At 43.0% G+C, this 60,948-nt stretch overlaps 1 protein-coding gene and 1 long non-coding RNA gene across 10 annotated transcripts; one reads left to right on the top strand and one right to left on the bottom strand.

Annotated features, from left to right (window-relative positions):
- Window positions 1-9,429: 9,429 nt before the first annotated feature.
- Window positions 9,430-12,601, bottom strand: LOC119803833. 9 transcript variants are annotated; one of them, XR_005283749.1, is made up of 4 exons: window positions 12,252-12,601; window positions 11,849-11,955; window positions 11,366-11,727; window positions 9,430-11,137 (listed from the first exon to the last, which is right to left on the bottom strand). It is a non-coding gene; the product is annotated as an uncharacterized LOC119803833 (long non-coding RNA). The 9 variants fall into 9 exon arrangements; XR_005283745.1 differs by having other exon boundaries at window positions 9,430-10,275; window positions 10,900-11,137; window positions 11,366-12,601; XR_005283743.1 differs by having other exon boundaries at window positions 9,430-10,253; window positions 10,900-11,137; window positions 11,366-12,601.
- Window positions 12,602-12,671: 70 nt separating this feature from the next.
- Slc40a1 (solute carrier family 40 member 1) lies at window positions 12,672-31,457 on the top strand. Its single transcript, XM_038315259.1, has 8 exons — window positions 12,672-13,041; window positions 13,486-13,553; window positions 18,035-18,194; window positions 20,377-20,492; window positions 20,984-21,110; window positions 27,129-27,374; window positions 28,079-28,729; window positions 29,859-31,457. Exons 1-8 carry the CDS (start codon window positions 12,999-13,001, stop codon window positions 30,170-30,172), a joined length of 1,725 nt encoding a protein of 574 aa, XP_038171187.1. The 5' UTR covers window positions 12,672-12,998; the 3' UTR covers window positions 30,173-31,457.
- The last annotated feature ends 29,491 nt before the right edge of the window (window positions 31,458-60,948 follow it).

Raw genomic sequence — 60,948 nt, 5'->3', positions numbered from 1 at the left:
GACTCCAGACAGGCTACCATGACTGAATGAAAGGATGGTAAAATATTAGGTAGCAGGGAAGAAGTGCCTGGGAAAACCGAGAGTTACTTCTTGAAGACGCAGGCTTAACTGTAACTCGTTACTGCCTTATTTTCCCCGGGCTGATGTGATCAAGAACTACAGGGCAGGTGGGTTAGGGCAAGAGAAATTTGCTCTCCCACAATTACAGTCATGGTAGCCCGTCTGGAGTTCTTCTATTGTGGAGAGCTCTTTTAGCTATCCTTGGTTTTTGCTTTTCCATATGAAGTTGAGTATTGTTCTTTCCAGATCTGTAAGGAATTGTGGTGGATTTTAATGGTGATTGCATTGCATCTGTAGATTGCCTTTGGCAGGATGGCCATTTTTACTACGTTAATCCTACCTATCCATCAGCATAAAAGAACTATCCATCTTCTCATATTTTCCCCAGTTTCTTTCTTCAAAGACTCAAAGTGAAGTTCTTGTTGTAAAGGTCTTTCACCTGCTTGGTTAGAGTTACCCCGAAATAGTTTCTATTGTTTGTAGCTATCGTGAAGGGTGCTGTTTCCCTGATTTCTTCCTCGACCCTTTTGTTATTTGTATATAGGAGGACTACTGATGTCTTTTTGCTTTGTTTTGTTTTGCTTAGTTTTAGCTAGTCTTATATTTAGCCAGTTCACTAAAGATGTTTGTCAGTTGTAGGAGTTGTCTAATTCTCATTTATGTATACTGTCATATCATCTGTATCAAATATCAAAGTATCAAATAGCGACACTTTGTGTCTTCCTTTCCAATTTGTACCCTTTTGATCTCCTTTAGTTGATTTCCTCTACTCTAGCTAGAACATTAAATACTATGTTGAATAGATAGATACAGAGAGTGGACAGCCTTGTGTTGTTCCTGATTGAAGTGGAATTGCTTTAAGTTCCTCTCCATTTAATTTAATGTTGACAACTGGCTTTCTATAATATTCCTTTATTATGTTTAGGTATGCCCCTTGCATCCCTGATCTCTCCAGGACTTTTATTATGAAGAGGTATTGAATTTTGTCAAAGACGTTTTCAGCATCTAATGAGGTGATTGTGTGTTTTCTTTCTTTCAGTTTGTTAATATGGTGGATTACATTGATGAATTTTCATGGGTTGAACCTAACCTGCATTTCTGGGATGAAGCATACTTGCTAATAGTAGATGATATTTTTGATGTGTTTTTGGATTTGGTTTGCAAGTTTTGAATATTTTTGTATGAATGTTCATAAGGGAAATTGGTCTGAATTCTAGTTTTTTTGTTCATTTTTATGTGGTTTGGATATCAGGGTGGCTGTGGCCTCATACAAAAAATTTGGCAATGTTTCTTCTGTTTCTATTTTCTGGAATGATTTGGGAAGTATTATAATTAGCTCTTCTTTGAAAGTCTGCTATGCTTTTTTATTGGGGAACTGAGACCACTGATATTGACAGATATCAACGACCAATGATTGTTGGTTGTCGTGAGCCCACAAGTATTATACAGTAAAGGTACAGCTGACAGATCTATTGGACCATCCACGGGAAGTATATACGTACACTCCACATGGAGAACTGTTTTGCAGAGGTGCGGGGGACATCCGCCCTTTGGATCAGTCACTGTGAATTCTGAAGAAATCTTGTGAAATCATGGCATTTCTCCTTTCCATAGTATTCCAGCAGTATATTCAGGGTATAAACCTGACTTTTCCGTCACACCATGAAGTCATCCTGTAAAAACATTCATCTGGTCAAGTCCTTGCTCTCATAGTCTCAAAACCTCAAAATCTACATAAAAATAGCTCCTCCACACAAACTTTCTTTATTGACAGTAGTCACTGATAAGAGAGGAACCTCCTACAGGAGGTAGCATGTCTGCTCTAAGTGCAGACTCAGGAAGGTGGACTCTCCTGGTCTCCTGCTCTGACTTAACAGGCTACTAAGATTCTGTCTTTACCCTCTACCTTGGTTTCTACTGGCATAGGATCATAATCCAGGAAATGAACCATTTATACAGGAGAAAGGTCTGGATCGTTAAAACTAGCTTCAGAGAGAAAAATTCTCATCTGGGTGCCCTGCTGGGGTCAAAAGCAGGGTCCCCAGAAGAGATTTCTTTTAACTCAACCAGCTGGATGCTAATGCAAAGCAAACCTACAGGTCGGTCTAGCTACCAAAGCTGTGTTCACAGCGGCAGGGGAACTTCACAGCCACGCCCCCTCTGAGACATAAGGTGCCTCCTTGCCAGATCATGTGACTGTGAAAATGCCTGCTTGATGCTATTGTTTCCACCTGTGGATTGTGAGCTTATCTGTATGCCAATATAAACTGAAAGCTTTGTGGAAAACACCCCCTTTTTTTCTTACCCTTACCTTTTTTTTTTTTTTTTTTTTTGTAACCCTTATTCCTTTTTTTACCCTGGTGCCTTTACCTTGATGCTTTGCCCTTATGCCTTATGCCCCTATGCTTCTTATGTTCGTCTTCCCCGTGGCAATAAAGAAACATGCAGGTAAAACGTGCCCAAGTCAGTCAGCTCCTCAGTTCCCGAGTCAGGCAGCCCCCTCAGACCCTGTTCCCAAGCCAGTCTTCTCTTGTCACAGAAGTCCTATGCTGGACGCTGAGAGCGTGCTGAGGCTGGTACTCAGTAGCTCTCAATAGTTAGTTCCTGTTATTTTGTTTGGGTTGGCCCTATGCTGGTTGTGATAGTGTTGTTGTTGGTGGTGGTGGTGGGGTGTATGTGTATTTGTGTGTGTGTTTCTCTTCTTTTGATTTTGCTGGCTTTAAATTATCCATTTCCTGTGTTTCATAGGTGTAGTTAATCTCCTTGGGTGGGAATTTTCCTTCTAGCACTTTCTATAGGATTGGATTTATGAATAGATATTTTTTAAATTACTAATTTCCTTCAAGTGCTTGTTTTACTTGGCTTTCTTTAAGGGATTAATTTATTTCCTCAGATTTCTTTGTTTGTTTTCTTTCTGGATTTTGTTAAGGGGTTTATTCACTTTTTTTAGGAGAACCTTTATCATCTTCATATAGTTGGTTTTAATGTCTTTTCTTGTGCTTCACCTATGTTGAAATTATTCAGGGCCTGCAGTGGTATGATAGCTGGGCCCTAGTTGGGACATATTTCCCTACCTGTTACTGATTGTATTTTTATGCTTGTGTCTAGGCATTTGGGTTTGGGGGTGATTATAGGTCTAAATGATGAGTTCTAGGTTTGTCTTTCTTGGGTGGGTGTTTTGTTCCGTGGTTTCTGTTTCCTTCCTGGATTTTCACAGAGTATGAAGTTTGTGTGTTACTGTTTACCTGGTCTGCTCATCTGGTGTGTTCATAGGGAATGCCTGCGGGTGTTGGCAGCTGGGTTACTGGGATGAACTGGGGGAGGGAAGGTTGGGGAAGTCTCTGTGATCCTTTGGGGATGGGGTCAGAGAGGGAAGGGAGACCCTTGGGGATGGGGTCAGAGAGGGAAGGGAGACTGCAGCAGGATCCCGCTGCAAAGCTGAGATGAGACCGGCGAACCAGATCTCAGGAGCAGTAAGAGAGGGGTGGGTCCGTCTTCAGCCTCCTTTTGCCCTGGGAGGAGCAGCCCTTGGGTTAGCCTCAGGTGCCTGCTGCCGTTAGGGTCTGGAACAAAACAAGAGGAGAGGATGGAGAGGAAGGTTTGAAGGGGAAGATCTGTAGGATCCACAGGACACAGGAGCGGGAGGACAGGGAAGGCTGATGGAGTTGAGGGAAGAGGTGGTGAGGAGGGGATGGTGTGTGGGGTCCACAGCAGATGTGGACAGGAGCAAGGAAGTCTGCATCTGCGCTAGGATGAGACCGGGGTTTGGGTTGGGGGAAGGAGAGGAGAGGCTCTTCAATAGTTTACCTGTTTTCTGTTCTGCTCATCTGGTGTGTTCAGAGATTGCCGGCTGGTGTTGGTGGCTGGGGTAATGGGATAGCTTGGGGGAAGGTTGGTTGTGGGAGAGGATATTGGTGCTCTGTTGGGGATGGGGCCAGAGACTGAAGGGAGGCTGCAGCAGGTCCTTTCCTACAAAGCTGAGTCGTCTTCCCTCTTCTGGCCACTAGGGGCGCCAGTGGTACACAAACATATACGCAGCAAAAAAAGCCTATTCACAACAAAACAAAATACTTAATATAATGTATATCTATCCTTGATAATTAAAAATTAACAAACGAACCCGCTAACTAAGTTAACCATCCACAGCCGGAGATGCCACTGCTCGGTCGTCAATTAAGACACGTCTCACTTCGTTTCAAGGCGTCAAGGAGAGGACACCCAATTACGTGTAATATAGAAAGTATATTCTGGGTGGGAGGTGTCAGATTTGCTAACTCTTCGAATTTTCTCTACATCAATAACTAGGAAACTGGGAGGGCGACACCCATCCTGTCTTCTGCGTAATTATTCCAGTGTCGCCAGGAAAATCTCCCATCCTGCAAACTTCACTTTGCTAGATTAACAAATGCCTAAAACAAGTTATTCCGTGATGACAACGTGCCGCGCTGACACAAGCCCTCAAAAATGCGAAATGCCCACTCATAAAATTCACTCTTTTCTTTCTATGACATATAACACTTATAAGCTCTTTAGATATTAGTTTAATGTGTGAACTTAACTTTTACTGTATGTATCACTTGGCATGCATGAGCTTGTGCATGCTTGTGTGAGTGCGTGTGCATGCGTGTGTGTGTGGTCTCAGCCTCCCATGGAGCTGTGAGTATAATCATGCACACCATGCCTAGTTTTCTGTTAGATAATTTTTAAAAAGGAGAACTGAGAAGAATACTTTTGTTTGATGACTATATATATATATATATATATATATATATATATATATATATACTCTAAGGCAGGGATATCTTTAGAAAGCTACAAGGTACATTTAGCGACTATTGGGGCTGGATTCATACATAAAGAAGCTTATCAGCAAGATACTCAGATCAGCAATCTTCATCTAACATGGTTCCCACTCCTGTGTATGTTGAAGTCTCCATTTATACCTGTGGCTGGAGTTTTATAGAGTCTTAGAGTCAGACTGTACAGATATTCTTGAGACAAAATTGGGAGTCTTTACTACTTTGATCTGTCTGAAAACACCAGCTACTTAGACCATGTGGTACATTTAGGGCGTTTCTGGGACGCTAATGTCATGATGCTTTTACACGCTAGCGAAGTCTGTGAGGCAGTCTGAGACACATGGCCAGGCAGTCTCTTCAACCTGTGAACAAGAGCAAACAGAAGAGTTGGCACATGCGTGGTCTGCAAGGAGAGAAGGTGATCGATTTTTGCCTTGGCCATAACACAATCTAAGAAAGGGAAGCCAATTTCCTGTGGCTCATTTCGGTGAGAGATTATTTCCCAAATCTATCACTAACTCAGCGTAAGTGTGTAATTGGTGAAAGAATATATTAATTTGCCATCATTATAGTCTTGTTTAAGTTGGTCAGCTGCTTGTAAAAGGAGACTGTTTTGGAAGCTGTGCAAAAGGGACGCCTGAGACACGATTCGAAGAGGAGGAGCCTTTTCTAATTCCCATCACCTGACACTCAACCTGAGCCTGGATGATCTGCCCCAAGAGGAGCTGACACATAGCTCGTCACCCTCTTCTCTCGCTCACATTGACTTTAAAGGCTATAGCGTGGATATGAAAGAGAAAAACAAATTAGACATGTCTAAAGTAATTGGTACCGAGAAGAAGCAACTAAACTCCCGTAATGATACCTTACACCCTCATAAACCGAAAATTATAGTGTAGGTATTTTTCATTTGCTATCTTAAATTAGTCAAAACATTAATGTTTTCTGCCATGACTCCGTAGGATTGCGTTATTTTTTTTTTTTTAACTCCAAAGGACAAATGTATCTTACTGCTGAGGATATAATATAAAGTAGTTATACAAAAAGCTCATCTTGCGACCACAAGAAATGAGATCCTGAGCCTGTCACAACTCGGCAATTAGTCATTGTGTCTATCAGAAGGAAAGCATGCTGACGAAGAGGGGGAAGAGCTGGTGGATCTGAGGGTCAGGTGAACCTCAGAAAATAATCCCCAAGGAAGTTGAGGCCAAATGTAGATTAACTTCCTGAGCCAGATGCAAGCTAAAGGCACTCTTGTCTTCAGGCTGCTAAGCCAAGAAACAGCTTTTTGACTCAACCATGCCAAAAGACTTCACCTCTCTTTGGCCTCTCTGTAGGTGTCCTCTCCATATGAGATGCTGTCCAGGCGGCAGATTCTCCAACATCTGTCCGTTCTTACTTTAAAGTCAGAATCAGATTAAACAATTCCAAAGCAATCAGTGTAAGTGCAGGAGCCCTAAGAGATTTGTCTCTTTCTTGGAGATGGAATTGTCTCAGATTATGACTATAGGACCCGATAGGTAGATGAGTACTTTGTAAATAAATAAGGGTCCTAAGCTACCTTTTTGAATGCCTTAGATTTCCCCAGAAGCATAATATCGAAATCAGTTGAAGTCAAAATTGGAAATGTTGAACAATTACCCATTTTCCTCTTAAGAAAAATAATGCTGACCCATAGAGTAGAGTGACATATTAAAGTTCTCTCCAATTTATTATTGTGACACTGAGCTTAATTAGTATTCTATGGAGAAAATAGAGAACTGAGCATAAATGATACACAAAAAAGCCTCAGTAAATTTAAATTAATCTTTTTGTTTTATTTCTAAGAGTTATATGTGTTCACTATAGGGAGACAGAGGCAGGGGCAGAGGTAGGCAGATCTTTATGTTCACGGCCAGCCTGGTCCGTAGAGTGAGTTCTAGGACAGGCATGGCTACACAGAACCCCCCACCTCTGCAATATGTGCTTATTATATAGAAAAATACTGAGTAAAATAAATATTATTGTACCACTGAGTCCCGATCAATATCAAATTTCAATGAATTTGATATCAGAAGTCAACTGTTTACTTCATTTACACATAAAGAAGCTGTATCTAAGCAGAGTCTCCCAAAGACACAAAAGCTGTGTTTTAATCCAGATGGAACTGTTTCCTGATTTCTAATCTGAAGTGTGGCCACACCATGCTCACTGCCCCTGCTGAAGCCCACTCTTGGGTTCCTTCTATCTTCAGCTTCCGAAGTTCTCCTGAAGTGAGTTCAAATCCAGGCATCCTCACACCAGCTCAACACAGAACCATCCCTACCACCAGAGGGACACACACACAGTGTGTTTGCAACTGTGTGTGCATGGGTGTGGTTCATGTGTGCTTGTGTGTGTGCCTTTATGTGTATGAGTGCATGCGGGCATGTGTGTGTGTGCATGCGTGTTGTATGTGTGTGTGTGCACGCGTGCGCGTGTGCAACAGAACTCTGGGACTAACTTGGTGTGTAATAGCCACAATAAAAGAGCTTTTTGGATAGTTATTAGAAGTGAGAAAACACAAAAACATTAAAATGTAAATTTCTCAGTTAAGCATTTTCTAAATACAAAAAAATTATCCTCAAATTTGCATTTCTATTGTACCATAAAGAAGTCCACCTTCTAAATTTAAGTCTATAGCTAATATGTTTTTTATCAACAGTTTAAAAAGAACTGTTATGATGTTGTGAAATCTATACTTACCATGTCCTTTTTACAAATTCTATTTAATTCCCTCCTCAATGCCAAGAAATTCCGAAATTTCAACTATTTTAAAGATATTTTTAATCAAGCTTCAACCCCTGCATCTTCTAATACTTGTTATAAAACACAGAGGACCCAAACAGTATGAAATAAAATGGAATGTTCTCGAACACCTTAGCTTCCCTGTATCTAACGCCACAAACCTCACCACGCTGTCATGGTGAAGGCACGCACCTTTAACCCCAGCTCTGGGAGGCAGAGGTGAATCTCTGAGCTTGGGGTCGGCCTGGTCTCTAGAGCCAGTTCCAGAACAGCCGAGGCCAGCGATACACAGAGAAATCCCATCTCAAACAAAACCAAAAGCCAGCAAAAAACCCAAACCTCAGAATTTGGTAGGCTGTGTTTTTATGTTCTCATAGACGCTAAGGAGTGAGTGAGCTGTCACCTACGTGTGGTCACTCTCCTGTGGCTCCTAGTACTAAGAGGTCCCTGCCCCACAAGGAGGTAACAAAGGGTCTTAAAGGGAATATAGCTTTGCCAGGTGAAGGAGGGTATAAAATCATAATGAAAGAAAAAACTCAGCTGCTGGGATAAGACAAAGCGATCCCTTTAAGACCGTTTGCTGCCTGATTTTCTGGTACTTTTCGTCTTCGCTTGATTGACTCATTCACACGTATTTACCTGACCTGCTTCACGCCACACTTGTGAGTTGGTGAGAGGCACAGTGAGGGAGGAGAGAACGCTGGCCTGGTGTCAACTGCTTTCGGCCCTTTAGCTGACCTTGAGGGAGCTGGGCAGCTCCTCTTTGCTCCTGGGCTAAGCACCGCATTACCTCACCGGGTGTTGTGGAGAGGAACCGAGATAGGAATATCAGATAAGAACCTTGTCTCCTACCTGCCACTTGTGTCCTGCTCTAAGGGAAGGTGGCTTTGGTCATATGTGCTGACCCGGGGCAGATAACACTAATAGACGTCTCTGAGGGGCATTCATTCTCGGGAGAGGCGTCTTTGGAAATGTCGCGATAATTTCGTCGGTGATTTCAAATCGTGTGGGACGAGAGGGCTTTGTCCAGATCCTGTGTAAAAGACTTGTTTTCTCCTTAAAGGTCTTTAACCACACTAACGTCTCCGTAAGCACGACTCAAGGACCTGAGATCAGAGAATTGCCCAGGGATTATCTTGAGCCCGGTGCACTCCTGATGACGTGTGACGATAATTAGTCATTTTCTGAGACTTGATAAAACGAAAATCAACAGTATGAAAGTAGTATTTTCGGGAATAAAACAAAATAAGGAGCAGGTGCAGTGCCCATTCCAGGGAAGGCCTTGGGGACACACGTCGGGTGGTCACTCCTGCGCGGGGCCTGGGAACTGGGTCCTAAATGGGACATTTTCACCTTTAGCCCAGAATGCAAACTTTTCGACTAGAAATTCACAACCAGCTTAGAAGGAATTAGCACCAAGGTGTTTCTTAGAAACAGGCATGCCGTCCGCAGCATCTGAGGCAGGTGACTTGGTAGGTGTGCACACTGAGAACTCGGGATGGATGAAGTGTCCCCCGTCCCCCGTCCCCCGCCCCCCAAGAGATCTGAGATTTTCACGCTCTCTTCTGTGAGGGCTGCAAGCGACTGAGAAACGGAAAAGGGCAGCAAACCAAATGAAGCTGGGCGTGTAGCAGAGACCTGAGTTTCTTTTTAGAGAGCCTTAGGAAGGCAAGGCTGAGAGCTGTGTCCAGGACTGTGGTCAGTAAGCATCCTCCCTTGGCTTCAGCTGAAAACAAACAACGGAATGAACTTTGTCCCGTAACAGTTTGGTTAAAGAGCAGAAGGAAGGACTCTGGAAAAAGGCTGAGAGACCAAAATGTTTATTCAGTGAAATTCATATTTGTTTTCTGGCTATATATGGAGACAATTAAACAATTAGCATAGTTATCCATTTTAGTTTCCACTGTGATAGGCAAGATTTGATTTCTAGTCTCTTCTTCCTGAATATTTGGCCTGCATTAATCCCAATCCACACTAATATGGGAATATGGCAGCTTTTCCTTTTAGGAAACATAAGGTGAAATTCACATAATATAAAATTCACCGTGTATATCATTTTAAAATGCACAACTTTGCCACTGTTGATAACTTGGCCAACTTTTCTTGGTGTCACACCACTGTCAAGACTTTTATCATCTCAAAAAGACACCCACAGCCCCGAGGTCAACTATGTATTTTTTATATTTATAGATTTGCCATGTATATATATAATTTGGAATAGTCTGCAGGAGAGGTCAGAAGGCATTCATGGAAATCTTGTCAAGATCATATCTCTTCGGGACACTCAACCACAATGGAGACGTGTGAGCACACACTCATTATCAGTTAATGGCCTATGACATGAAGGAGAAGCCTGAACCTGAACTTACCAAGAGTCCACTCTGTTTTAAAATGACAGAAATACCAATAATGACGCAGGCACTTGGGCAGGAACTCGGCTTTATAGGGAAAGCTCTGCATCCAGCGGGAGCTGTGGCCTCAGATCTGAGGCTTTCCTCTAATAGCTGGTGATAACCCCACGGTGTTTTCTCCTTCTCATTTGTCTTCAGGGCAGTGGAGTGTGGTGACCATTCCCTGTGCTGTCTTCCTTCTGGATGGCATCAGAAACAGCAGAGGCGACCGAGGGCCCTGGAGGTAAGTTCAAACTCAACTTGGAAATAAAAGAATAAAAACCCCTTTTACTTCCCAACCATACATATTTGTTAACAACTTCCAATAAGAGTACATTTTATTCTGGATGGAATACTTAAAAGGTTGCCTTTGGAACGGACAAGCTATGACTAGCTCAGTGGCAACACATGCCTGTCATTCCATCACCAGAGAGGCTGAGGCAGGGGCATTGTGAGTTCAAAGCTGGTATGAGTAACTCAGATTCTCTCTCATAAACAAAATGTTGAAAATGAGTTGAGAAATGCCTCTTGGGTACCTGGTTGGTTTTTTTTTTTTTTTTTTTTTTTGCTTTTGAAAACTGGTTTAAAACATGCATGGCTCCTTGAGTTATGATTAAGTTGATAAGAAAGTTATATATTCTGTTCTGAGAGAAAAAAAATTCGTTTTGCATGAAGTTTTACTTCGGAGCAGTCAAATGTTTCTTTGGAAGGAGGAAGAGTCTGTGAGGTCTCGGGACTGTAGCTTTGTTATCGGGAAAGTCAAGGCCAGGAAACTCAGTCACTTTGCGCCTCACAAATGTTTTGGGAGTTTTTAAATTACAGTTTCTGTTTAACTCCTTCCATGTTGTGAGCTCCAACAGCACACTCTGAGTCCTCATTCTCACCGACTTGGCCAGGATTTAGGAACTCTGGCCAACATTCAGATATCACGCTGTCTACGGATGCTGCTTATTTTCTTTCCTTCCTGCTTCGTGGTCGGCTCCCGTCTGGTCTGCTCCACTCTCCTGGTTTTGGTTTCTGGGGACTCCTTGGTCACAAAGGGAACAGAAGTTCCATGTCACACTTCGAGGCACACAGCAATTCAGCTGTTTCTCCGAGTCTGCAGTAAATAATCTTCACGAACTGAAAGTTAAGACACCCAGAGATTGGGGGACAGCTCAACACCCATCCTTAAGACACACAGCAATTAATGTAAAGAACACAGAGGTTCTTGTTATCGGCACACAGTGACATATGAGCAAGGAATCAGGAGAGTTTGTGTTTTGCTTGAGGGTCAATAAAATTAAAAAAAAAATAGGAAATTCTCAGTTTGTTAGATGCCCCCTTCCTGAGTAACCCATGTAAACATACCTTAGGTTTCCTTCAAAAGACATTTGGGATACGCCACCCCATTGTACAGGTTCAGCAGACATAACCACACCTCGGAGTGGGGAGAGAGAACTGAAAAGTTTTGTGTGAAAGGAGAAGAGAGCGTTTTTTTGCAAAGGCCGAGGAGCTGTTGAGAGCAGTAAACGGTGAGTCCCCTATCTCTGCTCTGCAGCCCTCATCCCAACGAATCCAGAAGCACCCCGCCCGCAAAGACCTTTGGGGCTTCTGATAGAGAGTCCAGATACAAGGCCCGTGCTCCTGAGTGGCTCTCCTCATTAGCAGGTGTCATTAGGCCCGCGCTCCAAGGCTGCAAGCTGGCTGGGGTTTCAATGTTGAGGATTACTCTGGAAGAGTTGACAAGATTGACAAACGGTAAGGTAAGTAGCAGCCTGGCGTGACCTGGGGATGAAGCTGAGGTCGCTAGAGGCTTACACCCGTTGCATTTTTTTCTGTAGTTACATTTACCCATTCCTTCTGGAGGCTACCGGGTGGCTTTAATCAGACTGGGTCAGACCCAGGGTCCCAACCGGGACAACCGGTATTCCTGGTAACCTCCTGTCTGATGCTGGGACCTGTAGAGGAGCAAAGGAGGCAGGTGTGGCGGGCTGAGAGCCCAGAGGGAGAGGACACTGAAGGGAGCTGTCTCCTGGCTACGCCTGCAGGACACAAGTCTGGGCTGGGAGGCCTGTGGTCCATGACTGGGCTGTGGAGGGTTGCTCTCTGATCTCTGAGTCCCCTTCCTGCGCTTTGATTTCACTGCTTTGAGAGAAGTCCTTCTCTACAGTCCGGGGAAGGAAGACATTCTGGGTCCTGGGAGGCCGGACGTGGAGGCCAGGAAGGCTGCCTCTGTGACGGGACTTGTATTTACTTAGCTACCGGCCTTCCAAAATGTAGCTGGGGTGGGAGGCTCCTTTTTTCCTCTCCAGCTCCCGCTGAGCTTTGCCTGGGGACTGGCTGGCAATCGGGAGGTCAGAGCGAAGCGCAACGCCCTGGCACCTGCCAATCGGCCCTTTCTACGAAACGTCTCCACGGTTGTCCCCTCGGGGTCCACGCACGGTCTCCCTGCCACGATGCGGGACACCCGATCCCTTCTCGGGGTTTCCTCTGCGGTGGCCCTGCCAAGGCGCGGGTTGTTCGCGCCCTCCGGGTGACTCCTGGGAGAGCAGCGAGGACCGGGCGGCCCGGAGCGCCGCTCGCCCAGACCCGGTGTCCTGCTGGGAGGGGCGTCCCCCGCGCTCGCGAGCTCCGCCCCCGGCTGCCTATAAGTGGTGGCCCGGCCCACGGCGCGGCGGCGGCGGCGGCGGCGGCGGCGGCGGCTGGAGCAGGCTCAGGGTCTCCGGCGGCCGGTGGATCCTCCAACCCGCTTCCATAAGGCTTTAGCTTTCCAACTTCAGCTACAGTGTTGGCTAAGTTTGGAAAGAAGACAGAGAGAGACCCCGGTGGCAGCTTTGCTGTTGATCTTTGTCCTAGTTGTCCTGTGGGGTCTCGCGGCACAAGGCTGTTGTGCTTTTAGCGGTGCTATCTCCGGTTCCTCGCACTCCCGTGAACAAGCCCCTGGGCAAGAGCAGCTACAGCAACCAACACCAGAACAAGCAAGGGGAGAGCGCCTGGTGCCATGACCAAGGCAAGAGATCAAAGCGGCCAGGAAGGATGCTGTGGTGAGTTGTATATAATCCTAATGCATCAAGAGGTGGGATTGCAGGTGGCGGGGGTGGGGGTAGGGGACGCAGTTCCCTGAGGGTTGACTTCTGTTTGGATGGAGACTCCAAAAAATGTAAATTCAAAGTTTGGTTAAAAGAACTTGCATACGGGCTAGAATAGAGTACGCTGGGCAGTGCGGAATTCCTTGCCCTGATAAACAAACCTCATCAAAGCTGAAGAAAGTTGAAACAGGAGTTTCTTCACGGTGCATGAAGTCGGGCGGTTATTGGCCAAGAGGCCACGCTGGACCTCAGGGGATGGCATGAAGTAAACGGAATGCATCAATATATAGGTGACCTGCTTAAACACCACACATACTTAGGACCCAAAGCAAACTCGAACCTGAGTGCAGGGGTATGGGCGAAACACGGTTTTCATTTACTCTCTCTGGGCCTTTGCAGGATCCTTAGCAAGCTACCTGACCTCGGCCAAATTCCTTCTCTACCTTGGCCACGCTCTCTCCACTTGGGTAAGTGAGACTGGGCCAAGACTCTTCGCCGCATGATTGCGCAAGCTTTGTTTACTTTCTTTGGAGACAGTTGTATTAAGCGAAATTGTCCTTTGACACATGTTTCGGCAGAATTTTTTTTTCCAAAGACAGTTCCCATGATTATTAGTAAATGTTTCTTAATGGTGAAATGCTGATGATTTAGAATGAAACTGTCCAAAATAAGATTGACAAGCACAGGAAAACATGCATCATTATTACTAGATTGACAAGCACAGGAAAACATGCATCATTACCAGGGTTGGCAAATTCTATTACCCCCTCCCAACCTGGAAAGGTTATCTCGTGAAGCTTCTTTCTTTTCCCATGTTTAAGAAACTTTTTCTGAGGTCTGGAGAGAGGACTCAGTGGTTAAACTGACTGCGTTTCCAGAGGACCAGGGTTCAATTCCAAGCACCCACATGGCTGCTCACGACTGCCTGTAGCTCCAATTTCATGGGATCGGGCACCTTCACAGACATACGTGCAGGCAAAACACCGATGCATATAAAAGAAAAATAAATACATTTTTAAAGAAGAAGAGGAAGAAGAAGAAAAGAAACTTAACTCTTTCCTTTTGTTAAAGTCTGGTTTCAGCAGGCAGCATCATGAAAATAGAATAGAATGATCTACTAACAAATATTGGCCTATCAGGGTAACAGTAATATTGTAGGATTAGCTTAAGTGTACCTAGTCCAAGATCAAATATCTACATGATAAAAATTCCGATCTTCAAAGCTGTTATCTGTGGCTACTTAATACGTGGGAGTACAAGCTGGGTTACAAACCATCTCCCAGTGAAATTAGCCGTGGCTTCACAATTCTCCCATTGGCTTCCTAAGTGGCTTTGGGAGAATTCCAGAATTTCTGCTCTGGATTCCTTTATAAGCCCTCCAAATACCCCAAAGAGGGCTGGATGCGTTCAATAGATGATTATTAGAAACGTTAAACAATTGTTCTTACTGCTAAGAAGCCGTGACTCTAAACATGTTCTGTGCCTTATTAACAAGAACAAAGAATTTCAGGAGTCTAGCTTGAAGTGCTAATTTCTTTTAATTGATTTATCTATAAGCCATGAATGGGGGCCATCATACACAGAAATCTATGCCCTCTGTCCTCGGGAGGGTATTAGGTTGGGTTGTTGGATCTCTAAAAAACAGCAGCCTCAGATAACTTTCTAGAGAAGCTAACTCCCGGGTTCTGAATGCTTACCCAGGGATGACTCTGCAAATATATGCATAAACAAAGTGGAATTGGCTTGAGTTTGTTTTAGCTGGTGGCATAAGAAAAAAGAAACAGTAAAGAGCCCTTTATAAATCTAAACCAATAGCTTGTTCTTCCAATTTAATTCAGTAAGCACGAAGGGATCAGTGGTGGGTGAAGGTCTGGAGTCCTCCAGGAGAACCAGGGCACCTCTTTTCTAAACACTGATTAACTTCAACGCTCATGTGACCTTTGGGTGTCAGAAACATGAGACGAGCTATGGGTGTTCCAGGGTTTTTTTTTTTTTTTTTTTTTTTTTTTTTTTTTTTTTTTTTTTTTTTTGTAGTTTGTATTGAGAAAGACTTTGTCAAGAAAATTTAAAGCAAGTTCCTAAAGAAAGGTGGAAGATGCTTGTTCTAACCTTATAGTCAATTTAGCAAATGGACAAGTCCTCAGGAGACAGAAAGATGAGACGCTACAGCAACAAGTGGGCCATAGAAGGGTTAGTGTTTAGTCTTCGCTGCAAAGGGTACAGAAGGGGATGTAATTAATTAGTAGTTAATTCTGTTTCTGGGCTTTGTCTCCTGTGTGTAGACACACACATACACACACACACACCACACAAACACATGGCAACATACATGCAAACACACACACACCACACACACCACACACACTACACACACCACACACAGACGCACACATGCCAACATACATGCCAACACACACACCACACACACACTACATACGCCAACATACACACTCCACACACACATACATGCCAACACACACACCACACACACACACACCACATACCACACACACACACCACACATGCCAAACACACATATGCCAATACACATACACCACATGCACACACACATGCCAACACACACACACCACACACACTTGCCAACACATACATATCACACACACGCCAACACACAACACACACACACTACACACATCACACACAGACGCACACATGCCAACATACATGCCAACACACACACCACACACACCACATACACACACCACACATACACACCACACACACCAACATACACACTCCACACACACATACATGCCAACACACACACACCACACCACACACACACCACACACATGCCAAACACACATATGCCAATACACATACACCGCATGCACACACACATACATGCCAATACACACACACCACACACTTGCCAACACATACATATCACACACACGCCAACACACAACACACACACTTGCCAACACAACTGAACTGTGACTCCTGAGACCTTGGATATAGGGTGTTTGGGCAGAAGGTTCTCTGAGGTTAGGTTTGTGTGATCTGTGTGTTTTTTTTTTATTTCTGACTTTATTTCTACTAACGGGACAACACATTTCATGCTGCCGTAGGAGCACAAACTCGCTTAGAGGTAGGTGCTTTTGTTTAGGAGTTTATAACACAATTCAGTAAGGGCTTCGGGGCAGCCACAACGAAAGCAGCAATGTGGAACCGTGAAAAAGAGGGGCTTACTTCTCTGCTCACAGAGGCCTCTGTCATAACGTAGAGTGCCACCTGCTACGTCCCTTTTTATCGTAGCCTCTGCTACCTCCTGTCCTGTACCTGGTTTGCCTCCGTCTCTGTACACTGGAATGTGGGCACCATGAAAAGGAGCCCACTCAAGTTGTGATGCCACAGTCGCGTGGGGCACGCATCGGAAACCAGTCTAGAGACGTTTATTAAGTGGATTGATGACTGTGGTTACTGATGCTCAGATCCAGCGTGGGTAGGAAGGCACGTAAACAAATATCAAAGGAGAGCGGAGCGGGTGGCAGGGAGGCAGACAATTGGATGCATGAAAGGGCGTTTACTTAGATGTTGCCTTGTTCTTGGGGTTTTTGTAAGTATGCTGTTTACCACTTAATACTTAAGGTCTTTGGAAATTAGGATAGCCAGAGCAAGTCCAACCTCATTCTCCAAACTCTAAATCTTGTGTTCGTTTTGGATTATGATTGGAAATTGCATCATTTTTTGCACAAAGATTCCCGTACCTCTGCAGTGTTCATGTTTGGGGTCAGGAAATGCTTCCTGATGGAATGAGGGATGCCGGCAGTATTTCCATACCTCAAGTTCCCTTCAGGCATGGAGGCTGTGATACCCCCAAAGCGTCTACAGACATTAGCAAGTGACCCCTAAGAATAGAATGCTCCCTAGTTGAGAACGACTTGTTTATTGTGTTAGCATGAATCAGTTTAAATTTTGAATATTTAAAGTGCTTGTTTTAGTCTTATTAAAATTTAATAGCATTTGACTTATCAGTAAAATAATTTCCTTGCAACATATGAAGTTTATCATGAGGATTTTGCCAGACTTTGGGAAGATCTCAGAGTGGAAGTTCTTTCACACAGGGTCAAATATGTAAGGCATTTAGTGACGAAATGGTGTCTTTCCTCAATGTCAAGCTAAAATGTCCAAGCTGGAACTTGTAATCTCATAGAATGTCTCTTCTAGATATCTCATATATTAATCTATCTGACTAATTAAAAAGTTTCTGTTAAACTTGTACCACATTTTATGCCAACTAATTGCAAAATTCCTTATATGTTCTGGAACTATGTAAAGATTTAACTCTTTCTGTCTCAGCTTGTTTAATGACAGAATCTACAATGTAGCTCTTGCTATCCTTGAACTCACTATGTAGACCAGGCTGGCCTCAAACTCACAGAAACCCACCCACCTCTGCCTTCCGAGTGCTGGGATTAAAAGTGTGCATCACTACACCCAGCTATTGTTTCAAAAACTTATCTTTATTAAAACATAGCTGTTTACTTATATATTTATTTCAACATCTTTGGTCTTATGGGATCAGAGTTTCCATGATTGATTTTTTTTCCCCTTCTGTTTGTTCTGCTATTTTACAACTTTGAAAAAAAATTTACTTGTGGAATAACACAGTTAAAAAAAAAGATAGCAGTGAAAACCCATCAGAGGCCTCAGAGGCCATTCCTACAAGTTCCCAAATTGAAAAACTGGCTTGTGTTAGCCCTTAAGGTAAATTAATGCTTAGAAATGATAAGTAATGAAGCTTGACTTTTCCATGGTGCTAGAATGAATCTTTAGCATTAGGCCAATTTTCAATTCCTAATTATTGACTTGGAAAATCATCCGATGTCGCCGGAAAGCATCCTTTTGGTAAGAAAACGACTTCTTGACTACAGTGGGCTACAAACTCAAAACCTCTCAACCAAACCTCTTTGTCTTGTTTCAGGGGGATCGGATGTGGCATTTCGCCGTGTCCGTGTTTCTGGTGGAGCTCTATGGAAACAGCCTCCTTCTGACAGCTGTCTATGGGCTGGTGGTGGCAGGCTCCGTTCTGGTCATGGGCGCCATCATTGGTGACTGGGTAGACAAAAATGCCAGACTGAAAGGTGGGTGCCATTATGTAACTCAGCCTGTGTTCTTTGGACCAGCCCGTGTTTCCTCTACGCTGGAGAGAATAAATCATGACTCAGCGTAAGGACTCGCGCGACACGGCTGAGGGATAGGGGCTGATGGCCACATCTGGATTCAGGGTCCTGAGGCTGCTGCATTAGTTGGGGTGTCAGGGCATTGACTTCATGGATTTTTTTTCTTTCTTCTGGCAGTTTGTCCATTTCAGATGTTAACAGTTAACCCGGTAGCCAATTTTCTGGGAATCGCGTTAAAGATTAAAAGTTTGCTTAGTTCTGGCTTCCTCCCGCACCATGAGTTGTGCTGGAGGCCCTCTAGTGTGAGGTTCCTGGGTACAGCTTGAACATCTGTCCTCTGCTGTACATATGAAGGTGTGAGTAGTGGAATCTGACAGCTAAATACTGATCCAAGGGAGAATAACCATGTCTGGACAACAGATAGCTGAATTACACTTTTTTTTTTAGGAAAAAAAAGAAATTTATAATATGTTGTAGAAATGATAATAAATCGTGCACGTATTATATTGTACACATGATAAAATGATTTTTCTTCTAAGGCATCAAGATATATTCTGTTTTATATACAAGAGATTGGAAATAACTAAGCAATTTGGTTATAAAATATAAGATGTATGTGGATAATTATTTGAAACTCGGTCAATAATGCAAAGAGCTGTCCATGCTTCATGTCTGAAGAGAGACACAGGGAAATCTTTAATGTATAGCTAGCTTTGTTCAGCTCAGGCTGATTGTTCCTAAATAAGAGTCAACAGGCTACAGAGTTCTAGGATTTGGCGTTACTAGTAAAATGATTCCTATGAAGATTTTCCGATTTTGAGAGTAAGTCAATAAGAGCACATATAGAAAAAAATTTCCATACACTAGGGAAAACCAAATTCTTTTGATAGCTAGCCACAAGAATATTCTCCACAGGATCCTTTAACCATAATGTGGTTGAGTGTTGCAATCACGCATTTGGGAAGTGCTAATTTGGATGGAGAAGGCTGTGGTATAGGAGAGGAGTCTCCTGTGTTTGCAGTCTAAGCGTCTCACGAGCCACCCTTCATGTGACTCTTCCCTGCTCCTTACAGGATGAACTCACTATTTCTTCCTCTGCTCTCTGAGACTTTGTGGTACCTTTGTTATTGTACTGAGATGGTTCTAGTCGTCTGCCCACATATCCTTCCTTCTGGTGTGTGAGGAGTTAGTTTTTAATCCTTAGATATGAATGCATGCGTGCATACATGCATGAAGGAATGACTTCTGCATTTGGTTTTGTTTCAGATTGCCTTCTGAGAGGAGTCTGCTTTGTTTTAAGTTTTTGAGTCTTTGACATGATCTTCCAAGCCAGGATAAGCTTTATTTACCATTCTGGATGACAAGATCTGTAATTCTAACTTATACATTCCACAATGTTTTCACAAATATTTTATTTGAAGATCATTGTGATTCCATAAGGGAGCGAAGGTGGATGTTATCCTCCACACTTACCAGGCATAGGCATAAGAACCATTAAATATCCTGTCCTTGATGATCTGCCTATGAGTGGCGGGAAAATAAATGGCTACTGGGTTCTTACCTGGCCTTGCTCACCTATATGAAGGAGTGTCTCTAACAGGACCTTGCATTTTCTCTGATGGAAGGCATAGCTCAGAATTTCATAGCAATGACAACAAAATACAAATCAGAAGAAATCTGCTATGTATGGGTTCTTGGCAAATGTTCGTGTATTTTTCGTTATTTTATTAGATCAAGCCGGTCGTGTAAGCGAGAGATTATAGAGTCCACTTCCTCTTCAGCTCCTCTCTAACCTCCTACATGTTTTTATTTTAGCTTAAGCAGTTGAGGCTTGAAGGATGGATCTTATCCATACAACAGTTATGTTTATGGTAGTAAACTTTCTAAAAATAAATGAGATACATATGCAGTTATCATGAAAGACTTCAACTAGTAGAAGAAAGCCACAGGTCCATTATTTTGTTTGCAGGGTTCTCAGGTCTGTGGACAGGACCTAGCTGAGGCAGAATTTACTGTTGGCGGGGTTTCTTGGTCTTGTAGTAGTTATGCGTGTGCATCCATGTAGCTCAGCAATCGTGAGTGACAGCATCCTGCTCAACCATGCTGGTGCAGTGAACATTTCTCTTTTGCTCCCTCCGTACAGTGGCCCAGACTTCACTGGTGGTGCAGAACGTCTCCGTCATCCTCTGCGGGATTATCCTCATGATGGTTTTCTTACACAAAAATGAGCTTCTGACGATGTATCACGGATGGGTCCTCGTAAGTTCTCCACGGGGTTCTTGCTGTTTGTTTCCCAGGTCCTGAGGACGGAACCCAGGGCCTCATAAGTACTAAGCATACACTCCCACCACTGAGCTGTGCCTCAGCTCCCCAGGATTCTGGATGACAGAACAGAACATTCAATAGCGGTGAAGGTGTAAACCCTTTTCAGTCTAGCAGTGTATCTTGTGGGTTTTCACTGCAACCTTTAATATTGATTTCTATATCCACAGGTCATTTTGATTCTCTTGGTTCTCCTTTGATGATGTTTTAGAAAACATTAAACTGTCATATAAATGATTATTGTATAACTTTTGCATTAACTATTGATGGATAGATCTGAACGATGCCCTGCCCTTTAATTTCTGAGTCCTGGTACTCAGTTGTCCCTTGTGCAGAAAGTAAAGTTATTTTTTATGAATGACACTAAATTTTTTTTTTAAAAGGTTAAGCTTCTGTATTAACCTAAATTTTTTGCTCTGATTCTTTAGACTGCCTGCTACATTATGATCATCACTATTGCAAACATTGCAAATCTGGCCAGTACTGCTACTGCCATCACAATCCAAAGGGACTGGATTGTTGTGGTGGCAGGAGAAAACAGAAGCAGATTAGCAGGTAACTGGGATTACCTTTTCAACCAAAGGAATCCATGAATCCGTGGCTGTAAGCGGGAAGGGACGCCTTTTTACTGTTGGTTATCTGGGAAGGCTTTAAGAACACTCCATGGGAAGCACCACGGTTTTGTATTGCTGCCCTTACAGGGGTCAAACAGTGCGGTGACTTACCTAAGTGCTCCGGAGTTAACTTTAGGGTGCTTCCTACTCTATCCTTCTCTGTGAATCTAGCAAGTAGAACGTCTCATTTGAACGTTTTTTTTTTTTTTCTTTTTAAATTATGCTGTTTCTCAATTTCAGTTGTCATGGTGGCAATCTGACATGGTGTTTTGCCCTCATAAATATGGAAATATTACACGCACTTTAAGGATTGTACCATTGGTACTTTGTTTCTTTCTACCAAATGGAAACAACACAGTTGTAGCAGAGATTATTGAAGTTAGTTTTCACTTCAAAAAAATTTCTTTTGAAAAGTAATTATCTCACATCCTACAAAATGTAAGACTTTTGAAATATATTTTCAAACAGAAGACAGAACGTGCTCTTTAACAAACAATCTTAGTTTATCGGAAACACAGACAAGAGACACATATCTTATTTCACGAATGCTCCTCAGGCCCCTGGCTTACCTGGTATCCTCCTTCTTCACCCGCAGTGCCCGCAGGTTTGAACTGGATTGGTAATTACACAAGGTGAGAGAGGAAGGTCACCCAGATCAGCTGAGCCGACTCTGCTGGTCATTAAGATAATGAGTATCATAAGTGCATTGCCCAACAGTCCTGACAGACAGGAAAGCCCTTCTCGATGACTAAAGCGGCCCACTTTAGGACGCAGAGACGAAGACTATGTGCCGGGGTTAGCAAGCGGTTAGCAAGCGGCTCTGTTTGACTAGACATGGTGGTTCAAAAATAAAAAGAAGGCGGGAAGGAAACAGTAATTGAAAGGGAGCAAAGTCAGTGGGAGACCGGGAACAGGCTTGTCCCACCTGCCTGTGTGCCTCCTCAGATAGCTGTGAATGTGACTGGCAATGCCACACTCGAATTCTCAAAGTTGGACACCCCTGCTCTAGAAGAAAAATAATTTGTCTGAATCATCACTTCCTGGTAGCCGTATTACAACCCAGGGAAATACACTGGGATTTTGTGTGAGAGCAGAACAGTGAATGTTTGCCAGAAAATTCTCTCCCATCCTTCCTTAATTGTTTATTTACAAAACAATAATAATTTCACATCTCTTTTTTCTTATGCTGAAAGAGAAGATAAGACTTCATCCCCTTTTTTCTTAAATTTCTCCTTTTAACATTATTTTCAGCATGTAAAATGTGTCTGTGTTTTAAAATTCAGAGGATAAGAAGGAGTGTATTTTGAAAATAGATCACAAATGTATTTTTCTGACATATTTGGAAGAAAAATTTGGCCTCTAAATTATTCTCTTTCACTTTTCTGAATTTATTAACTGCACTCATTTTGACCCTATAAAACTCATGAAGTTTTTTTTTTAAAAAGGCTATTTTAGGGAGCTGGAGAGATGGCTTGCTCCTTAAGCGCCCATTCCTCTCTTCCGGAGGACCCAAGTTCTATTCCCAGCTTGGCATTAGGCAATCACCTGAAACTCCAGCTTCAGTGGGTCTGATGCCTCTAGGCTCCGTGGGCACCTACCCTTAATGCATCTACCTGCACAATACACATCATTAAAAAGTAATAGAAAGAAAGAATTTTAAAAGTTGTTTTCCTCCTTAAAATAACTTTATTAGGGCCAAGCAGTGGTGGCACATGCCTTTCATCCAGCATTTGGGAGGCAGAGGCAGGTGGATCTCTGTGAGTCTGAGGCCAACCTGGTCTGCAAAGTGAGTTCCAGGACAGCCAGAGCTGTTACACAGAGAAGCCCTGTCACAAACAAACAGGCAAGCAAGCAAGCAAGCAAAGAAAAGCAACAGCAGCAACAACAAAAAGCTTTGTTAGAGGGAAATTCTCAAAAATATTTAAGTATTCCTAATAAATACATAGACACAGACAGCCTAAATCTGTGGATCTACGAGAAAATGTTCCAGAACTACTGAAACTAGGACTGTCCATTTCTCAGCTGACCCCTCTCCTTCTTTGTGAGTTATTTCATGGTAGAAGAATCTAGAAAAGACAGCCTGTTTCCTAGCCTGCCTTGTGGCCTTTCTTCAGTTTAAGAAGGGAAATAGAATGTCAGCTGATCTCTTTTGTCCATCAAGTGGTCAAGTGGTCAAGTCCCTTCCACCTCCACCCCCACAGCCAGGCTGATAGATCAGTGAAGGACACCTACAAGTCTTCTTTTCTGGTATTTAACCCCAGTGGATTTAACTAAAACCCATGTTTCGAAACAGGATACAGAGACTTCTTAATTCAGAGGGTCAGCGGATGTCTGACCATGAATTTGGCGTGTCATTTCTGCTATAAGCAGAAAAGTCGGGAGGGGGGGAGGAAAATGGCTAAAGAAAAATAGAAGAGAAAAGAAGAAAAGTAGAGTCCGCTGCCTTGGCTTCCTATGAGGATGTTAGAAAAAAAACCAAGCAGAAGAGTGGGCTGTACAGCTGTGTGTGTGTGTGTGTGTGTGTGTGTGCGCGTGTGTGAGTGTGCATGCGCACGCGTACGTGTGCATACATAAAGAGTAAGACTATGAGCTGGCGGCTGGTTGCTGTCTGCTCTTGTTTCTTTATTCCAGCATTCATGATTTTAGGGAGTTCTAAAATTGCAAACTGTATCGTCGAGGCCAGACAAAGTACTCACGCGTGTACTCTTAACGAATCTAGGAACTAGTCAGATATTTTTCAGGTTCAGTCTTTTATTAAGACATTCTCTCTTCCATGTAGTCTGTGCGCCCTCCTTCCCCCGGCTCTCTAACCCATCCGTCTCTCTTGCCCCTTTGTGGGGCAAGTCTGTTGTGACAGCTTCTTGGGGTTTCTGGCTAAGTATTCTGGAGGAAAATCTGGTGGTTCGCTTTGACAAAGTATGGCGCATAGGTTTCATGCCTTAGCTCTAGTGCTTAAAAGTTGGTCTCACGCTCCAGGTAGAGCAGCCTGCTGGCTCCTGATTGCCCAGCAAGTCCCCTTTGAACACGTCTTCTCCTGTGTGGTATCATGTACTTGTCAGTGAAAGAAATTGCGTCATGCCATGCTCTGTGCCACATAGCAAAGCCACCAAACCCTCATTTGAGTCTTCGTGTGATAATAAATGTAAAGTCACAGAGAACATACATGTGTACATTCAGAAGACTGATTCTCTTCCAGGCTCTTACCATCCAAACAATTATGTCTTCAAAACGGCTACTTAATTCCTTCTGCTCCAGAAAGACACAGCTGCTTCCTGACGCCACCTTTTTCTTGATAGAAAGCATTACTATTGCCTTCCTAAGTATTCTATAAAATATGGAAACCCGGGTCTCAGGAGCTCTGTGAACCCCCAGTTCTTGATCATCTAGGAAAGGGAAACGTTTGACTAAAGCATTTCCTGTTGTAACGAGGTTTTAAGACGCAGCGGTTATTTCTTGAATTGCTTTTTCTTTTGGGGACTCAAATTGCTGAGTCTCTTGGATCAGTTCCTCGTGTCCCTATTGGCTTGCACACTGGAAGCCTGTTGGTGGGCAGGCAGGCGTTGGGGGAGCCTGTGCGGAGGAAGACACACTCCTGTGGGAGATGGATGATCTGACCACGACCGCTACCTTTGCCTCTAGGAAGGCATTGCGATGGGAGGTCGGTGCCGGCTGCCTTTGCCTTTCAAGTGGAAGGTGATGAATATCAAAGTTCTCCCGTTATCGTGTGTGCCCTGTACACTCCTAGGACTAATCAGAAAGCCACCGATGCCGAAGGAATGAGGGGAAGGAGAGAGGCCATTCCCTGGGATTCTCGTTAGTCACGTATTGATTTTTCCTGGCTGAGCCAGATGATGGCCGAGGATCTGCCTCGTGAATTTTCGCCCTCCTTTGTGCTATAGGGCACGGCAAAGTGGATCATTGCCTTTGCTGCCCTTCCTTCATCTCTAGCACTCTTGAACATCCAGGAACCAATTTTAGAAAACCCTGTTATCACCGTGAAACCGTCCTCTCATAAGCTCACTCGTCTGTGTCTTCACCCGCCACTCTCCCTCTCCCCCGCTCCCTCCTTCACTTCCAAACAACCCTTGCCTGCTGGCTGCCACATACAAACCACAGGATCCATCGCCTTCTTACCACCTAGAACCCTTTCTCTTCTCCCTCTCTTACCCTGTTTAAATTCCAAGGTCAGTCACGACGCCACGCTTGCCTCCCAGGGAAAGCCTTGGCTCACTTGGTTCTCTCTCCTTTTGTTGGACTCACTCAGTAACTCCCTTTAAGTCAACTTTCACAGTAGAGCAAGACTGGAGAAAACACACGGCTTAGCTCAGTGTGCCCGTGAGCGTGGACCTGCTCTTTTCCTGCCGTCAGAGGAACGAGCCTGGCTCCGCGTTCAGCCATCTTTCCCTCCATCCTGAAGGAAGGCTCTGCATTTTCTCCTACATCCTGCAGGAGCTTCCACCAAGCCACCTTCCTCACGCTTGCTTACTTTCTCCTAACTTTCTCTGTGGTTTACTCCGTAGCATTTCCCCAGGGGGCAGCATTCACATTACGCCCTGAAGGGGCACCTATTGGAAAGATAAGAAAACAGTGTTTCCTGGAGTTGGCACCTCTTGTGGGCTACTCCTGCTCTGTGGTCTTTGAGGTGCCCACTGGTTCTGGGGATGGCAATGAGTGCCCCTCCTAGTCTCACGTCTGCGTGCCACCGCCGAGTGCCCCTCTTATTCTCTGTTTCTTGAGTGTCACCGTATGCACTTGGCGCAGGCGGTTTTTCTCCACTTTGAAGCGCTGTCCCCTTTCTATTTCTAGGACACGGAATTCTTGTTTTTATCACGGAATTCTTGTTTTTATCACTTTGCTCATTCCTACTCACGTTTTCAACCTCTAAATGTTGGCATTCCCAATAGTTTAGAACCTGGTCTGCTCTCTACACACACATATCCTTGGGATTCAATCTTATTCCATAGTTTTAAAAACTGGCAAACTTCTGAAATCGGCTCATATCTCTTTCTGAATCTTCAACCTCATTTGTGTAGCTATCGGTCTCCAAAGAGCCTAATCAAAATCAGCATTTCCAAAATCCAATTCTAGTGCTTTTATGCGAAACCTGATTATTCCAAAGTTATCTGCTTCTCAGTAATTAGTAACTCAAGAAAAATAAAAAGAATAACACTCCTTAGAGCCATCAATGATGCTTCTTTCTTTTTTTATTTTTTATTTATTTATTTTTTTTTTTTGGTTTTTCGAGACAGGGTTTCTCTGTGGCTTTGGTGCCTGTCCTGGAACTAGCTCTTGTAGACCAGGCTGGCCTCGAACTCACAGAGATCCGCCTGCCTCTGCCTCCCGAGTGCTGGGATTAAAGGCGTGCGCCACCACCGCCCGGCCATGATACTTCTTTCTTAGACTCTGTCAGCCATAATCTATTACCAGTGCATCATGAGTCTGCCTTTAAAGTAGTGGTTTTCAACCTGTGGGTCGTGACACCTTTGAGGGTTGCATATGAGATATTTACATTACAATTCCCAACAGTAGCAAAGTTATAGTTAATAAGTAGCAATGGAATAATTGTATGGCTGGGGGTCACCATGGCATGAGGAACTGGGCCAAAGGGTTGCAGCGTTAGGAAGGCTGAGGACCACTGCTTTAACATTGTATGTGTTTCACAGTTTACATGCCAGATGTTTCTTTGCAGCATTTGTAGATACATATTTCTACACACATCTGTAATATATCATGCATAGTATATATTGTTGGTTGATTGATTGGCTTTTCCTAGAGGAGTGTTAGCTTCATGAAAACAGGGACTGTTGCTCACAGCGAATGTTTTGGTCACAGGATGCCTTTAGAAACTGGCCTTCCAGGGATCTGTCCCCTTGGCTTTTTGCTTTCTATGATGTAAATGATCAGGCTGTCTTTGATAGGTTTGAACTCTCACTCACTCACCTGCCTCTTGCCTCTGTAGATATGAATGCCACCATCAGAAGGATTGACCAGCTAACCAACATCCTGGCCCCCATGGCCGTTGGCCAGATCATGACGTTCGGTTCCCCAGTCATTGGCTGTGGTTTCATTTCGGGCTGGAATCTGGTGTCCATGTGTGTGGAGTATTTCTTGCTCTGGAAGGTGTATCAGAAGACCCCCGCTCTGGCGGTGAAAGCTGCTCTCAAAGTAGAGGAGGCAGAAATGAAGCAACTGAACTCACCCAAAGGTAACTGGCCAAACCACCACCTCTTCGTTCTATGTTCAGCCCTCGGGAGTTTGCTGAAGACCGGATGCTAGTTTGGATTTCAGGCCGTCTTTCCAGGGAGGGTCTGGATGAGTTGGCTGTCATCTTTTGAGATTCTGGAAAGGACTGTGGGTTAGCTGTAAAATGACTTGGGGTAGGTCCCTGGCCCCTTTTCTTGTGGCGGGCAGTGGGCACAGAGGAGCAACGGATTGAGGATGGTTGGGAAACTGAGTCATAGAAATGGGAAGACAGGGAACGTGGGCATTTCCTAGCATTCCTGAGGGGAGTAAAATAGCCACTTAGAGGACAGTGGGGGTGGGGGGTGGGGGGAGATAGAGGCAGGATTTTCCCTGGAGAAGTGGAAGCTGGTTTTCTAGTAAACGAAATCTTATTAAGGTTTTAAAAGAAGATAGTATACTTCCCCACATAATTTTTGTACTTTATCTGATAAGTTTTCCTGCTATTTGCTTCAGTGAATGAGAGCATAATCTCTGAAAGAAAGAGAGGTTTAAAAAAGAGACCAAGGGTATTTATTTTTACACCAGAACTGTTACTTGGGACCTATTGCATGGCTGTAATTCTGAAATTACCAGTAAAAGGAAAGCCGATTTACAATGTAGTAGTCAAGGAGACCCATGCAGGAGGAGAACGAGGAAACCCAAGCCAATGATGTGTCTTATTTACAGATACTGAGCCAAAATCTCTGGAGCAATCTCATCTAATGGGCGAGAAAGACTCCAACATCCGTGAACTTGAACCCGAGCAAGAGCCTACATGTGCCTCCCAGATGGCCGAGCCCTTCCGCACCTTTCGAGATGGTTGGGTCGCCTACTACAACCAGCCGGTGTTCCTGGCTGGCATGGGCCTGGCTTTCCTCTATATGACAGTCCTGGGCTTCGACTGTATCACTACAGGGTACGCCTACACTCAGGGTCTGAGCGGCTCCGTCCTCAGTGTTTTGATGGGAGCCTCAGCAATAACTGGAATAATGGGAACCGTGGCTTTCACTTGGCTGCGCCGAAAATGCGGCCTTGTTCGGACTGGTCTGCTCTCAGGACTGGCGCAGCTTTCCTGTTTGATCTTGTGTGTGATCTCCGTGTTCATGCCTGGAAGCCCCCTGGACCTATCTGTTTCTCCATTTGAAGATATCCGTTCTAGGTTTATGCAGGTGGAGCCAGTGCCCCCAACTACCAAGATACCCGAGACCGGCTTTACAACTGAAACGCCTATGTCCAACGTGTCTAATATTGTTAATACTGTCCATGAGATTAGTACTAAATCCGAGCCCATGATCTCCGTCAGCCTGCTCTTTGCGGGCGTCATTGCTGCTAGAATCGGTAAGAACTCTCTTTCTCTATATTAAAAAAAATTAAATCAGCTGGGAGCGATAGCGAAGAGAATTCAACAGTAAATTATCTGAAATCATGCATGTTAATTTAAGCAAAAGCCACAGTTTATGTATAGGATCTACTCATTAAACATGAAATTTTACTTAATATTTTAAACTATATGTGTATAGGTATAGAAAATGTTTAGGATTTTTTCTGAATTGTGTGTGTGTGTGTGTGTTTTGGAAGTATGTTTTAATACCTTATGCATGTTAATGAGAACTCTTAATTCAGGGGTATATCCTTAAATGAATATTTTTGAGGATTAAATATTTAATCTCTCTCTCTCCACCCCCTTCTTTCTCTTTTTCTCTCTCGTGTGTTACTGGGGATCAAACTCAGGGCCTTCTTGTGCTAGGGACGTGCCTTAAATTGTTACTCTTTTGAAGGCGTCGTGGTTGTAAGAAACACCCTTCACAAACAAGTCCCCTCTAGCCGACAGGCATTTTTTAAGTTCCATACTTTGCCACACGAGTTAGTTTTATACCTCTGGCCGGAAGCACAATGTCAAGGCATCCTACAGAGCAGAATTTAAGTAATCATTAATGGAGTCCTGGTCCGTGGCCTCTGAATCCATTTCTTCTTGAAACGAACCCATATTTATCTTGTGATACAGAGCAATTCATGAATTTATCAGAGACATTAATTAATCAGGCAAGACAGCTTTATTGGGAGCCCTGTGATACTCAGACAGCAATGGCAGAGTGGGTTAAAGTTTCCGTGTTCTTTAGCCATGGCCGCACATTAGATTGCTTTAAACTTTAGACCTGCTAGAATTCATAGGCTCTGCTTCCCAATGCCATTTTACCTTTGTCGTCTGAATAATCTGAATAATCACAGCTTTATTGGGTCCGGTGGCTGTAAGAATAATTTCTTAAAGGCATTAATAATCCGATGTATACTAAAAAATTATATAAGGAAAAGTGTGATGACTATTTTCTATCTATGGGCAATTCAAAGAATCGAGAGCTCCAATGTATTTTGCATATATTAACACACCTGCATAACGTAAGCTATATAACTATAAGCTAAATTATATGCTAAAACTTAATCTTTTACAACCTCCTTTACCATATAGGTCTTTGGTCCTTTGATCTAACTGTGACACAGTTACTGCAAGAAAATGTCATTGAATCAGAAAGAGGCATTATCAACGGCGTGCAGAACTCCATGAACTACCTTCTCGACCTCCTACATTTCATCATGGTCATCTTGGCCCCCAATCCCGAAGCCTTTGGCTTGCTCGTGTTGATCTCCGTCTCCTTCGTGGCAATGGGCCATCTCATGTATTTCCGATTTGCCCAGAAGACTCTGGGCCACCAGCTCTTTGTGTGTGGTCCCGATGAAAAGGAAGTGACCGATGAAAATCAGCCCAACGCCTCTGTTGTGTAAAGTCGCTTAGCTCTGGCCCCTGTTACTAGATTAGGGAGAGCGTGTGTGCCTATTCTGTACCGCACAATTCCAATAAATGCCTGCATATTTCTCTGACTTTTACCACAGCTGTGCCTTGAGGGTTAAGAGCACTAACTAACCTAAGTCAGCCAAGGTGGACTGGTTATTTCCCTTACATTTAGACATGGGGGGAAAAAAGGAAGAGGGAAAGAAAAGATTGGTGTACCTATGGAGAGAGTCTAATGGTGAAACGAAGTTTCCCTTGCTCTTATGAGTATATGAAATTTTACAAAGAATGAGTTAAGTTACTCCTTAGCAGTATATTTATTATATCTGCAAGAATTCAGATAAATCAATTCTCCCCAAGACTCATTCTTGGAAAAGTCTGGCCCTCTTCCTTTTTTTTTTTTTTTTTTTTTTTTAGACCAATCATATCATTCTCAGGTATGTTATAGAACCAGGTTTTTCTCCATGTATGAAGATTATATTCTGATAACCAGTATTACCCTTCTAAAACCCGTTGAACTTAAGGAATTTGTTGTAGGTGGAGAATGAAGTATGTAACCAGCATTGTTCCAGAAAAAGGATTATGGCTTAACCTTTGCATTTCGACTATCAGGTTGGGCAAAATATTCCAGTAATATGCCTGTGGCTCTTCCCAAAGTGACTCTCAAAAGCTGTAGGTGCACACGACCAAAGCTGTAGAGTCCTAGCGCAGGATGGGAGGTCATACAGTGTGTTATCCGTGTGGCTGTAGCCGCTGACAGGTTATGCACTACACCTAAGGGCTGAGACCCCCATGGAACCAGAATCACCGTCGTTGTCAGCGGTCACTGTCTTAGTACACGAGCTAGCTTCCCTCCAGCCCCGTAAGCGGCCTGGAGAAGAGTGGCCATTCTTGGAAAGAAAGTCATTAGCTGAATGCCCCGGCAACATTTTACTTTAATAGATTTGGGCTTAGGCGTTGGTTACCTCTGCATTATATCTAGAGAAAAGCCAGCCACAAAGGTTCCCCTGTCAGTACCTCCAAGCAGAGTAAAAGGAAAAAACTGTTTGTATATATTTTTAAAACTGTTTTGCAAGTTATTGTGTAACCTGCCAGTGCCGACCTGGGACATTGCCTAACTTTCTATGCACTTTCATGGAGACTGCAATACGTTGCTTCGAGCACTTTGTTTGTCCTTGAGTTTAATCTTTTCCTCCTCTTTCTACAGTATGACATGATTTACTATGTTGTAAAATCTTCATAAAAATGTTTCTATATAAAATGTTTTGAAAATCTTAATTTCTCTTTACTGAGTTGTGTTCTCCAATGATTATTATTATTTTCTTTTTTACTTATTTCAAAAACTAGCATATAAGGCATTTGGTGTCATTATGGCCTTTGGAACAATGTATGTCATGGTAAATTTCTTCTCTCCTCCCCATCCTTTACCACTGACCTCTTCCCTTGTTCCTTCAGTAACTTTCCCTCTTTCTATGGCCTTTTTTTTTTCCGAGACAGGGTTTCCCTGTAGTTTCTAGAGCCTGTCCTGGAACTAGCTCTTGTAGACCAGGCTGGCCTCGAACTCAGAGATCCGCCTGCCTCTGCCTCCTGAGTGCTGGGATTAAAGGCGCGCGCCACCACCGCCCGGCTTTCTGTGGCCTTTTGACTACTTGTCCTTCCTCACCACCTGACCATGCCTTGGCTTCCTCCTTTGTAAGTTTTACTCATATCTAGACCCACAAAGATCCATTTTTCCCCTGAAACTTTCAAATTTTCCCGTCTTTATGTAGAGAAGATTCTGTTGTGTAGATATGCCACATTTTTGCTCTCCATTTATCTACCCATGGACATGCAGGCTATTTCTACTTCCTCGCTGTTGTGGAGAGAGCGGTAATGAATTGCGATGCGCGGCTATCTATAGTAGGATTTAGAGTCCTTGGGGACACCCCTGGTGTGCTATAGTTGGCTCCCATGGGAGTTCTGGCTCCATCATGGCATACAGAATGGCTATTTTAGTTTCTACTCCTACCAGCAATGAATGAGGGTCCCTTTCCTCCCCATCCTTTTGCCAGCATTTGCTATCTGAGGGCCGTCCTGATGGGTGAGGTGCCATCTCAGGGTATATATAATCTTCACTTCCCTGATGATGGGGGATGGTGAACACAGTTTGAAATTCTTGTTAGCAATTGATGTCTCTTCTTGGGGGGCGTTATTTGGTAGTCCATTCCTCAGTCAGCAGTTTAGGGGTTTTGTGGTTAATGTTTGCAGGTTTTTGTAAACTCTGGATGTCAGCTCCCTGTCTGAAGTATGACTGGTTCTTCTGTCGTTCACCCTGCTAATAACTTCTTTGGCTGTGTAGAAACTTTTAACTTCATGTAGCCCCATGTGCTGATTCCTGAGGCTAATTATTTAAGTTGTTTTTCTTATAGGACATCAGTATTGATAATGTGGTCTATTATTTATTTATTTATTCATTTTTTAAAAAGAAAACTATCTTTTTTTCATTTTACATACCAACTCCTTCCCCTCCTTCTATCCCCTCTACCTTCCCCCAATCACACCCTCCGTCCACTCCTCAGAGGGGGTAAGGCACATTGCTTTGGGGAAGGTTCAAGGCCCTCGTATCCATCCAAAAAGAATGGATTCCCAAAAAACCAATACAAGCAGTAGGAAGTGGCCCCACAGTCTGCCCCAGAAGTACAACATTCAGAGGGACTAGTTAGGTCCTATGCTGGTTCCCTCCCTGTAAGGCTGGAGTTGGTGAGCTATGTGTTTTTCTCTATAAAGGGCCCCCGTTTTGTAGCCCATGTTATTAGTTTATGGTATCCTGGATAAGAGTGCAGGAAGCACAGAGCGCAGTGCACATTCGTTGACTTTGAATCAGTCATAGTGAGTTCTGAGGTTCTACTTTCCCTCCTGTACCTTGGAGGTAATATTAGAAAACCAGCTCTAACTATCCCGGTACTTCCTTGACCGGGCAAGTGCGGCCTTATCGAGCTCTTGAGGATGGTGGCATTTCAAGAGATTGGACCCCAAGAACGCGGGAGATGTCTGATCCCTGTGAGTAGGACCACACTCAGAAATATATTCAGCAATCCTTTATTGAAGACGTGATCTAGGCCCCAAGCTGTGATCAGGTCTGGTGAAAGCAAGTTTAGAAGTCATAGTGGATAAAGTTCCTTTCCCCTAAGGTTGAGCGCTTCCGGCATCACCCTGGAACTACAGATCTGGAGTTTAGATAGACAGCAAACGCCAGCTAAGCTAGGCTTGACTGCAGCCTTGCCTGGGTCCTCTCCTCCTTCCCACAGAGGTCAAGCTGGGATTAGATAGCTGCCCTGAGAGTTTGCAGCCATAACTGAAGGGCTGTGACGTGGTGCAATGGATCGAACCATTTGAGCCGGAAAAGATCCAGGGTCTTAATATGGGCAGGTTGCCAAATGCTGGACCCACAAGAAGAGGCCCCAGGGGAGGAGGAAGGAGCGTGGAGTCGTGGGTTAACAGAAATTTTACAGCCAACCGCTCTTATCTTTGCAGGCTCTGGCGCCTGTGCTGAGCTGGAAGAGGAGAAAAATGAAGGGAATTGTGACTGTGGTCTTTGAGAGCTTTGGCTGTTTACTGCCTGAGGGTTTAGAATTAGGGCAGGGTTGGGCGACTGGGGAGGAGAAAGGGACTCTGACTCAGGCGTGCTCCCCCAAAGAGAAATAGCTCCAAATCCTTCAGGGTTAGTGGGACAGTACAGCACGGTGAATTCGAAGTAGAAAAGTATTCTTTTATTTTGTATGTAATTATATTTTAGAAATAATTTCCCATTTTGTATCCACTTGAAAACACATTCATTATGGTTTTTTTTTTTTTTCATGTGTTTTCCATCCTCTGTAGGCTTTTTTAGCTGCTTCTTCTGGCACAAACTCCTTTAGTTTTATCTCAAGCACGGTGAAGAAGCCCTAGCTTTTCCTGTCATCCTTTTATTAATTTCCATTACTTGCATAAAACAATCTGGTTTGTTGTGATGATTTCAGGCCTATACAGAGCACGGGCCTATCCTCCAATCCACCCGCTTTTCTGCCTCCCTTCCCTCCCTCTGACCCCCTTCCTCTTCTCTGATCGCTGCTCATCTCCTTACAGTCTTCACTTTTTTCCATCCCTCCAGACTCCAAAAATGAGGGGGGAAATGGAATAGTCTTTCTAATCCATTTTATTTCAGTTTACTTTCAAAGAAACACTCCAACTTCCATTCCTCCATTTTCCCTACCTGTCCCCCAGCTCCTAGTAACAAACTTAAGAGGCATGATATTCAATAACCTTTACCCTTTGTGCAAGTAAGAAGTTACTTTCCAGTATATTACAAAGAAAAAACAGTGCACCAGGAATTCTGATGGTACCCACACCCAAAGCCTGTTAGTAGGGAACACGGTATGGTCGGGGCTCTCAGGGAAGTGTGTGTGACCCATTTGTCATGTGACTCGGCCCTCTGTTGACAGAACCTGGAATTCTTAAATAATGACAATTAAGCTGAAACACACACACATGCATGTGCACACACACACATACATACACATGCTATGATAGGCTACCTTTTTAAATTACAGTTCTCTAATGATATGGTTTGTGAACAAGAGGATGTAGTTTCATAAAGCTAGTGATTGTGAGGAGAAATTTACACAGAATTACAAAGTTGGGAGAACCAGAAAAAGCATGGCAAACATTTGCGATGAATATTTTAAGCTACTAAACTTATTGCAAAGCACTATAAATGTCACATAATTTATATATTTATCACCTATCATATGTCAAAATATTTGGAATCTCATTCCTTTATTTCACGGGCTGCTAGTACTGTTGGGTTAAACAATGATACTTAAAAATGACTTTGAAAGTTTGCCTGAATTGTAAAGATAATATGCTCCTCTTTGAAGAAGGAGAAAACTGTGGAATCTGAGTGTAAATTCTCATTCCCCTACCATTCTCCGAGTCCTTGGAATCAACCGTTGTAAATATTTCATTCATTCTTAAAACTGCTTTTCAATGAAATTGAAGAGATACGTTCTGTTGTATCACCATACTCTGTTTGCCAAGATTTTTATCTCTGCTGAATGATCTGTGACAGAAGTCATGTTCATATTGACTTGTAGGTCTATTCATCAAGCATTTTAAAGATTTATAGCATGGGTGAGTAAGTACCCAAATTGCCTACTGTATTTTAGCACGATAAGAAATAAATTGCAGGGGCTGGAGAGATGGCTCAGCGGTTAAGAGCACTGGCTGCTCTTCCAGAGGTCCCGAGTTCAACTCCCAGCAACCACCTGGTGCCTCACAACCACCTGTAATGAGATCTGGTGCCAACTTCTGGCCTGCAGGGACACATGCAGGCAGAACATTATATGCATAATAAATAAATATTAAAAAAGAAGTAGAAGGGAGTTAGGAACACTTGCTGTTCTTGCAAAGGACCCTGGCTACCCCCCCAGCACTCACATCGGCGACACAGCTGCCTGTAGCTCCTGTCCCACAGGTCCAGCTCAGTCTTGGCCTCTGAGGGCCACTGAGAGCGCCTACCTACATGTGATGCACCTACTGACACATACATGCACATGAATAAAAGCCAATAAGAATTTTAAAAGGAAATAAGTTTAGTCTAAGATTGCAGCTAAGACCGAAAAGCAAACTGAAAATCCCGAAGAAAATAAAACAAACAAACAAACAAAAAAAACCCTGAGTTTTATCTTTTTCCTCAAAGTATTCTTCTTTCAAACTCCCAATAACTGCAGCTCAGTGGCACAGCTTGTTCTATGGCGGTTTCCTTCTTCTTTCGGTCTTTCCTTCCAGAATACGTCTGCTGTACAAGATGGAGTTCAAGAACAGAGCAGAAATGTTAGAATCTTGTGGCACCATGTGCACATTAACCTAAGAGGTCTGGACCGGTCACATTGCTCACATTTTACAAATGAAAGGACCTTGTCCTCATATGTAGACTTGTTCACACTTTCCAGATCTACAAGGGAACATGCGTGTTATCGAGAGAACGGACACATTAAATATCAAAGCGCAGGGGAGTTCTTTTTTTTTCCTGGTCTTGTGCAAGTTAGGGTAGGGTTTCTAGTTGAACATCTTCCTTATTGTGTTTTATTAGAAGAAAAGTGCACTGCCAAGTCGTTAAAATGGCTACGATCACTTAAATGAATAATACAAGGCAAACAATTGGTGTTCAAATAATAACTCCTTCTGCTCAAATATCTTAAATGCCTTTTACTTAAATACCTTAGAATTCAATGAGAACATTTGCATCCAGTTGACGCTAATACATCAATATTACACAATACTAAAGAAAAACTCTATCATGGCACAACTATCCTTTCTAGAATACGATATGAAAAAGTCTACTATCCCCGACAGTATGGCCTGAACTCTAAAATACCCTAGGTCACTTATTATAGATTTTTTTTTATCTTTGAAGAATATTTATTAGGTACCATCTCTCAGCAGAGACTACAAGAAAAACAAGTAAATTTTCACAATAAAAGTGGGAAAAAGTGTCAGACAGTGGTAGCACATGCCTTTAATCCCAGCACTGTAGTGGCAAAAGATATTTGTGAGTTCGAGACCAGCATAGGTTACAGAGTGTGTTTCAGAACAGGATCCAAAGCTACAGAGAGAAACCCTGTTTTGAAAATGAAAACAAACAAACAAACACAAAACTTAGAAAAAATGGTGTAGGAAGAGTTGTGAAAGTGGAATGCCAATGCACTGAGAAGTAATTATGATTGGTTCCACAAACCAAAAGAGACTCACTTTTCTACAATGTTCACCATTCTACCTAAATGTGTTTCACAGTTAATATCTTAAATTCTGATTATTGTTTTTTTTTTTAAAAAAAATAGGCATTGATTTTGTGTATATATTTTGATTTACATAAAATAAAATTGAATACTTTCAATCCAAATGGGTAAATTGTCTGAAAAGGTAGTCACTGAAATTTCTTTCATTCTTGAATTCCTTGTTTGATGTTTTTGTATATTTTTAAAAATTCAAAAGTATTTCTTTATCTTTTCATATTAGAGTAGCCTTTTGTTTTCTTTGGACTCTATTAGAAAGGCACAAAAATGTTGATGTTACTCCCAGCAACTAGGCCTTGGAGATTCTAACCTTTTCTTTTTAAACCATCCTACCAAAATTTCTGTCTAGAGCCTTTGAGGATAAAATGCCTCTTGGAAGGAATCCTAGCCAACAGCATACTTTCATTTCAGACATGTAAATAAGATCAAATAAAAGTTACTGCCATATACAGTTTTACAAGTTAGTGTGAGACCAATATAAGAATGTTCCAGAGGAGTGGATCTCATAGTATCAGAATATACTTTGCAAGTTTTTAAAGTACAGGGGTAATCTGTAGCTCTACCCAAGTGTAAAACCTATGAATTTCAATAAGACCAGCCTGGAAAGATATCCTCAAAAGTACAGTAGTGGTATTTTTACATAGGAGATAAGCAACAGCTTTCTAATTGGACTTAATGCTGGCTTGATAGGATAGAATTCATGGTTGTTACTGTAAACCTAGCCAATTATCAATGGCTGGAGAGGTCATAAACCACAGAAGAAAAGATACAACTTACTTCCAAGGGAAAAGAATTCAAGGTAAATGCCAATGTTATCTTTCCCTTACTTATTATAGATTTTTGAAAGTTAGTTCTACAAAGCTTCATGTATGTTCATGTATACACGCAGAAAGGACAGTGACCGCCTACTCTCTCTATCTCTTCCAGCCTGTCTATGTTCTGTTAAACCATTGGCCTAAAGCAGCTTCTTTATTCATTAACCTATAAAAGCAGCACGTATGTATGAAGGACTTCCCACACCATATTCTTGGGCCTGAACTTCCGTTCCATTTGCACAATGGGATGTTGACATCTGTGACATCTTTCTCACTGGGGATCATCACTTTTAGTCCAGGGGCTGCTTTAAATGTTTCTTAAATTCGTATGGCAGAACTGAGGATATTCTTTGCTTCAACACAATCTACCGTTCTCTGCTTGTTCTAAAACAGTGTTCCGTATTCGAAAACAGATAGCGGAATATCGGTTTATAAACCTAGCACAGGCATAAGGCACAGTTCACGGAGCTGTGTGGATTACAGCTCAGTTAGTGGGGACGGCACGAGTGCTGTGTTATCTAAAACAACTGATGTTATCGCACATGCGCAGTGCCACTGACTGGGTGACATGTGCAAATAGAAGATAAAGAAATGAAGACTTGGGCTGGAGAGGTGGCTCAGCAGTTAAGAGCATTGCCTGCTCTTCCAAAGGTCCTGAGTTCAATTCCCAGCAACCACATGGTGGCTCACGACCATCTGTAATGAGGTCTGGTGCCCTCTTCTGACCTTCAGGCATACACACAGAAAGAATATTGTATACATTAATAAATAAATAAATTTAAAAAAGAAATGAAGACTTCTACTGGGGGGCTTGCAGTGAGACTGAGGTCCTCTAGAGAAGGGCCCCCGGGAGGGGCTCACACTCCGGTGAGACCGAGGCGTCAAGAGAATGGCCTGATCGAGAGTCACAGTGAAGGTCTGACGACTTTTGTGCCCTAAAGGTCATCTACTGACTTGAGTTGCCCACTTACTCACAATCCTCTCCCTCACAGGATGCCAGTTAAGAAAACACAACTTCCTCAACAGCTGAAGGCATTTAAATGAATTAATCAACTTAGTCTCTCTCTCTCTCTCTCTCTCTCTCTCTCTCTCTCTCTCTCTCTCTCTCTCTCTCTCTCTCATAAGTGTGAACAGATAATCGAAGATGATCAGAAATCTGAGAAATTAAGACACCAGATAGCAGCGACAGATGCATAAAGAAAAGACCAGATCAAAGAAGACAGATAATTCATGGAAGAAAATACAGTTTCTTTTCAAGAGTTGTAGTTACGCTATCCAAAGATCAAAGAAGAAATGTTATCTATAAATTAAGCAGATGACTATGCAACTCCCTAGGATTTTAATAAGATGAATGAACAGAAGACTTCATGAAATAAGGACAGAACTTGCCAGAATATTGATCAATTAAATCATTGTGTAGTTGATAAAACCTGAGAGCTTGGCTTTGAGTCACAGTCTTGCTGTGTAGCCCAGACTAGGGTAGGACTCCCTACATGGTCCAGATTGCTCTCCCACTCACAAGCCTCCTGCCCTTGTGCCCAGATGGCTAGCATCACAGGTATACAGTACCGTACGTACATCAATCCTACATCCTCAACGTTCTGAGAGAAAACTGAGATGCTGTATGAATTCATGAAACAATAAAGGACATTGAGGCTTATTACTTGAGACTACGGTATGTAATAAACCGCAAACATATAGTGGGAAAAGCTGGGAGAAGAAGTAGAAAAGGGGTAGAGATGAGTTACTTATCTGGGGTAGTGAGCCACTGAGAGAAAGGTTGCCCTACGTCACTAAGCCAAGCAGTAGAGATAATGTTAGTAGCATTGAGAATTAGATATAATTAGTCCTAGCGGATCGTGCTATTTACCTCTTTGTTCCCCGTGTATATATTAGCAAGTTCATTCTTAAATACAATTGTTAATGAGGTCAATGATTCAGTGTCTAAGACAACTTCCCTTGTCTGTTTAGAACCGTACACCTAGGAATAGTGAAACGGGCTCCCTCAAAGGCTAGTATTGTGGGGTGGTAAAGACATGTAAATGATTACTTTTGCTTTCTTTTGTGAAAGTGAAAACTGCATTTGCTTAGGGGGGTGTGGGTATGAAGTCCTACCCCTCTCTGGGGATCCACTGGCCTTCGATAGCTGCTGAAAGAATCATTAATGGTGATTCTTAGTTGGTTAACCAGAGGTGAGGGCAGGTCTCACACCTGGGCAACCCAAATTGGACTTGATAAAGTTAATAAAAAGAGAGAGAGAAGACTAAGTTGGGTGGCTAGGGAGGGAGTGGCATCTTTGAGGAGTTAGGGGAGGAGAATAGAACCAAAATACATTGAAAGTATTATTTTTAAAAGCAGTAAAATCACACGTGTATTTGCTTAGAAAGGAAGGAAAAGTTCAGGTTGTAGAATTATATGCAAGATACTGGAGATGTAATATTAGCGGGTGTTAATTTACTGTTCTACTGTTTATTTGCTAACAAATAAACAGTTTTCACCACTTGCAGACTCACTGACTAATTCGTAGCTTATTTTATCTAGTGTTTGTTTTTTCTACTCTGGAACTGAGATTCCAGTCGTCTTGTGTTTTTCTCCTTTCCCCAAAAGTGTTTTATCCATGTTCTCCAATATTTTACATTTATCAAAACTTTTGAGCTTCGGATATTTTTAACAAATAAATGCTTTCTTATGACACAACTTTTAAAATGGTTTATGTAACACAACTTCAAACTAGAAAGCACATAAATCATTTTACGTAGTATGTCGGTTCAGGACGGTGATCTATGCTCAGCAACGTACTGGAAACATTTTTAAGCTGAATTTTGTTGAGATTATTAAATAAACAGTCAGACATGAACTGACCTGTCAGTGCTGACTCTGACAGGGTGGGACTCACGGCTCTCACGTGATGCTGCTTTCCTTGGCTGGAGGAGCGTGTGAAAATCACACCCATCCAAACATGGGACACACCAACTAAAGATGAGAAGGCTCCAGAAGACTTTGAAAGGGAAACAACTTGGAACTACTAAGAGACACTCCCTGGTTTAAGAAAAGAAGAGGAGAGGGGAGGGGAGGGGAGAGGGGAGGGGAGGACCAGCACCATGAAGCTATGTGATCACAGATGTCTACAATTGTATTTATAATTTATGCACAGAATCTAGACCTTTTGCCTTTTTAAACAGTCTCAGTCAGCTCTTTCTCTCCCCTCTACTGGAACCTGACACCTATTGCTCTTTTCCTGTATTTTGCACTTCATGTTAATAGTTACTAATTAGAGACCATTTCTGCTCACAGTCCGTATGTAACTATAGTTCAAAAGCCCTGACCCCAGCAGACAATCTGTGCTCTGGAGAAGGCAAACATCACATGCTGAAGTTAATGGACTGATAAGGAGATCTTGTGAAATGTTCTGAGCTAGGCTCGGGGCACAGCAGTGCCTTGCAAAATACAGAGTTCACTGGAAAGTTTGAGGCGGAGATAAAACCTGTGCAAGAGCCCTGAAGCATGCACACACTTCACTTGTCCCTTCCTGGAGTGTGCACACACTTCACTCACCCCTCCCTGGAGCGTGCACACACTTCACTAGCCTCTCCTGTGAGTGTGCACACACTTCACTCATCCCTCCCGTGAGTGTGCACACACTTCACTCATCCCTCCCTTGAGTGTGCACACACTTCACTCGTCCCTCCTGTGAGTGTGCACCCACTTCACTTGTCCCTCCCATGAGCGTGCACACACTTCTCTAGCCCCTCCCTGGAGCGTGTACACACTGCACTTGTCCCTCATCTCTTGATGAGCAAATGATTTGTTTTAATTTGGGGGGCTTTGTTTTGGTTTGGTTCTTTCAAGAAAGGGTTTCTCGGTGTAGCCCTGGCTGTCCTGGATCTCTCTCTGTAGAGCAGGCTGGCCTTGGGTTGGATAAAGGTATGCACTGCCACCACTTGGCTGGCAAATTATTCTTTTTTTTTTTTTTTTTTTTTTTGGTTTTCGAGACAGGGTTTCTCTGTAGCTTTTTTAGAGCCTGTCCTGGAACTAGCTCTTGTAGACCAGGCTGGCCTCGAACTCACAGAGATCCGCCTGCCTCTGCCTCCCGAGTGCTGGGATTAAAGGCGTGCGCCACCACCGCCCGGCTGCAAATTATTCTTGTTTCTAGTTTGCATTTGTAGAAGAGGAGAGTTCTAGAAAGTAGATACACTCTCCGTTCAAAAACAAGCAAACAAACAAGCCAACAAAGACAACTCTGGCATCACTACCAACACTAATTCACTGAGACCCTGCATCTTGCTTAACAATGGACTCGTGAAAAGCCACATCTTCATATTCTGTTCTGCTTCATTGTTTGGCAGGAAAGCTCATTGAAAAATCTCTCCATATCATGGTAAATGCCACGGACATTGCATGGAGTATCCTCTTAGGTACACACGTGTTTCTTTATGCGGCTTTAGACCTCTGTGGCCACGCTCTGCTATCCAGGATCCTCAGTGTATTTCCTCGAACCAGCGTCATTCCCTGTCAACACATCGTCGGTTCCATGGTCCACTGCCACTTTGTTTAGTTAGTTCTTTACCAAAGAGTAGAGGGGTTGTTTTCAGCTTACATTGCCCTTCTGAACAGGGCCGTGATGACATTTTATGTGCACAGTGGGCAGTGATCTCTGCAAAAAAAAAAAAAAAAAAAAAAAAAAAAAAAAAAAAAAAAAAAAAAAAAAAAAAAAAAAAAAATCTTCGGAAGACTTCCCATGTTATACGTGAAATTCTGGAGCGCCAGGAGTCTCTTCAGAGAAACTGTATCGTGTGTCGTTCTACACCTTCTCTTAAACAAACAAACAAAAAAAAACAAAACGGAGAGCTGTCCATTCATAAGGTTTTTATTATTATTTTTCACTTCGTAAGGCTTGCATCCAATCTAAGGGCTCACACGTTAGCACTCAGCTTCAATCTAAAGCCCTTTTTCTACAGCTTTGCAAACAGTGGATTTTACCAGTCAGCTATATCTCTGCCAGTGAGATAAATGAGCATTAGTTTTCAATCAAATGTGAACGTCCTTAATACATTGTCAGTTTTAAACATCTTTTTATATCTCTTATCCTGCATTCCCCCTACCCTTTGCCCCCAGATAGTCTTACTATGTAGTCCTGGCTTGCCTGGAACTTCTTATGAGAAACATGCTGGCCTTGTACACACAGAGATTTGCCTGCCTTTGCCTCCCACAGGCTGGGATTCAAGGCATGTGTGCCAACACACCCGGCCGTTTTTCTCATTTTTTATGAAATGTACATGCTTGTTTCCTTAGGCTTGCTTATGGCCCTCGGTTTGATATATATATATATATAAAATCTGTTTTCTGGAGACCTGTTGTATGCACTGTGATTATGACTTTACTTCCTTGCTCAGATGACTTTAATGATGCTTTTAAATGCTGCGGAACCTGGTCTGTAAGTCTTCGCTGGCTGTTTTGAGACAGGATCTTGGCTAGGTGCTCCAGGCTGATCTGTGACTTGCAATCCTTTATGCGATCTGTGAAGAGGCTTTGTCACACTGAGACTTTGAAAAGTCTAAGAAGGTTAATGGGTGCAATTCGGGGTTGAAAGAGAGCTGGGTGATGGCCAGAATACTTTGTAACATGGTTGACATTGTTAAAGAACAAAAAATTTTAACCCTTAATATATTTCCACCTGGTGCTTCTTGGTTTCATTCGTGTGTTTTTAAACTATCTAGAATTAAGCTCTACCATATAAAGTGAGGCCCGGCTTCGGTCAGTTGTCTGTGTTTGAGTTCTTGGTGGGTTAAAATAGTGTAGGATAATTAAAAGATAAGATCTTGGAGTCAGACTTTCTGGGTCCAAATTCTGGCTCTGTTGCTTAACAACTGAACAAACCTGATTGGCCATATGCAAAACCAGGGAGATTGGAACTGTTTCCTGGTGGTGTTTTTCAAGGCTCACACGTTAATGTATATAAAGGGCTTAAAATAATACATAGCACACAATGAGAGCTTGCTAAACAGTAACTTATTGAATGCCCACTTCACATGCAAATGATTTCTTGGTTTTTATTACCCCCTTCGCATCGAAATGACTTCTTGTCTTTATTATCTTGTACTTCCCAAGATCTAGAAATTTATAGTTCAGGATCAATTCTAACTTTGTAAAATGTGCAGGCAAGTTCTTTTGTAGTTTTTCAGGATATTTCTCATTCTCCTAACTATATTTATTTTTTGAATACATCGCAAACTATCCATATCTGGGTGGGTTACATGCTTCAGCAGGCAAAGACATTTATCCCCAAGCCCCAAACCTGTCTTCAGTCCTCAAAACCACAGGGCAGAAGGAAAGAAACACTTTTGAAAACTATGCTCTGACTTCCACAAGTGTCCCATGGCAAAAACCACGCTTTGACTCACACAATAGATTTACTCATTATTGGACTGGCCTGACAGCGTGGCTCTGTGGTGGTTGGAATGACATGCTCCCCGCAAGTCTTCTGAATCTTCAGTTGGTGGCTGTTTGGGAGAGGATTAGGAGGCGTAGCCTTGCAGGAGAGAGCATGATGGTGTGGGTGGACTTTCAGAAGACTGCACGCCATTTTGAGGTCCTCTTGTGATCTGCCTCCTGCTTGTGGATCAGGCTGTGAGCTCTCGCTTTGCTCCAGATGCCTGCTTCCACGCCTATCCTCCATTGTCATGGACTTTAGCCCCCTGGAACTGTAAGCTCAGTTCAATAAACACTTGCTATTAGGGGTTGCCTTGGTCATGGTGCTTTGCCATAGCCATAGAAAGTAACTAATACAAGATCCTATCAGAAAAACAAAAGACCTTTTCATGAATTTTAATGTTCCTTCCCATTAAGTACCACAAAACAGTATTTTTCAACTATTTGATCTTTGTTTTATTTGATAAAGTTTTAGGCATGTATTTATTATTAAATGTATAATAGCCCTGCAACATAAAGTATAGTGACATTGTGGTACAATCATCACTTCCTTAGGACGCCACTCTGTCTGTCTATTAGACGTTAACAGCTCAGCATGTCAGTACCTCAGTCCTGGTAATGGTCGCTGTAATGTCTATCCCAATGAGTCAGACAGTATCGGTACTTGAACAAGTGGAACTATCTAGTAATTGTCTTTCTTAGAACCTGCTTCTTTGACTTGGCGGGTCTTCCCGGTTTCAGCCGCGTTTTAACATCCATCAGAATGTTCTTTCCCTTTCTTGTTGACCAGCTTCCCCATCAATGCACGTGTGGGTTGCTTCCACCTGCTATAAATGTGGGTGGAAGGTTAAGCTGGAGCCGCTTGCTGCTCTGTGCCCTCCTGTGCATACCCAGTAGGGGGATTGCCAAGGTACGTGATATCTGGCCCCTGTTGTTTTCTTCTGTAAACTCACCATTTTTTTTTCATTCCCCAAAGCAACGCAAACAGGTTCCAGCATCTTCTTGGTGAGGAGAGAGCTTCCCCGGGTGTGCATGTGGAAGTCAGAGGGCAACTTCGTGGAGCTCATTTTTTTTTCACCTTACGGAGGCTTTAGGAATCGAACCCAAGTCCTCAGGCTTCCACAGAAGTGGCTTGCCTCCCCTGCAGGGCCGTCTTACAGCTCGTCACTTTCTGTCTTGTGATAATAGTTACCCCAGCGAGGGTGAGAGGAATACTGAATACTGAGTAAACAGGAATCTATCAGAAGAGAAAAATAGCCTGGCAGTGTATTTTTAGCTCCCGGGAGTCACAGCCAGCCATGGTCGAAACATTGAATTTTAGAAATGTTTTTCCATCAACCCACATGAGATACAAGAAGTGAAAAAAAAATCCTGTGGTCTTTCTTGCAAAGAAGTAGAGTGGGGCAGGCAGCCAACACAAGGAATATTCACGCAGCTGGTTTCAAAGTAGTCCAATGAAACTTCTGGACGCTCTTCATAGCGTGCGTATTTAGTCTGTTAGGAGCCTACCGACTTAAGAGAAACCCATGTGCTTCCAGTTTGTAGACGTGGGGTACAGGCAGGCTTGTGTTTGTGGGTGTTCTGAATTAACTTGGACCTCAGCAAGTTTGCGAAACAATCCCGCCGTTCTTCGTTTGCCAGTTGGTCTTATTTTCAGCCTAGCCCACTTCGCCTTCAGGACGGTGGCTTGGAGATTCATTTCCTGACCAGGTGCTCACACTCGCGTTCCAGCTGCCACTGAACCCTTGGCCCCGCGTGCCAATCCACGAGAGGCTGGTTTGGGTCAGCCTGTACTTAGTCATCAAATGAACATCAGTGAACTCCCTTAATCGCAGAATACTTCTCAGCGCTTCCTCTCCAGGCCTGTTCTCCAGACCTTCAGTGTTTAAAATGGGTAATGGTCACTGTTTATGGGATTACTTTTAACCCAACTGGCAGTAAGGAGCAGTATGCAATCCTCACCCAAGCCCTTTAAAATATGTCTAGTGGGTACAAGGAAACATTCTGATTTCAGAGAAAAACAATCAACTTAGCTGCTGAAAGAAATATTAATTAGGCCACTGTTCAAAACATAGAGTGAGGAGAATTCTAAACCATAAGATGAAAACAACTCCTAAAAATGATTGGTTAATTTGGCCAGGCGTGGTGTGGTGGCACACACCTAAACAGGAGGCAGAGGCAGGTGACTCTCTGTGAGTTCTAGGCCAGCCATGCCTACATGGTAAGACTTTGCCTTAACACCAAACAAGTAAGCAAACAAGCAGACCACAAAAGCACCTAATAATTTATTATACACAAAAAGAAACATGCTCTGAAGTTCGATTGTAACCATGATTACAACTCTGTGCCTATGGTAAAGCCACTACACATTAAATGAAAGAGGTGTATAGGATGTGAACTACATCTCCACAAAGCTGGCTTTGTCAGAAATACCTAACTCAGTGAAACAAACTAGCATGCATAGTAGTAGTTAGCTGAATTCAACCAGGAACCCAGCAGCTGTCAACCTTAAGGTAGCCTGAGGGTTTGTCGTCTTATTCAATTATCACAGAAAGCTTTGGGGGAAGGAAAAGTTGCTGCCAGCATCTTTAATATGTTGTGCCCTTGGAAGGGATCGAGTTGTTACTGCCCATTTGGTAAGGGCAAAGTTGGTGCTTGAATCTCAGTATCTGTTCACTTAGCAGGGATGGAGTTGGTGGTTTGAGTCTAGGAGCAGCCAGCTTAGTAGGGAAGATCTTGATTCCTGAGCCCAGGTATCTGCCCCCAGGGCTCTGCTTCTGAGCAAATCTGAACATCTAGAACTGGCTTGACCTGCTCCCCACTAAACACAGCCCTTACCCCGAGGGTCCAGAAGTTCTTTCATCTGGTTGTGGCTTTGTTTTAGTCGGTGGAATCCACAGAATAGCTACTTAAGTGAAATTGTCCTTCTTTGAAAAGAAAATTGATCTGATTATGCAGTTCAAATACTCAGAGCTGGGTTGGGGGAGATGCCTCAGCAGTTAAAGACGTTTATCCTCAAGTCTAAAGACCTGCGTTCAGTTTCCGGAACCTCAGGGCAAAAGGAAAGAAACGCCTGAAATCTGTGCTCTGACTCCCACCTGTGTACCATGGCAGAAACATGCCTTGACACACAACATAAACAAATGCACGTTATAAATAGATGCACATATACAGCTTCCAGAGCCAAAGCAGATACTGTGTAAACTGTCAGGGTCCAGGTACTGTGTAGTCTCTGCAATTACGACCACATTCCTATTGACTCTGGACATCCACCCAGGGGAGGGGAATGAAGGATTCGTCCTCCTTGCTGGAGAACACAGTCTCCCATTGTTCTATAGGTGAGCTCAACCTCAACCCACCATGGAGGAACTAGGAAGCAAAGTAAGTCTCTGGCAGGAAACATTGTTCTAAAGATCAACAGAAACAGCTACCAATGCAAATCTTATCTGCAAGGGCCTGTTTGAGATTGAGGTTTGGGAGAACTTTCCTTTCCTTTCTCTTTTACAGAGCTCCTAAGTACATGGAGTTTCCCATCCCTTGCCTTCAAGTTCCCATCCATAGGACGTTTCTAAGAAATGTTTCAAAGACAAAGTCATACAATGTACTGTTCAATGTAAACGTAACAAAGTAGGAATTTCAGACAGATAAATCATTTTAACCTTCTGCTTGTGTTTTAGAGGAGTGACTTAGAGCACATTTTCTTGGTATGCCAAGTTACATTTCAAGTACCTTTTTAGTTTGAATTAGCTGTCTTTGTTTCATTCTCAGGTAAGAACCTACTGGAAGGATGGGTAAAGGTGAGTATCATAGAAACCTCACATCCTAGGAACCTCCAACCCAGCAGACAAGACAAGCATACCAACAACTCCAAGGCCAGTTAGAGCAGGAAAGGCGGACAGACAGACATTTCCTGAACGTACACCGTTACCCTCTAGGGCTTCAGTTAAGTAAAGGAAAAGAGGAACAAATCAAATGCCAAACACAGGTCCTGCTGGCTTTTCTGCAAATGACTTCATGGAAATTACAGAGTTAGATAAGTTTTTAGTCTTAAATAATGAACAATTTGGGAGAACTTTCTTCTGTCCAAACCCCCTGGGAGAGAAGGGGAAACAAAGAGAAAGATTGTGTATAGCACTGGCAGGAACTAGCCAAAGCAAGAAGCCCGGGCACTTGGTAGAGAGGAGAGGTGTCTTAGGTAGGGTTCCTACTGCCGTGAAGAGATACCATGACCATGGACATGATTGGAAACCATTGGCTGGCTTACAGTTTTAGGGATTTAGTCCATTATTGTCATGAGAGGAAATGTGGCAGCATGCAGGCAGACATGGTGCTGGAGGTGAGAGTTCTACATCTTGATTGGCAGGCAACAGAAGCAGCTGTGTGCTACACTGAGTGCAACAGGAGCATCGGAGACCTCAAAGCCTGCCCACCCCCTCAGCGACACACTTTCTCCAATGAAGCAATAGCTACTCCAACAAAGCCACACCTCCTAATAGTGAGATTTTCTTTCAATCACCACAAGAGGTAAACAGGGGAACCTGCTTTATTCTATTTTTCTAGTAGATTTGTCCAATGGACCAAACTCCATATGGATTGAATTGTACCACACCAATTCATTTGTTGATCTGAGTTCCAATTCATTTGGATGTGACCAGATTCAGAGACGGTGCTGTCACAGATGGACACAGTTAATATGTGGTCATCCTGGACCAGAGTCTAGGGCTTCTAATGCAACCTTACTGGTAACTTTATAAAAATGTGACTAGTTAGACACAAATATAGGAGGCTGATAAATAAAGGTGAAGGTAGAGAGGAAGACGATACAGCCCCTGCCAAAGACTGGTCCAGGCCTCCAGCAAGTCACAACCGTCTAGGACAAAGTCTTGGTGTGTATGCCACCAGCAAGCCACTGCCATCTAGGAGAAAGTCTTGGCGTGTAGGCCACTAGCAAGCCACTACCATCTAGGAGAAAGTCTTGGTGTGTATGCCACCAGCAAGCCACAACCATCTAGAAGAAGGTCTTGGTGTGTATGCCACCAGCAAGTCACGACCATCTAGGAGAAAGTCATGGTATGTATGCCACCAGCAAGCCACGACCATCTAGGAGAAAGTCTTGGTGTGTAGGCCACTAGCAAGCCACGACCATCTAGGAGAAAGTCTTAGCATGTAGGCCACCAGCAAGCCACTACTATCGAGGAGAAGGTCTTGACATGTGTTTGCTTCTATGCTGACTCTCCAGTCTTGGGTTTCGATCCTCTAGAACTGAGAAACAATATGTTTTTCTTCCGCAAGGTAACACAGGGTGTGTGCACTAATGTCTGGAAACAGTGGGTCCCCAGTGCCAATCTGTGGTGATGCACATAAAATCTCCCATCCACAGTAAGGGCAGAGTGGCTTGGCTCATGCTTTGAACGAATATGCCTACATCAGCTGTTTAAAACTGTCTCATGTTTCCAAATCCACTTCATTTCTCAGAGAAAACAACTCTTTGGCTAGCGGGCCCTTTGGAGACCATCTGGGGTAATGAATCTTCGCCACCATCCTGGACAGCTTACTTTTCTCCTGAAAAGGAATAATTCTTCCTATCCACAATGACTGCTCAGTCACGCAATGGAATCATCAAGAGGTTGTTTTTTTTTTTTTTAATATAAAAATAAAGCTAGGTGAAGCTGTCTATTCATATGGGAAGACTCTGAATAGGTGAGAATGTGATTATAATTTCTGGAAATGTTAGTCATTCGATATTAAATGTTACTGTAAAGGAAAACCAGTCACCACATTCTGAAGTGGCCTTTTGAATTTGAAGTTCAGCATTGGTGTCCTTGGTTAGGTGAGTGATCTTTCTGTAGAGGGTGGACAGTCCTTAGTGGCTGAATTACCATGGGGTCAACTTCCTTGGCAGAAGACCCTTCCTTTGGGCACCTCCTGGTGCAGTCAGCATTATGCATGGGCAAAACTTCTGAAAGGCCACAGCCACTAGATTTAAAATACTATTTTATAAAACAGAATAATGCATTCACCACTGCTCAAATACTATACAAACTAAACTTAGTTCGTCTTTTCTCAAACTAAAACAAAACTTCTAAGTGGTCATTGTCCTCAGGATCCTCATGTTTTAAAAAACAAGTTGTCTGAACCCGAAAGCATGTAACATTATACAGAATAAGCAGGTTGTATTTATGTATTTAGGATATATACATGCACATGATAGGTATATAATGAAAGTTAAGAAAAAAGGGGTAAATTTGTAAGAGAGGAAGGTAGGGGTACATAGGATGGTTTAGTGGAAGGAAGAGAATGGGGAATTGATAAAAATTATATTATAATCTCAAAAATTTACTTTAAAAAGAAAGTGAGCAGTCACAGACTGAAATCTCAGCTTCCCCCTCCCTTCCTCTCTCCCTTCTTCCCTCCCTCCCTCCCTTCCTCCCTCCTACCTTCCTTCCTTCCATCCTTTCCTCTCTCTCTCTCTCTCTCTCTCTCTCTCTCTCTCTCTCTCATTTTCTTTCTTTCTCCCTGAGACACATTCTCTCTACAGAGACCTGCCAGTCCCGGAATTCAATATATATACCAAAATGACACTGAACTCACAGAGATCCACTTGCCTCTGCCTCTGCTGGGATCAAAGGTGTGTGTGTTCTATAGCACCTACCTTTGAATCCTCAATTTTCTAAGAGCTGACAGTATTTTTTTTTTTTTTTACTTTTTGACGTTGGAAGTTATGAGCTACTACTTATCACTGTAGTAATGAACCTTCTGACAATGACTTCAGCAATGCAAATGGAAAGTCTTGAAGTCTAGATGTCAGGAGTTTATAATGAATTCCAACTGTGTGATGGGCAGGCTGTTGACAGGGCTGTACTTCTTTCAGACATTCTGGAAACGAATCCACAGCCCTCTATTTTCTTGAGGCGGCCTGCATTCCTTGGCCTGTGGTCTCTACCTCCACCTTCAGAAGTGGGCACCGCAGTGTTTCCAGATGTCTGCCCAGCTGCGCCTTTGATCACATCTCCGTGGCTCACTTTCCTGCCTCCTCTCCCTTGTAAAGAGTCTTGATTACACGGAACCCACCACCCCCAATAGTCGGGCAACCCCTCTCGGAGGAGACAGCGACCGCGTATTTGACTGGAATTCCAGCTGCAGCATGAGATGGTCAGATGCCAGAGCTCAAAGACTGGATTAACTCCTTGGCGTAAAGTTAAGGAAAGTGTAGAGAACAAAGCCTCACCCTGAAAGTACCAGAGGGAGGGTTCTCAGAGTAGAGAGACAGTAGGTAGAGGAGGCAGAGAGGGATCAGGAGCCGGCTAAAGTTACTTCATATGCCTGTAGGAGAGCTGTTTGCTAGCCTGCTCTTCACATTTGCCTATAGCTGAGTTTGGTAGGGCTTTACACACTGAGTTTTTGTTGTTGTTGTTGTTATTGTTTTGACACCATTTAGGATATTAGGGACACTGGATGAATACTGGAGTGTGTTGCTACAGTATGCTTCATATATTAGGAGAATGCTTTTCTATTTGTATCTAACTACACCGTAGTCACACGGGATCTCTTTCGGGTCATGGCTTCCTCTTGGTCACCACAACATTGAAGGCCATTTCTTTCCAAGAAAGAGCCTGGGTACGGAAGTAACCCATCATAAGTGTCACGTTAGGGACGTCATAACAACAATCTGATAGATTAGGTTGCTTTTTAGCTTCCCTGGAAACCTGTGTAGATCTGGCAGGGTGTTGGCACAAACACTAGGCGATCATTTTATCATGATTCATGGTCTGTCTGAGTTAAAGCTGCAGCAGATCAGTGATTCTGAATCAGAATCACGACTGGGTTGGATTTTAATGTCTGATGGGAAAAAAAGGAGAATGAGTGAGTAAAAGAAAAGGAAAAAGAAAAAACTGTTTTCTAATTTGTCCCATCAAGTAGTAGGCATTTTTGTGTACATGTACGAAAACACAGCAGGACACCTCCTGCTTAGTGGACACCAGGCTAGCCCTAACTGATGGGAAAGTATCCATATGGAGTTGCTCAAACATGGCTTTGGTTGCGCCACCTCAAGCACGTCAATCAACTCATTAAATCAGAGAACAATGCCCATTGTGTGACTGTAATGACCAAGGGAGGCGGCAGAGGGGAAAACAGTCTGTGCTTCTTCATATGTGGTTTAAATCCATTTCTTCTTTTTCTGTGCACAGTTTTCTTTATCACAACACGTTAGCATGACATCATCGGTTCTTTGACCTACATCTGGCTAAGCGATTTTCTAAATGCCACGATGCCCAAGGCCACCGAAACATTTTCCTATTGAAATTTCTTTTCATACAATACATTCTGACAATATTTTTCTCCTCCCCCATCTTCTCTCAAATCCTACTTACCTCCCCACCCACCAGCTTCATGCCTTTGCTTCCTTTTCCTTTAAACACAAACAAACAAACAAAAATCCAAAGAAAGAAAAAGCCCCAAAAGAAACTCTGCTGTAGACACACAAACACACAAAACCCAGAAAATCAGAAACCATATCACATAAACAAAAAAATCAGAAAGGTAAAAAAAATGCTCAAACAAAGCAATATGTGAGAAAGAAACTCTACAAAAATACGATATGAATTTTTCTTTTGCAAGAGGATATCAATGGGAAATAGTTCCTTGATTAGGGATGGGAGTTTGTTCCCACATTCCCCCCTCTTTGCACTGGGACCCCAACTGGTTCAAACCTGCACACAGGCTGCCACAGTCTCTGTGACTTCTGAGGACGTGGTTTCTTTGGGGTTCTCTATCCCCTGTGGCTCTTACACTCTTTCCACCTTCCCTAGCTCCCTCAACTAGAGGTAACCTGCTCTTGGCACTGGAGGCTTCTCTTGGTGGTGAAAGACATTGTCTAGTTGGGGCATTGTCTTCCCATTATTTGGTGGCTCTGGCTACATTTCTTTCACACACACACACACACACACACACACACACACACACACACACACACACATACTGTAGGAGACTTACAGTAGTATGTTTTCCCTCAAATGACCCTTAGTGTTAGTTGTCCCTCCCTTACCCCCTCATCCTTCCCTGTCTGCATTTAATCCTCCTCTTCAGTCCCCCCCCCACTCTCCATAACTGTGCGTTCTATTTCCCTTTCCTTAGGAAGTCTCTTCTCCTCCCTAGTGCCTTCCTGGGTCCCTGATCTCTATGGGGATATGGATTGTAGCAGGACTATGGACAGCTTAAAAGCTAATCCATGTATAAGAGAAAACATACAATATTTACCTTTTGGGGTCTGGGTAATTTTTTTCTAACCATTTTCTAAAAGTGAGTTTGAACTTGAAAGACAGGACCAAAGCTCATTCTGTGTTTATAATCCTCATGACTAAACAGAATGATCTAGTTGTATAAAATTCCCCCAACTTATTGTGAAGTCGCTAGCCTGCAGGCTGCCTGGGTAGTAATGACTTTTCTTTGAGTCTGACAAACCTTAAATCATTGTTTCTTAGATCCATTTTGTTTTCCTTATCAATTTCCCACCATTAATTCATATTATCGTTTGGTTCAGAATCACTATTTGTTCCTAACTTTATTATTTGCCTGATTTAATTGACTGATTTCCGCTCGGTCACCTTATCCTGCTGTTTCTCAGGATGACAATGCTTGGTCACTAAGCCAGGCAGACCTCAGAAGGGAGACTGAACCGCTGCTGGGAGAGACATGCCTGCCTTTGGGGGCTCAGGCTTGTCTTAGGAATGATTTCACAGCAGTTGAAGAACTGGAATGGTTCAGAGAAAAAGGCATGAAGTTTGAAGACAAGAAAAATGATCTTGAATCCTAGGTTTCCATTTGTTCCTGAGTGAGCCTATCATATTGCTTTATCTGGTTGTTATAGGTTCTTTTTTTTTAATATTTATTTATTTATTATGTATACAATATTCTGTCTGTGTGTGCCTGCAGGCCAGAAGAGGGCACCAGACCTCATTACAGATGGTTGTGAGCCACTACGTGGTTGCCGGGAATTGAACTCAGAACCTTTGGAAGAGCAGGCAGTGCTCTTAACCGCTGAGCCATCTCTCCAGCCCTGTTATAGGTTCTTGATATATGCAAATGGCAGTCTTCACACATGGCAGTCCTTCAGTGTAAGAATGCTGCTCAAGTATTTCTGAAGAGTTGCAGTATACAACAGAGGGGAAGAGGGGAAAGACCAAGTCCAAACTGAAGCAGGGAGGAGTCCACGACCTTGTGATCTGTGAAGCTTCAGCTTCCAGATCAGCATCATCAGCTCCAGGTAAATGTTCCAGAAAGACTATAAACGCTGTACTTTTGGGATGAGCACAAAATCGCCCAAATCTTCAAAGTTTAGTCTTCAAATGACTTAGGTTTGCTTAATCATCCGAAAACATAACATAGGTGGGAGAGTAATATGTTATGATCGGTGCATATAAAAACCATTTCTTCCAAATCAATGTTTGTTAAGTGAGCCAATGAATATTGGAAAAAGAATTGCTCCTCTCTATGTAATCTTCAGATATTTCTTTCTAGAATTCTCAAGACTCACTCCCTTTAAAATGTACTGGCCACATCATTACCTTGGTTTCCTGTCATTGTAGGGAAGAAGTCATATTACAGGTGACCATTCACACCTCCTCCCTCCACCCTCTGCTCTATTCTCTATAACGTAGGATCTGTGATCATCCGCAATGTGTGTGCATGTGTGTGTGTGTGTGAAGGGATTCTACCTTTTCATCATATCTTCTGATTTTTAAAGAATATGATGTACCTTACTAGATGTACCACAGGACTGGCCTATGTAACAAAGAATCAGTAACAACACATTGATTATATTACAGTTTGTGTGTGAAGTCATATTCTGAGCAAGAAAGGCAATTAGAAACTGTGTAGCGCAAATCATCTGTATCATATAGATTCCTGTCAGAAGCATACGGGTTTTTAAAAATGTAAAGCACACACTTATTTCAACATCTACTAAAACAAGAGTAAATCAGCCAAATACAAACAAACAAACAATATGAAACATAGTGGCATTAGGGATGAATCTGCAAACAAATAAATAGAGTAAACTCCCCGGAGACTAAAAATGAGAATCGCTGTCTTTATAGATGGTATGAAGTTATAAGGTGGGAGCTGATTTGCCCTGCAGCATCTTTGGACAGCTCTAGCCTCAGAGCCAACAGCAAGGGAACGAGCTGTTTGAGGTCTGTAATGAAGGACTGGCATTGTGGACCCCTCCGTCCTTCTTCCCGAAACACTAGGGACAGATCATTAGCTGGTGTCTCTCTGTAAGCTGCACACTATCTGTGGGGAAGCAAAGATTTGGATGTCACCGAGGACAAACCATGGAAGGCAAAACTAGGTGGTGAGAAGGTAAAGTGTAGCTGATAGGAAGGATACAGTATGCAGAGGAGAGAGAAAGGACAGAAATGCTGATACCTACAATGTAGTCATTCCACCATTTATTCAACAAGTACTTACCAAGGACCTACTGAGTACAGGCAGTAGCCTAGGCTTTGCGGGGACAAGGGAAGGAAACAAATCAAAGCTTTTCAGCTTTCTGTGGTTCACGTGGTCATTAGCAAATAAAGCTGAAAGGGTTACCCCAGGAGCCGATGAAATAAGAAATGAAGGCTTAAATAGACATCTAAAGTTAACTAGTGGAACTAACAACGGAGCTCATTGAGAAGAATAGAGGTGAATGGCTTAAGTCTTAAACACTCACCTAAGGGGTTAAGCGGATAATCCCAAAAGCGGGTAAATCGAAACAGAGACAATCATAGTATCTAGAATTAGGAAGGTAGCTAGCAAGAGTAAAAAGAGGAAACACTTGAAATGCTTGGCTTTTTTTTTTTTTTAGGGTGAGAAGAGAAGGGGAGTTGTCACGTCGGCTTTGTGTAAGTTGGCTCTGCCTTGTTACCTGGCATGTGTGTTGTATTGATTCGCATACAGACAAATAGTTCCATTAGGTGACTTCTAAGAACAGGTACAATCCGAGATAAAGACTCATAGTTAGTCAGTGTCAGAGGATTAGATGTGAAATCGTTAGAAAATGGTTTCCCTTTTTACCTCTCTTAGTGATGGCTCAAAAACAGATACCATTCCAGTACATTCTGGCTATAGTTAAGGGTGGGGACAAAATAATAATAAGTTAGCGAAGGCTGATGCTTAGGAAATGAAAGAAAGAGATTCGTTGTGCATTTTTGAAGAGATTGAGTGTAGTCTGTTTGTGCAGATGTGATTTGTCTCCACACTGTTTACCCGTGCCTGGTGAGGAGCGTGTGGGCAAAAGGAGCTCACGTGAGTTCCCTGACGATTACTTGGTACACAGTACCTGGTGTGTATGGTCAGTCATGCATCCTGCCCAGCTACCTCACGCGATTGTCGTTAAATCTTCACATTAGACGCAGGAAGAGCCTGAAGGCCAGACACAGCCAGGCTTCCTAAAAGCAGCCTAGTGGTGAGCAGAAAGTCAGGTTTCAACCCACATGTTTCTGACTTCAAAAGGGCTGTTCTTCTCCCTGATCCCTGGTTGACCTCATTCTATGTCTAAATTACGCCTCAAAATTTATACCCAAGCAATGCGTTGGTCTATCATATGGCTACTTTTCCATACATGTATTTATTTGAGTTCTTTTATCTGTTGGAATTAGGTAATAGACATCCCTTGCTTGATATATAATGTAATATATTTTTATAATATATTCCCAGATCCTCCTCACCTCTCTCCACATCCAACTTCTTGCCCTGTCTGTCTTTTCTCTCTCTTTAGAAGACAAAAGTAGCAGGCAAACAACAGCAACAACAACCTAACAAACCAGAATAAAAATGAAAAAGAAAAGAAAACCCACAAGAAACACATGCACAATTAAAAAAAAACCCCACAAAACCACAAACCATAAATTACAAGCAAAAGATGAGGAAACAAACAAACAAAAAAAAAAAAACAAAAAAGGAAGGAAGAACGAAAGAAAGAAGAAAAAAGGCAAACAAGCAATATAAAAAAAAATCTACAAAAATATCTACTATTGCACTTCTTTTGTGTTGGCATGGGGCCTGCCCTTAAGGGTGGTTTACATACCCAGTGAGACTCTGTTGACAAAAACTAACTTGTCTTTTGCAAGTGCTTGTCAATTAGAGAGATCTTCCTGGTTAGGGATGGGAACTGTGTTCTTTCCTTATCTCTGCACTGGGAGCTCATTGTTGGGAAATGTTATTTTAAGGTGTGTTACTTTTGTCTGTGCCGTGGAACATTTGTTTAATGATGCAAAGATGTGTTGCTTTTGTTTGTACTGCGTTTGTTTAACTCTGTGAAGCTGGGACTCTTTAACCTGTCCCAAACCCCTGATAGTGAGGCAGAGCAAGGGTAGGCAGGGCTGGCAGGCAGAGAGGAGGACGACAAGGGGAGGAGGACATCAGGGGCCAGCTCCCCAGCCCCCAAATCCCCCAGCCAGCCACCCAAGCCACAGAGAAAGAGTGAACATAAGATCGCAGAAGAGAAAGATAAAAGGCCTGAGGCAAAGATAGCTGGAAAAATTTAAGAAAAGCTGGGAAGAAACATGCCAAGCTAAGGCCGGGCATTCATAAATAAGAATAAGTATTCATGTGTGATTTATTTGGGAGCTGGGTGGTGAGTCCCGCTCCCAAGAGAGTAAATAACAAACACAACCAACTGTACCCCATCTGGCTCAAATTTTCCCAGGCCCTAAACAAGCTACCATGGACCTATGACTTCATATGTGCAACAATCCTGTTTTGTATGGAGGGCGCTGTTTCCTTGGGGTTATCTATGCTCTCCAGCTCTTAGAGTCTTTTCAGCTTCTCTTCTACATAGCTCCCCGAGGGGAAGGGTTTGACGGTCATCTGTTGGAGGAGGGGCCACTTGTTGGTCCCGATAGCTTAGCCCAGAAATAATCGCACAGAAACTGTGGGATTTATATTTATATTAATTAAATTTATATTAATCCAATCATTGCTTGGCCCATTAGCTCTGGCTTCTTATTGGCTAACTCTTACATATTGATTTAACCCATTTCTATTAATCTGTGTATTGCCACGTGGCTCTGGCTTACCTGAGTGAAGCTCCCAGTGTCTGTCTGTGGCGCCTCCGCCTTCCTCCTCCCATGCTATAGTATAGGCCAAGGCAGTTCTTTATTCATTAACCAATAAAAGCAACACATAGATAGAAGGACCTCCCACACCAGTTATCCCATTTAGGACTGGGTGATTCTCACTTGCTGTCCCTCACTTTTTGCATACTGTCCAGTTGTGGGTCTTTGTGTTACTTTTCACCTAGGGCAAAGGAAGCTTCTCTGATGAAGACCAGGAGAGACATTGATCTCTTGAATCTAGCAGAATGTCTTTAGGTCTCATCTTATTGTTATCTTTCTTTTAGCACTGCAACAGTGTTTGATTTCCCCCTAAGCCCATGGCCTATACATTCTCAGGTTCATGGCTACCTACACAGTGTCAGACATGGATTCTATTTCATGAAATGGGCCTTATATCCAACCAGGGTATAGTTCATTACTTCCCATAACTTTTGGGCCACTTTGGCACCAGAATATTTTGCAGGCAGCTCACTGTTGTAGGTCACAGCAGTTGTAGCTGAGTTGATGGTTTCTTTTTTCTTCTTGTAGTGCTCAGAATACCCTCCAGTACCATGAATGCTATTCAGTGGGAGTGGAACATCAAGTCAGGCACCAGCTCAACTTCTCTGGGTTCAATGATATATGTAAATGTTGTCTTCTGCAATAGGGCCTTATTGTCCAGTTGTGGAGAGCAACCAATAGCCCTGGCAATGGCCTGAGATATTTGGGGGTTTGCATTGGGTCTTTTTGGCCAATGACTCATCTAGATGTAACCCAGTCCTGGAGGTTCTACTTGGTTCCACAAGATGTATGGTTGGAGCTTTGTCGCCCCCATTATCTGGCGACCATTTAGATTTCTTCTGTGTATGTGTATGTTTTACAATGCTTCTGTAGTAGTAGTATGACCCTAAGTAGTAGTATAGCCCTTAGTATTAGTTGACCCTCCAGGCTCCCTGTCTTACCCTCCTCTTTCACCCACCTTTCCCTTTAATCCCCCCACTCCCGTTTCTCCCATCTCTGCATAACTATAGATTCTATTTTCCCTTCCTTTGAGATTCCTTGCCCAAGTCCTTTATGCTGTAACTAACCTCCGTGTTTATACAGATTGTCGCACAATTCTTGAATCCTAAAAGCTAACATCCACATATAAGAGAAAACATACAATATTTGTCTTATGGCAAATCTGGTTTACCTCAATGAGGATAATTTTTTTTCTAGCCCAATCCATTTACCTGCAAATTTCATGAATTTCTTTTATCAGCTGAATAATATTTGATTGTACAAATGTACCACATTTTTATTATCAGTTCATCTATTAATGGACATCTAGGCTGTTTCTAATTTCCGGCTATTATTAATAAAGCAGCAATAAACATGGAAGAGCAAGTGTCTCTGTAGTAGGATACAGAGTCTTTTGGGTATGTGCCCAAGAGTGGTATAGCCAGGTCTTGAGGTAGAAAATTCCAAGTTTAGAGGGATTTTCCTAACCAGATCATGCTACTGTGGGTGTTCCTTCTCACAGACAGCCCAGATAAAAGGAGTTAGAAGACAAAAACTTTGGTTTTTCTTCTTGCTGGCAAGTTCATCTCCTCTACTGCCGCAACCACTACCTTCACTGATCTCCTACCCACTTTCTTGAGGCTTTCAGTGTGGACTGACGTCCATTGACTCTCAAAGACTCCTTCAGGCCTTCCGTGCCAGACTGAGAATGCCAAGGCACACTGCCACTAGAAAGAGAAGTTACTGGATTCTCAGACTGTCTGGTGTATGGCGGTCGTTGCTGGATAACCAAGACTGTATGATGTAAGCTAATCTAATTCAACCTTATTTTTGGTGTATATTCATTCCTTTGGTTTTCTTCTAGAGAGCCATGACTGATACATAGCTATAACCCAGAGACTTTAAAAAGTAGAATTATTATAAGTAATGTGACTGAACATTGGGTTGAAGACATACACTTTCTGAAGTTTCCTGACACACGTAATTTGTTAGATTCTCTCATGCTGTCATTCTGAGGCAAATGGGTTGCTGTTGGGAGCTATAGATCCCTGGCCCCTTGAATTTCTTTGCCTGCAGCTGCTCTGAGCACGAGACTTTGATGCCAGGCTGAGAAGACCTACAGCTGAAACATCCTGAGAGCTGGGCATGGCTAAGGACCCCTATATAAGTTGCTGCCCCTGAGCACAATAAACGGGGCATTGGCATTCCTGTATCAAGGATGACCCGTGTCCATGTCTCTCTGTGTGTCTCTGTCTATGTATTTTTAAGTCTGAAGCTTAGTTCCCGGCTCACATACCATCTTGTAGTGGCATGGGCACTACAGCCATACTACTGTATAGCACATAGTACAGGACCAGGACCATTCGGGCTTTTACAAGTTGCTGAAAATTAAGGTCCTATGGCATTAACTTTTGCTATAGCTGGCATGGTATAGCCTCTCTCTAACAATGTCAGTGCGAAGAAAGGTCCTAAGGATGCTGTCATACACATTCTCTGTCTTGATGGTTTCTGTGTTAATAGAATGGCAGGAGCTGTTGATGCCACATGCATGATTTGCCCCAGAAGAGACAAGGAGGGAAAAAGGAGAAGGACAGCTGCTGTGGAATAATCCCTTTGTACACTAGGAAGATGTGTT

The sequence above is a fragment of the Arvicola amphibius genome, chromosome 18, assembly GCF_903992535.2.
Source record: "Arvicola amphibius chromosome 18, mArvAmp1.2, whole genome shotgun sequence".
In the NCBI taxonomy this organism is placed as follows: Eukaryota; Metazoa; Chordata; class Mammalia; order Rodentia; family Cricetidae; genus Arvicola; species Arvicola amphibius.
The sequence above is the reverse complement of the archived record's forward strand: the minus strand, read 5'-3'. Positions and strand labels throughout refer to the sequence as shown.

What these genes read in the sequence shown, in the direction of transcription:
- Slc40a1 (XM_038315259.1), top strand. Translation starts at nt 12,999, where the DNA reads ATGACCAAGGCAAGAGATCAAAGCGGCCAGGAAGGATGCTGTG. An exon ending in AAACAGAAGCAGATTAGCAG is followed by an intron (nt 21,111 to 27,128) that starts GTAACTGGGATT and finishes TTGCCTCTGTAG; the next exon opens with ATATGAATGCCACCATCAGA. An exon ending in GCAACTGAACTCACCCAAAG is followed by an intron (nt 27,375 to 28,078) that starts GTAACTGGCCAA and finishes TCTTATTTACAG; the next exon opens with ATACTGAGCCAAAATCTCTG.